The 72,089-nt window shown below is 38.1% G+C and overlaps 1 protein-coding gene, 4 long non-coding RNA genes and 1 pseudogene across 5 annotated transcripts; 1 reads left to right on the top strand and 5 right to left on the bottom strand.

Moving 5' to 3' along the window:
* Window positions 1–32,397: 32,397 nt before the first annotated feature.
* Window positions 32,398–34,283, bottom strand: LOC147486225 (uncharacterized). Its single transcript, XR_015202237.1, has 4 exons — window positions 34,144–34,283; window positions 33,914–33,987; window positions 33,022–33,172; window positions 32,398–32,538 (listed from the first exon to the last, which is right to left on the bottom strand). It is a non-coding gene; the product is annotated as an uncharacterized LOC147486225 (long non-coding RNA).
* A 2,020-nt stretch (window positions 34,284–36,303) lies between these two features.
* Window positions 36,304–37,112, bottom strand: LOC147486224 (uncharacterized). Its single transcript, XR_015203300.1, has 3 exons — window positions 36,704–37,112; window positions 36,514–36,597; window positions 36,304–36,336 (listed from the first exon to the last, which is right to left on the bottom strand). It is a non-coding gene; the product is annotated as an uncharacterized LOC147486224 (long non-coding RNA).
* A 4,499-nt stretch (window positions 37,113–41,611) lies between these two features.
* LOC147486223 (uncharacterized) lies at window positions 41,612–42,388 on the top strand. Its single transcript, XM_086573681.1, has one exon. The coding sequence runs from the start codon at window positions 41,612–41,614 to the stop codon at window positions 42,386–42,388; it is 777 nt and encodes a 258-aa protein (XP_086429807.1).
* An 18,647-nt stretch (window positions 42,389–61,035) lies between these two features.
* On the bottom strand, window positions 61,036–61,458 carry LOC147486222 (putative methyltransferase At1g29790 pseudogene; annotated as a pseudogene).
* Window positions 61,459–63,939: 2,481 nt separating this feature from the next.
* Window positions 63,940–68,491, bottom strand: LOC147486221 (uncharacterized). The gene is made up of 4 exons (XR_015202093.1): window positions 68,447–68,491; window positions 68,109–68,370; window positions 67,978–68,017; window positions 63,940–64,205 (listed from the first exon to the last, which is right to left on the bottom strand). It is a non-coding gene; the product is annotated as an uncharacterized LOC147486221 (long non-coding RNA).
* A 1,687-nt stretch (window positions 68,492–70,178) lies between these two features.
* On the bottom strand, window positions 70,179–71,204 carry LOC147486220 (uncharacterized). The gene is made up of 3 exons (XR_015203196.1): window positions 70,860–71,204; window positions 70,471–70,715; window positions 70,179–70,380 (listed from the first exon to the last, which is right to left on the bottom strand). It is a non-coding gene; the product is annotated as an uncharacterized LOC147486220 (long non-coding RNA).
* Between the last annotated feature and the right edge of the window lie 885 nt (window positions 71,205–72,089).

The following is a 72,089-nucleotide window of genomic DNA, read 5'->3' as shown; positions in this document are numbered from 1 at the left end:
ATCATCCATTATTTGGAATGCTACATACCATATACCATCCTAATTGTAATTTTATATCTAGTTCATCTAGTAAATCATTGATTTCTTAGAAGTAAAACTCCATCTATATTCTATCGATGTGGCTTGATGGGTTCCTTTTAGTTTCTCTGTATCTTAATATATCATTTAGCTTTGAAATGATATATGACATATATCACTACATTAATGAATCAATGTTAGTAATAAAGAATGGTAGGATGTATTTGTGGATTATAAGATTTTGATTTCTCTATTAAATTTCAGTTTTTCATTTCAGGATCAAATTTCCTTAAAAGTAAGTCAAGTGCTCAGAGATATCAACAAGGAAGAACAAATTCTTCTAGACCGATGCTATTAACCGAAAGAGGCTGAGACCGAGTGTGAGAGATTAAGGAAAGAATACGCTGACCTCAAGGCTGAGATTGCACAACTTAGGGCAATTTTGGGTGAAGATGAAGAGGAAGATGTTGATGGAGTTGGGGATGGAGATGGAGATGGAGATGTTGATGTTGATGTTGATGTTGATGGCGATGCCGATGGAGATGGAGAAGGAGATGGGGATAGAGATGGAGATGGAGATGATGCCACCGTTGGCACTCATCTTGATAGTAAGTTCATCAAGCTGCATTACGGAGGGCTTTAGATTGTTAATAAGATCAACAAGATAAAAATGTTTGAGTACGAAGGGGGGACCATTGTTGAAGCTCAACTCAAGTTCCAGATGATACCAGTGACTAGAGGGCAATTGTTAGGTTGGATACATTGAGCTATTGAATGTCCTCCCAATGATGATACAGACGTTTATTGGTTGGTTAGGGGCATGAAGATTCCTTTAGATACTGATGCAATAGTGAAAGAGTTCTTTACGGATTCATCTCCTTGTGAAGATGGTCACGTTCATATTTATGTGGATTTTGTCCAAGATTTGACTGCGACGGACCAACCAAGAATTCACCCCATAGATGATAACCCAGAAGGTGAGGGTGAGGGTGAGGGTGAGGGTGAACCAGACTCAGATGAAGGTAAATATGGCCGGTATTCCTTTTCATTTGTGATTTTCATATGATATTCATTTCTACAATATTCAAAGATTATGTACCTCATAAGGAGTGATCGTCATATAGATATTGTCTTATCACATATATAGATAATGTCTTAAAGGATTGTTTTGAAGCGAAAATTTTGTTTTGACTCATGAGGTTGTCATACTCTTGCTTGTTATTGTTGGTTGTGTGTGAAGACTTCAAGTTGAACCCATATTGCTCAAGTCGAAATTCCTCATTGAGTGAATGACGAACTATATTTTACTTTGAATGAAGTTAGAATGTAGTTAGTTAAATTTTTTTATAACTCTCCCTCATAAGGAATTGTGTCGTTGTGGTTTTTTTTTAGTATGTGGTTTCATGGCTTATTTTATTAGTCTTTCTCACGGAAGTCCATCTATTGTAGGATCCTCACAAGCATTAAAAAAGGGTTTCTTGATGTCTCCCGGTGAAAAGGGTTTTGTGATGTATGTTGGTCAAACAGGACCCAACGAAGTGGCAGAGGAGAAAAACAAGAAGAAAAGGATTGATACTGAGAAGAATAAGAAAGAGGTCAATGTTATTGAAATCGATGATTTGACTTGTGTTAGTCAACCCAAAATGAGGTTGAAAGAGCTCAAACGATCAAAATGCTTGAGATATATATCAATGACGATGACCGAGAAAGATTAGGGCAATCCTATAAAAACATTTTCAAGTGCATAGTATTATGGGAAGACAAAGAAGGAGAAAGTCGTATGGGAGGAGTGGAGCTTCAACGGCTGCTGCATAATGATATGCTCTCAAGCGACGTAAGTTATTGCCTAAATTCTCAATCATACACTACTGTAATTCAACATTTTACTAACTACACATAGCTTTTTCTGTTTATTTTATTTTTTTTACAGTTAGTCGACTGGTATGGAAGATATGTTGAAAATAACCCTAGAACCGAAATCAAATCGATCATGTTTAGTTCTTGGGCATACGTAAGATCATCAAACTCAATTCCACAGACTTATAGTTTATGAGGGCAATAGTTTATACCACCTGACATCTAATATTACAACTTTTTTTTTTTTTTTTTATGTTTTTTTTCCCATAGAGATACATATCACCAGAGACCAAAAATCAAAACTCAAAAGAAAAAGGTTTGAAGTGCGTGCTAACGAGAAGGTTGGAAATGATGGCCAAAGACCATAACCAGGTGCATAATTTGCTCTTCCCTATCATTGTGGATAGCCACTTCACTCTATTGGAGCTCGATTTGAGTCAAACAATGAATTGAAAATTTTACAACTCCATTAAAGCAAGAGGAAATCCAAATAATTGCCCACACTATAAAGCTGCACTGCAAATGGTAAACAACTCTCTTCTAAAATAGAATAACACGTGTAATATGTCTTCCATAACCAAATTCATTAGTTAGCTCCTTTAATCTAATATTTAGACTTGTATTTTCTCATTCAACAGAAGGCAAAGGTTCAGGAAGAACTTGCAAACGCTCGGTTGGAGCCTCAACATCCTGATCAGAATTCACTTAAAGCCATATCGATTGTTGATTGCACACAACAACCTTGGGATTTGCAAGTACTATAATCTATTTCATTTCATCCCGAGATAAAAAGTTTTGTGCTCAATACTACTAGTATTTGGTTTTTTTGTTTTTTTTGAATAAAGTAGAGGGTTCGGCAGACACTAAACTGCATTCATAACTAATCAAAGTCTTACATTTATCATGCCACTTTTATCCTCTATAATATTACATCACTTTAAATCCAGAGGTGGAATGAAAGTGCATTAATCATTTACATCAGTAGTTAGACTAGCTAAGTAGCCTGCTGCTCGGTTTGTTTCCCTGTAAACATGATCAAATGTTATGTGATAAGAGCCCAAAACTGTTTTTTTAACCCCTTTAACAATATCGCTTTTGACCAATTACGTGATTAATAAGTAAGAGTTAGTACTGCTATCGTGTTCTTATGTATTTCAGGCATTGGAGTCGAATATGTACAGAAATACGTCTCTTTTGCGAGATAAAAGAGCAACGGTTGGTTGCTAAGAAGTTCTATGATTAAAGGGCAAGATTCAAGGAGAAAAAGCCTTTTTAAAGCCCGGTCAAAGCTGAAAAGTCAAAGTCAACACGGGCAGAAATAGCGCACAAAAGTCAGCAGAACTTCCGAAGGCCGTATCTTTGAACTCAGACCTTGGAATTGGGCCTACCTTATGTCAAAACGACCGGCTTGGAACGAGATTTCTAATGGTCCAAGTCTTGACCCAATCAAAGGAGCAAAAGTAGGTGAAAAGGTTGTTGAAGTCAAATATGGCTGAAAACCCCCTTGTGGACTGAAGTAATAAGGTTTTGGGCTCGATTTTTCGGCCCAAAACATGGCTCCTCAGCCCATGCACGAAATTGTAACCTAACCCTCTAATATATAAAGTGAGTTAAGGCTAAAATAAAGGAGGCTACTCCCACTTTAGTTTAATATAGTTTAGGGTTCTCTCTCTCTTTTTGTAGTTTAGTTAGGTTAGAATAATTTAGTTTGTAGCCTCCATTAATCTTTCAATTAAAATCCTTAGTTTAATATTTAATTCTTGTCTCTTTAATTTAATGTCTTCATCTTATAGTTTTGATATTATTCATCCAATGAAACTAGGCTAAAAACTCCATTAGAGGAGGTTAAAGAAGCCATGTGAGGATGATTGTTTGTTAGATTAGTTATTATTTAGAATAGAATTTTAAGTTCATTATTATGAAGGTTTAGAGATAAACCTTATAATTATGAACTAGAGTTTATGGCCACCATCAAAGAGATTTGTGGTGGAGTTAAACTCTCATGCTAGTGGAACCTTGATTTGAGAGGACTTAGTATTCACTAGGGATCAATATTCGATTCGATGACTAACTAATAGCCAATCGAATTGCATGGTGGAATTTCCCCCCTCTATGTTCTTCCAATTCATTAAATTCACCTTTTTAATTGCTTAGTTAAATTAGTTAAATTTATAATTAGTTTTAGTTTAAATAAATCACAACACATCACACATTACTCTCACCATTGTTCTTTGTGTTTGATTAATTGAATTCGTTAAGTCTACATAGATTAAGAGTGGAACGATTTCGTACTCTATATATTGCATAAATATATATGTGAGAGTAGGAAATAAATAATTGATACCGTAAGAATGAAGTTAGAGTAATCTAGTTTAGTTTTTACGGGTTATCAAATGGTGCCGCTGCCATCTTAATCTCGTTCAAGATAAGAATTCAATTGCTTGAATCCAAGGGGCAATCCCCCATTCTCTACCCACCCACCCTTTTCATTTTTCTTTCTTTTTTCTCATATTTTCATTACTGTTCACTATTTTAAGAACAGAGCGCGCCCGCCCTCCCTTGTATCTGCGGAATCACAGCGAAGAATACTACATTAAAGGTATTCTTAAATTTTCGAAAATTCTGAAACTTTTCAGGTATAATATTTAAGGTGTTATTGATTTACTGGAATATTTTCAGAATTTTCCTAATTCTTTTACCTTGTGAACAAATACAATCTTTATATTGCTGCATTTCGGTTTTCAAACTATAAGTTCTTGTAAAACAGATTAGTAAGGTTACTTAGGCAGTTCCAAAAATTCTAAAATTTTTACAAGAGTATTTATCCTAAGTCAGGCATTTTCAGTAAAACTTTGATGAGTTTTTTATTTGTTTTGACCTCCTAACTAGTGGAGTGTTTCCAGTGTGTTTCTGCAGTTTTGAAAACACTTAATTTCTAGAACAACAGCTGATGAAGAGGTTTTGTAGAACTCCAATTGTTCTAAAATGTTTACAACAATACCCATGATCTGTCAGGACTCTACAGTAAAATTGTGGCGATTTTTGTCTCTGTTTTGATTGGTTAACCATTCAGTAGTTTGTATTGTGTCCAAAAACTGCTTCACAAACTTTGAAGGGTAGTAGAAGGACTTTCATAGCTCCAATTGATCTGAAATTTTATAGGATACTTGATAGACGTCTTACCAAACTACTGTAAAAATTTCAAATTTTTTGGAACGGGGCCTGTGCCCTAGATAGCCTATTTTTGAGTGCGACCCGCGCATAAAACACTGGACATAATCCAAGGTTGAGCGCGCCCCGCGCCCAACCAAGGCAAAGTTCGAGCGCCCCCCGCGCTCAAGCGCCTGGAACTCAAGTTTGACCTGAGTGCGACCCGTGCCCTCTTCTGGAGCAGCCCGATTTTCACAGGTCAGTCCAAATTTTCATTTCTTCAAGTTATTCTGTGTTTCTAACATCATACAAACACTGAGATCGCGTATACAAGACGCTATTCAAATGCGTAGCAAGGAGGCATTCAGGTACTCCTTCTTCTACTCTTTGCCTCTTCTGTCAGAGGAGTTTCAATTCTAGTATAATCAGGCTTGTTTTTCGTAGACATAAATACCACACGCCTATCTAAAATTTCACACACTACACCTGCATCAATGACTAAAGAACAAGAGACTCCTCTCTCTGATTTTTATAAAGCCCTAAACGATGGCCCTAAGTCATGCATCGTTCTTGCAGACCTAGTGGGGGATTTTCAAATTCCCCCTAATATAATTAACTTGTTACCGGTTTTTCATGGTTTAGACCACGAGAAGCCTTACCAGCATATGCGTAGGATAGAACAAGTTCTCACTACATTCCATCATCCTAGCGTAAGTCCGGATCAAGTTAAATTGAGGGTGTTTCCTTTCGCCCTCGCCGATAAGGCAGCGTCTTGGTTAACTGCCCAAACACCAAACTCTGTGGACTCATGGGCTAATCTTATTCAATTGTTCATGGAACAGTTTTACCCACCACTAAAGACAGATGAAATGCTTCAAAAGATTCATTTCTTCCGTCAGAATCCTCATGAATCCTTTTTAGAGGCCTGGAATCGTTTCACTAATCTTCTAATTGAATGCCCGCACCATAATCTTGCGAAAGACACGCTTGTTCGTGCCTTATTCAAGGGGCTTTTACATCGTCATAAGGAGGTTCTAGATATCATGGGGGGGGTAGTTTTCTTAGTAAAGGAGCCTTGAAGTCTTATACATTCTTAGAAGATCAATCTAAGAGGAACAACAATTGGGGAGGTAACAACTCTTCCCGCTCCACTCCTTCTTCTTTTGAGGTTAAACCTGATTCCGAGCTTAAAACTCTTATCGATGCCCTCACTAAAAAGGTAGATGCCATCTCTGTTCAACAACAACCCATTCCAGCCATGAACATTAAATCTACTCGTTGTAATGTTTGTTTTAGTCTTGAGCATTCCAACTTCTATTATCCTCTTGTCTATGTATAACCACCACCACTGTAGGAACCGTTATTTCAGAATGACTATTTCTACAAATTACGAACACCACGTGCAGCAAAATTAATGGGTGTCCACGATTTGTGATTGGAAAACATACCTTTGAATCCGATTTAGATAACTCTGAAAATCCAAACTTTATCAAATCCGGAATCAACAATCAACCTCTTGATCTTCTGTTGTATTCCTTTAGAATAGATTGGACGTTGTGTGGACAACAATCTACCAATCCCCTTCTTTCTCTCAAGATCAGAAACGAATTCAGATCTACTTTTCTTGCCTCTTTTTCAGAACCAGTGAATAGTGAATTTCAGCCAGAGAGAAAGAGTATTCTATTTATAGGCTACAACAGGGACCATGAGGAGAAATTAGGGTTAGGCCTCCTGACGGGCTTGGGCTTCCCATGTTCGCCCCGAACACACGGCCCAAGTCCGTCAACAAATGGCTTATTCCACTAAAGGTCATTGTTGCACTACCGCCCTAATCCCAAATTATGTGTCAGCATTTATGGGCTCTTTAATATATGCTCGTTGATCTCCCTGTGTTTAAGATATCGAATGTCCGTTGATTAAGTCAAGTTACTGACAACTACATTAATCAACTTCTTATGTCCTTGAGTAGTACCACTCAACCTCATTGTCATGTTGGAATAAATCCACCTGCAAGGTTTACATGACAATCTTTTTGAGCTCCTCAAGGGGACATCATCAACCCGACTTCTTGCGGGACACGGATTCCTTCTATAATCAACATCACACCTTACATACAATGTCATTACCCAATCCATTGAGTTTGTTCATTCACCAATGAATCTCACTCATTGAATATTTAAAGTAATGTACAATGCACGTAAGTGCCTATTATTATATCCGGATGAGGAGAACAAGCATCCATAATAACAGAGGCGTTTGTTCTCTTATATAGTCAGTATACGGAGAAACAACCTCACTTGGTCCTATTCAATACACACAAAGTGTACTAGTGTAATCTTATAGTCAAGATAGACTAATACCAGATTATAGTACAACCGTACCAATGGTTTGTCCAAATCCATCTAGGTTGTGAACGATTACTTATACTTTATAAGGTACTGATGATATGATCTTTTGTGTGTCCACACCATATCATTTACAACATAAAGTATTAGACACATGCATATAACTAATAACATATATAATATGCATAACATTTGCCCATATGATTCTCATTCAAAAAATAAAGAATTAGAGTTAATACAAAAGTAATATTTTTAGTATATAACCCTATCAACCACAACCATCACACTTTAACCAGTTAACTCAACATCAAGGACAAGGAAACTTAGGTGACCAGAATAGAGGTTTAGAGTCCATGACCCACAACTATCAACATCAAGACATGAACGCTCAACAAGCTTTAATTCCAGTTCAACCATCTACAAAAGTAGTAGTAGTAACCTTGTTGGAAAAACAAAATCAAATTATGCAACAAAACTCTAACTTGATGAAAGATCAGCATGATCAAAACTTTAATATGATGAAAAAACGATGCAAATGATGCAGTCTTTGTGCCAAAAGGTTATTGACATGTCTCCTAACCAAAATAATAACCAAACAGGCGTGTTTCCAGGTCAAGCAGTGCCTAATCCTATGTCAACAAACACCGCCTTCGAAATAAAAAGTATTCAGTGTATTGGTAATATAACCCCAGGGGACCTACAAGCAGTCACTACCCTTCGTTCAGGGCGAGTAGTTGATAACCAAGTGACTATGCCTAAAGATCACCCACAAGCTAAAAATAATACTATACCAAATACAATAATAGAAACTGAAGACCCTACAACTGTAAAAGTACCAGTTAAATCACAACCAAAAGGGAAAATATTACAAGACCCAATAATAGAGATTGAAGACCCTACACCTGTAGAGGTTCCAATATGGACACCTAGATGGAAAACGGCTAAAGATAAAGCAAATACTAATAATACTTTGGAACCTTATGCTAAATATAGAGGTAAACCACCGTATCCCAAGAGACTAATTGTGTCTAAAAAGGACGGAAATTTTGATGAGATTAGGGAAGTGTTTAAAAATCTGACTATAAACCTACCTTTTCTAGATGCTATAAAAAGTTTACCTGGACACGCTAAGTTTCTAAAAGAGTTGTGCACCAAGAAGAGGAAAACCAACATACCCCACGAAGCATTCTTAACTGAACAATATCCCTCTTTATCTGAACATAACGGAATTGTTAAGTACAAGGACCCTGGTCGTTTTACTGTACAATGCACCTTAGGTGATACCTTCATAACAACTACTTTATTAGACCTGGGGGCGAGTGTTAACTTGCTCTCTTTTTATTTATATAAACAACTAGGTCTAACAAAACTTCAACTAACCAAAATGACTTTGCAGTTAGTCGATCGTTCTATTAAGTATCCTAAAGGAGTAGTTGAAAACATTCTCGTTAAAGTCCAAGATTTTTACTATCCCGTTGACTTTGTTATTCTCGACACAGAAGCTACTCATGATTCTATTCCCATCATCTTAGGGCGTCCTTTCTTGGCAACCGCCAATGCCCAAATCAATTGCCGGGATGGCTCAATGACTCTTTCTTTTGGAAATCTTTCTGTGGAAGTAAACATGTTTAGACAAAAGTAGAGACAACTGCGTTTTCCTATAGAAGGTGAAGTTAAGTCTATTGAGAGTTTTGTATATCACATTAGTGCTTCCGACGATCTCGTCCCTACACTAGTAGATACCCCTCTAATGAAAGAAGACAAAGATCACAATTTTGACTCCTTGAACATAACTGAACTAGCGAAAGAATTTTCCACCCTACCTTCCGACACTACAAGAGATGGAGTACACCTCACAATAGACGAGATAGATGAATTCCTCAAAGATGGAGATGAATACCATAATTATATGGATGCGAACAACCTAGATGAGGAATTCGACGAGTTTCTAAGAGCCTGTGATGATCCACCCTCTCAAGAACTACCTAAAGAGCCACCTGATACCTTCATTTTTAGATGTGTGATAATACCAACCCATGCCACCAATAAGTTTTATGCTAAAACCACGCACTCATTTTTTCCATTCCTTCAATCTAAAACTTATCCATACCCTACATATCTTCCACAATCATCCATTTTCTCACGATCATTCACTTGGACACCTTTTCGTTCAAAGAAAAAGAAGAAACTTTATGCTCGATTAGGTTCTAGATCCATCAGAATTCACTCCCATTCTATTAAGCCATGTCATAGGAAATCTTGGTGCTTAATTTTGTTTGATGGTGTTTTCCATGTTAACTATTTATGGAAAGATCCACAATTATTTAGATTATTGATATATGGTAAATTGCATGTTAATACATATATATATATATATATATATATATATATATATATATATATATATATATATATATATATATATATCACATTAAGTCTAGGGAATCTAACTTTAAAAGACCCAAGTTTTTGTACAATACCACTTTTCTGGAGTATAGGCCAAACAAAAATTTTCAAACTTAAAAAGAGTTTTCCAATTTTGTTTGGGGGTGGTGTATTTTGGTATTTCATTTCAAAACGTTTTGCCACCAATTGTCTGTCATGTTTACTCCAATTTAGTTAGTACGTAATAGTTTAATTGTGCTTCATGTTATCATATCATTTTTACAATAATTCTGTTATAGGTACTGCCAATTTTTGTCACGTTTCTATGGTAAATTCTTTCCTTATCTCTTTACACTTTGAGGACAAAGCATTCGATTGTTTGGGGGGTGGGATAGAAATATTTGTAAAAATTAGGCACTTTTAGGATGTAAATTATGCACTTTTCTTTATATAAAAAAAATTAAAAATCATAAATATTGTTTATACTAGGCACTTAGTGAGAATAATATTGTTCCATTCTCCATGATGATATTAGTCTAGAAATCTCACGTAGTACTTGAATTAGGATTTAATTTTTGAAACATAGATTAATACATAGGTAATAGTCATTGCATCTTTTCACGAACATCTTGCATGAGCATCTTTGATTGTACTTGACAGTATTTTTCTGAGACCTAGGTTAGAGTACTTAATACATATCCTGTGAGCATCTAGCCTAAAAGCCTCATAAGAGTGAAAATATCGAGTGATGACACAAGGGAGAAGTCAATTCCGAGTAGAGAAATCACACATCCACTTGCTTGATCACCACACCATATCCTAAGCGAGAATTTAGGCCCTCTTTGGATCGATATAGCCAGAAATTCTCACCTATATGAAATTTATTATCTGCTAGTCGCCCACTGAGCCTTTTATTAGCCTTTTCACAAACCACAAATCCTTTACCCAATAAAACAAAATAAAAAATAAAATCAACCTACCTATCTGGATAAGTATGAGAAATAGGATGAGTGAAGAAAAGAAAAAAGAAAAACATGTGTAAACAAAAATTAGTTAGTTGCTTCAAAAAAGAAAAAGAAAAGAAGTTTTCATCCAAAGAAAAGAAAAATAGAAATAGAATAAAAACTCCAAAAATATAATAAAATGAGTCAAAAAGCCAAAATAAAAAGGCTAAGGATGGAAACAAAGTGTAGAAGCAAAAGAACAAGGTTTTCTCTAGTTACATAATATGAAGACCTTATTTTCTCATACTTGTCTTCTTGAATATCCATTTCCTTCCTTCTTTAACCAATACCTACACGCCGTATCACCTAATAAAGACATCTAGCTCAATTAGGAATAGGTTGGTGTGAAAGTAAGTGGTAGTTGTGTTTAATCGACCTCAGCTTCCTTGGATTGTCATTGAGATTGTGAGAAAACGTGTGCCTACTGCACACTGGAGTTAGCAAACTTGAGTGGAAAAATCAGAGTGTTATGTGTTTTGACACATTCCTTGTGAGAACCTACTTAGGCACGTTACCCAAAAGTTTCAGAAATGGACCTGCCATTATATTTCATATCATAGTTCATTGTATAGTTGTTTGTCTTAAGATGATTTGATTATTATGCATGCATTAGTTTAAGTTTTAGAATGACCATTCTTGTTTAAATACTAGTGAGATGTATAGATCATTGAGATATAAATAAGGAAACAATAGTTTTATTTCTTGGTTGTTGTAGTATAGATGAAGTTTGTGAGTACCTTCACTGGAAAACTCTCACGAGTCTATAACTCGTCCACTAGGGAATTCCTAGTGGTTTAAAGCCTTGTTGCATATGGTCAATGCAATCGCACTCGGCGAAACGAGATTAGTTAGAACTCTAGTTTTGGTCACTTATTCTAATTTCTCATATTTGCTTAAGGACAAGCAAAATGCTATTTGGAGGTGGTTTGATAAGAGCCCAAAATTGTTGTTTTAACCCCTTGAACAATATCGCTTTTGACCAATTATGTGATTAATAAATAAGAGTTAGTATTGTTATCTTGTTCTTATGTATTTCAGGCATTGGAGTCAAATATGTGCAAAAATGCGTCCCTTTAGCAAGATAAAAGAGCAAAGGTTGGTTGCTATGAATTTATATGATTAAAGGCCAAGATTCAAGGAGAAAAATCATTTTTAAAGCCCAGTCAAAGCTGAAAAGTAAAAGTCAACGCGGGCAGAAATAGCGCACAAAAGTCAGCAGAACTTTCGAAGGCTGTATCTTTGGACTCAGACCTCGGAATTGGGCCTACGTTATGTCAAAACGACCGTCTTGGAACGAGCTTTCTAATGGTCTAAGTCTTGATCCAATCAGAGGAGAAGAAGTAGGCAAAAAAGGCTGTTGCACTCAAATCTAGCTGAAAATCCCCTTGTGGACTGAAGTAATAAGGTTTTGGGCTCGATTTTTCGGCCCAAAACATGGCTCCTCAGCCCATGCACGAAATTGTAACCTAACCCTCTCCTATATAAAGAGAGTTAAAGCTAAAATAAAGGAGGCTACTCCCACTTTAGTTTAATATAGTTTAGGGTTCTCTCTCTCTCTCTCTCTCTCTCTCTCTCTCTCTCTCTCCTTTTGTAGTTTAGTTTAGGTTAGAATAATTTAGTTTGTAGCCTCCATTAAATCTTTCAATTAAAATCCTTAGTTCAATATTCAATTCTTGTATCTTTAATTTAATGTCTTCATCTTATAGTTTTGATATTGTTCATCCAATGAAACTAGGCTAAAAACTCCATTAGAAGAGGTTAAAGAAGCCATGTGAGGATGATTGCTTGTTAGATTAGTTGTTATTTAGATTAGAATTTCAAGTTCATTATTATGAGGGTTTAAGGATAAACCTCATAATTATGAACTAGAGTTTAGAGCCACCATCAAAGAGATTTGTAGTGGAGTTAAAACTCTCATGCTAGTGGAACCTTGATTTGAGAGGACTTGGTATTCACTAGGGATCAATATTCGATTCGATGACTAACTAGTAGCCAATCGAATTGCATGGTGAAATTTTCCCCCTATATGTTCTTCCAATTCATTAAATTCACCTTTTTAATTGCTTAGTTAAATTAGTTTACTTTATAATTAGTTTTAGTTTAAATAAATCACAACACATCACACATTACTCTCACCATTGTTCTTTGTGTTTGATTAATTGAATTCGTTAAGTCTAGATAGATTAAGAGTGGAACGATTCCGTACTTTATATATTGCATGAATATATATGTGAGAGTAGGAAATAAATAATTGATACCGTAAGAATGAAGTTAGAGTAATCTAGTTTAGTTATAACGGGTTATCATTATGATGTCAAATTCTAGTGCCAACTTTTGTATCGCCAAGACCAAGTTTTGACATATATACCATGGCGTATTTTCTGCACTGTTTAGAGCATTGATGACCCTAAGAGAATCAGAGACCACCACCAGTTTTGTCACTAGAAAATCCTTGCACTTATGTAACCCCTGCTCAATAGCCTTTAGTTCCTTATACATATGTAAAATCTCGCTCCTCTTGAACTTGTATAGGCAAAAAGGACTTCTCTATTTTCATCTCTAGCTACACCACCAATAACTCTGCCTTTTCTGAGATAAAGATCCATCAGCATTGAGTTTCACAAATTGGTGATCTAGTTTCAACCATTTGCATATCTTGGTCGCTCTCTCTTTGAATTGTGTAGAAATCCCTAGTTTGTCAGTAAGCTTCTTGATGCAAGTGTGTCTTCGACTCTTGTCAAAGTGACTTGTAGATAAACTCTCATATCATTAATCATTGTGTCTCTTACATGTTCCCGCTCCATAGTTTTTTGTTGGAATCTTCTCAAGTTTCTTTCCCTCCACACATAAGTGATAGACGCACAAATATACACTTTGTAAATTTCATAATCACACTTCTTCTTTCCAGCCATTTTGAATATCCTCATCCATTCTCTGTTTGTGTTATTGGTATTGAAAGTGATTCCCAAGTGGTGCTTGATGCTCTTCCAAATTTGTAGAGTGTAAGGGAACTCAACGAATAAGTGTTTTGAGCTTTCTCGGTGGTTATTGCAAAACACACAAGAAGAGTTTTGTATAACCTTTCTCTGCATTAGTTTATCTTCTGTCAGAAGGCTGTCAGAAAATGCTTGCCAGGCAATGAGAACCATTGCCTTGGTATTACTAGCTTACCTCAAACTAGATGCCTCCATTTAACCTTGGGATTCGGCACTGATAAGGCTTGATATGAACTCTTTGAGGTGAATTTGCCATCTTGTGAGGGGGTCCAGACCACCCTATCTCGATCCCAGTTGTAGTGTATCTCAGTATTGAGGATAGCAGATAAAGGTAGACCCAAATATTTTATGGGAGGAGTAACTAGTTGAATGCCTAGTAACCTTGCAAGAGCCAGACCATCATCTATTGAGAGTATAGAAGTAGAAAATTTGGTGGAACAAGAGAATGTGAAAATTGAAAATTGGAGAGTGTGAAATTGTGTGGAAAAAGAATAAAAAATGATTAGTCTTCTTTATTTTTTTGACCTCCGTTTTTCGTTTCTTTGTTTTAGCTGGCTGTCTAACTTAATTGAATGGAGAAATAAAACTTTATTTTGGAAACATAATTTAATTAGTATGACATTTATTTCAATTCCTCTTATAATGGAGACAATATGATTTTTTTTTTAATAAAAAGAATTTTTGATTACGTTAGAATTTTGGATTAATTTGATTTATTTTGGAATCAACACATTATAGGTAATTTTGGGGCCCTTAAGATTCTGGGCCCTGTCCGGTCGCACTCCATATGCTTAGCGCCGCCCCTGGATGGTGATAGTCATCTTAGCTTTATATGGATTATACTGTCATTGTTAGAGATGTTTAAGAACTAGTTCATTTCATCGCAATAAATAAAGTTCGGATACTAATAATATTTTCCATGTAACAAGGTGGAGTGTGGCGTATTTGTGTGCAGGATTATGCAAAAAATTGGCAATTGTAAAGAGCTCAATAAGAGTAGCTTCATTCCATAGAAAATGTTGAAACATCGTGCAAAGATGGCTGTGAATATTTTGAAATGTAATGAATCATTGTGGTGTTAAAATGAGTCTTTGATAGACATGAGACTAAGATTTGGTGGAAGTATGGGTTCATGTATGCTAAGAAGATTAAAGTGAATTGTATAACTTTGATGTGATGGTAGTGGTGGCTGGGAGGGTGTTCTCCTAATTGACTAGGTCTGATGTAATCCCTTGTACGTAGTTAAATGAAAATGTGTAGATGATGGCTCGAGTCCCTGAATAGATATATGCAATGAAGGCTTCTTTTCATTTCCGTACTGTCTAGTTATTGAATATTGAATTATGTCGTATTGAACTTGTCAATCTACATTGTTCTTTGTTGAGTTTCTATTCTTTCTTCCTCCCTATCATTACTGTCGACTAGTTGTTGAACTCCATTCCAGAAAAGAAAACTAACCAATCAGAACAACACGAGTAATTGGATTGCAGGATTGCAAGGTTTCGCGACCCAGTATGTATTTTTATAGGAAATAACAATTGAATGATTGTTTAACTTGACGTTGAATTTGAATTTGACATTTGATTTTAAATTTGATGTTGAATTTGAATTTGACATTGAATTTGAATTTAACATTTGAATTTGAATTTGACGTTGATTTCGAATATGACATTTGATTATGAATTTGACGTTGAATTTGAATTTGACATTTGAATTTGAATTTGAATTTAAATATGACATTTGAATTTGAATTTGAAATTGACGTTGAATTGGAATATGACATTTGATAGTTGAATTTGACATTTTACTTTGATCTTGGAATTTGAATTTGAATTAGAATTTGACGTTCGTGGCGAATTCGAATACCACTCAAAGAAATAATTAGAAGACCGCTCATATGCGTGGATACATACTATATAACATCAATTATTATAAACGACCCCAGTAGATCGTTTAGCTCTATAGCCCAACGAACTGAGTAGGTCGTTAAGGGCAGTTTCGTCTGTACTGCCAAAGTATGGATGGTACATACTATATACCATCCATTATATGGAATGCCATATACCATATACCATCCTTGTGAGCCCCATTATCACTTGGCTCTCACCATTCTTACTGGAACTTTTGGACTGCCAAAGTAAGGATGATACATACTATATACCATCCATTATTATAAACGACGCCAGAAGATCGTTTAGCTCTATAATCCAGCGATCTGAGAAGGTCGTTAAGGCCAGTTTCGTTTGAAGTGCCAAAGTATGGATGGTACATACTATATACCATCCATTATATGGAATGCAATATACTATACACCGTCGTTGTGAAATGCTACATGTTATACCATCCTTTTGAGCACCATTATCACTTGGTTCTCACCATGCTTACTGGAAGTTTTGACATTGAATTATCATTTGCCTCGGTTTGAATTTGCCATTTGAAACTGGCCTTGATGTTGAAATTGAACTTGACGTTGAATTTGGAATTTGACTATTGAATTTGAATTTGACGTTGAACTTGAATATGACATTTGAATTTGAATTTGACGTTAAATTCAAATATGACATTTGATAGTTGAATTTGACATTTGACATTGAATTTGGAATTTGAATTTGAATTTGACGTTGGTGGCTAATTCGAATACCACTCAAAGAAAATATTAGAAGACCGCTCATATGCGTGGATACATACTGTATAACATCAATTATTGTAAACGACCCCACTCAATCGTTTGGCTCTATAGCCCAGCGAACTGAGAAGGTCGTTAAGGTCAGTTTCGTTTGTACTGCCAAAGTATGGATGGTACATACTATGTACCCTCCATTATATGGAATGCTATATACTATATACCATCCTAGTGAAATGCTACATGTCATATTATCACTTGGTTCTCACCATGCTTACTGGAAGTTTTGACATTGAAGTATCATTTGCCTCGGTTTGAATTTGACATCTGAAACTGCCCTTGACATTGAAATTGAATTTGACGTTGAATTTGGAATTTGACTATTAAATTTGAATTTGACGTTGAATTTGAATATGATATTTGAATTTGAGTTTGACGTTGAATTCAAATATGACATTTGATAGTTGAATTTGACATTTGACGTTGAATTTGGAATTTGAATTTGAATTAGAATTTGACGTTGGTGGCGAATTCGAATACCACTCAAAGAAAATATTAGAAGACATTGAATTATCATTTGCTCGACATTTGATGGATACATACTATATAACATCAATTATTATAAACATTTGAATTTGAATTTGACCGTTGAATTAATATGATATTTGATATTTGAATTCGAATTGTTTTGGCTCTATAGCCCAAAGAAAATATTAGAAACCGAGAAGGTCGTTAAGGCCAGTTTCATCTGTACTACCAAAGTATGGAGGGTACATACTATATACCATCCATTATATGGAATGCTATATACTATATACCATCCTAGTGAAATGCTACATGTCATCCTTTTGAGCACCATTATTATCACTTGGTTCTCACCATGCTTACTGGAAGTTTTGACATTGAATTATCATTTGCCTCAGTTTGAATTTGACATTTGAAACTGGCCTTGACGTTGAAATTGAATTTGACGTTGAATTTGAATATGACTATTGAATTTGAATTTGACGTTGAATTTGAATATGACATTTGAATTTGAATTTGACGTTGAATTCGAATATGATATTTGATATTTGAATTTGAATTAGAATTTGACGTTGGTGGCGAATTCGAATACCACTCAAAGAAAATATTAGAAGATTGCTCATATGCGTGGATACATACTATATAACATCAATTATTATAAACGACCCCAGTAGATTGTTTGGCTCTATAGCCCAGCGAACTGAGTAGGTTGTTAAGGCTAGTTTCATCTGTACTGCCAAAGTATGGATGGTACATACTATATACCATCCATTATATGGAATGCTATATACCATATACCATCCTTGTGAGCCCCATTATCACTTGTCTCTCACCATTCATACTGGAACTTTTGGACTGTCAAAGTAAGGATGATACATACTATATACCATCCATTATTATAAACGACGCCAGAAGAACGTTTGGCTCTATAATCTAACGATCTAAGAATGTCGTTAAGGCCAGTTTCGTCTGAAGTGCCAAAATATGGATACTATATACCATCCATTATATGGAATGCTATTTACCATATACCATCCTTGTGAAATGCTACATGTTATACCATCCTTTTGAGCACCATTATCACTTGGTTCTCACCATGCTTACTGGAAGTTTTGACATTGAATTATCATTTGCCTTGGTTTGAATTTGCCATTTGAAACTGGCCTTGACGTTGAAATTGAATTTGACATTTGAATTTGAATTTGATGTTGAATTTGAATATGACATTTGAATTTGAATTTGACGTTGAATTTGAATTAGAATTTGACGTTGGTGGCGAATTAAAATATCACTCTAGATGATATTAGAAGATCGCTCATATCAGTGGATATGATCTTGGAAGACGGCTTGGTGTCACTTTTAACGGCACCTTCAGACCGCTTTAAGGTGATATAAACGATCCCATAAGATCGTTTGTCACTATAGACTAGTGATCTGATAAGGTCGTTAAGGCCCGTTTCGTTTGCAAACGATATGTGGTGGTCGTTTTCTATGTTGTTGTACGACCTGGGTGGGTCATTTGGACCAAAATCAATGCAAATATTCTATTTGAATTAGTTCATTTCATATCCAAACCAAATTCATATACGCACATCACATCAACTTCATATTCATATACATACGATCATATTTAGTATTCCACTCAAACTCAAACTCACGTTCAAAATCAAATCATATTTATATACATCAAACCATATATTAACTCAAATTCAAACGCACATTTTCATATTCTAATTCATATACATCGCTTCAAATTCGAAATTCATAACTAATAACTTCAAACATATAAATTCTAACTCAAAACCCTAATCCAACCAAACCCTAACCAATCCCTAATTCAACTTCAATCCCTAATCACCATCTACAAAACCCTACTCCAACTTTAGACACGACGGTAAAACCCACCAATAAACTTGCATCGGGTCAAGTTTTTCGCTTCGTGGAACGATCTCTTAGCTTCCTCAGGAATCTCAGGCCCACCCAATTGCAGACATTTCTCAATCATGATCCTAGTTTCGTCGAGAACGTTGCTCTGTAAAAATAAATACAAACCTAAGTTAGCATTTACAGTTTTAAAAGAGTGAATCTACAATTATAAAAGTACAAAACTCACCAGCTGAGCATTGGAACTAGGAACTGATTGCAGGGAGAAATGAATAGGAAGTTGAGGATTTATCATTCGAATGTAAGTATTCTTTTCATATTATTCCATGTAGCCAAACTCACAGTCCCATGGATAACTTGCTGGGGGTCCTCGATTTTCGGGTTGGATCACATGATTCTCCCATGTGGTCTAATATGCATCCGCAAGATTCCATTGGACCTCGTACCCGCGTCCATTGGTAGTTATCATCGTGACATTTGGTCGAATAGGATTGGCGGGTATAAGCTGCAGGTGACCCAACTGACGGACCACCCTACAAACCGAATAAAACTCCACGACACCAAAAAATCATATAAAGCCCTCAAAATAAACAATATCATCCACCAGGCGTAAAGCTATACCATTGTTGTAGGGCAACCATTCAACCTGTCATATGAGAAGTTGAATAAATTAGTAATCACATACTCTAACCATCAATTCATCAATAAAATATTAAACAAGCCCATATACTTACATCTCTCTCAGTTGTCTCATCAAGACGTTTTCGATAACACTGCAATGCATGTTTTGCATTCACATAATGCGGAGCGGCAACTGAGTGCCTACGACATCGAGGCTGCGCCAACTCATACTCCAGGTTTGAGATTGGCCTGAAGCACGTGAAGTACTCATAGATCCATGCCTAGATGAGAAAATACACATACAATTAAAATACTAATAAGATAAAAGGTTAACATATAAACTTAAATACTAAATATTTTACTTGTAAGAGAGTGAAATAGCCTGAAATGCCTTTAACTTTGCCACCTGTGGCAGCCCCAAGACCACGGTACAAGTATGCAAGTATTGTTGCACCCCACGCATAGTCTTTGATCTCGGTAAATTTCAACAACAGCCTCAAGTAACAAACAGGCACTGCAGTCCCAGACTTGTCGGGGAAGAGAGTACATCCAAAGAAGAATAACAAATAACCTCTGATAGCACGTTGTACCTCTATCTTTTTCAACGCCTTCTTCACACGCCCGTTTACATTCATCGCACTATCATGCACCTTCCCAGCCATGTGATGCATGATAAATTGTAACCTTACTTTTGATATGAAGTGGCTGTCTTCCAACTCCTTCTTAATCGCTCCCATCGATATATTAAAAGCTTGGTTAAGAATTTTCTGAGTCTGATTCAAATTCATATCAATGTTCCCTTTCACGGCTCTTCCTTTGATTGAGACTCCTAGGAGTTGGGAGACATCATCCAAAGTGATAGTCATCTCCCCAAACGGCATATGAAATATGTTGGTCTCCGGATGCCACCTCTCCACAAACGCAGAGACCAACACTGAATCCTGATGCTCGTATACTCCCATCACGAGATCATACAAACCCGTATTTCTGAGCTCGTTTTGAAATCTAGGAGAGTTTTTAAATTCTAACTCTAGATTCCATTTATTTAACTTGGTTAGGTGCTGACCACACTTCAAAACTCCGCCTTCCTAAAATAATAAAGATAACAAAGAGTCAATGAGGAGAAAATTTAATTTTGTTAAAAAAATTAATATTAAAGTTTTAATTAATATTAATATTACTTGCCCCTCCCAAACATCACAGCGAAAGCAACGGCACAGATATAGTCATACAAAAGCTGGTCCTGGGCACGTCCTTGCACTTTAGTCGGGCCACCACCATATGTGCCTAGTTGGTACTCCTTGTCTTTCTTCAATTTTCTCACAAAAGTTTGAACAAGACGTACCACTGGTGCCTCCATTGTTTCCTCCACCTCTTCCTCCTCCTCATCATCCTCTCCCTCATTGTCATCCTCCTCCAAATCATCGTCAACCTCCTCCAGATCGTCATCCTTTTCTTCCCCCTCCTCATCGTCGTCACTAGACTCTTCACCATCCTCCTCTTCCCCTTCCCCTTCCTCTTCCTTATCACCATCAGCATCCTCCTCTTCCCCTTCCCCTTCCCCTTCCTCTTCCCCTTCCTCATCACCATCATCATCCTCCTCTTCCCCTTCCCCTTCCTCTTCCTCATCACCATCATCATCCTCCTCTTCACTATCACCACCATCTAAATTCTCAAGAAGAACTACATCGACATCCTCATCTAAATCTAAATCTACATCCTCATGTACAATAAGACCCCTTATTTCTTTCTTCCTTTTTCTTTTATTTTTTTCTACTACCTCTAAATCACGTACACCTACTACATTACTCAGATCAGTGGCTTCTCGACCCCCTCTATGGGCGGATGCCGACGTGGCCCTTCCTTTTTTTTTCTCAGGTGGGTCAGCATGACTCGAACTACTACTGCCGCCACTAAGCAATTTCTTCGCACCTGTGTACATAGTTTTCACTACATTGTTGACATTCTTTGATCGAGGAGCCATTATTACTAAAAAAAAAATAATAAACAAGTATTAGTAACAAGGTAATTTAAAAAATAGTTGTCGTCTTTGGAAAATGACAACAAACAAAAATGAACATAACCACTCCAAATCGAATAACAAACAAACATAACCACTCCAAATAAATAAAAAAACCCTCCAAATCGAAAATGGTTTAATGAACCAATGTAAAAGTTATTCTACAACTTAAAACCAGATTCCTAATTCTGTCTAAAGTTAGCAAAAAAATTAACATGCCCTAGTTAATAAAACCTAACGAGGGGAGCATATGATTAACATAGACGCTATAGTAATGCACATCAATGGCTTTGTTCTAATATAATTAGCCTGGTAAAGTGTAAAACACCCATAGACCAAATCAAAATCAAATGCATTCTAATATGAATGCTCTCTTAGCAAGACAGGCATGAGTTTGTAGCTTCTAGACTCTGGGCCATCTACAGCCTAAAGTTGCAAATTCTAGTTCATAATTCATTCTAGCCTTAAATTAAGTCAATCCCACTTCAACAAATATCATTTTAGAGCATTCCATACACATTCTATAACAATAATATAATTCAAACAAAAATGAAGAAGGGGCAAAAGAGTTTTAAAAAAAAAAAAAATTTGAATAAGCGTGATTGTATTTCTTGTACTTTATGGTTGATAAACAAACCCAATATTGCAAGTTTACAAGCACCCGTATCGATTTGGTTCTGGTTCTGGTTTGAGTATTGCAAGTTTGAGAATTTTGATGTAGAGTGGGTACAATGGGAGCGAAGGGTTCGATTTATTTAGTTATTTAGTTTCTCGAGGTTGGTTTGTTTTTGAGTACTCTTGTTTTTGGGAGCGAATGGTTTGGATTTTGGTTTGTTTTAATTTGGTCCCTTATATCTCGAGATGGAGTGGGCGAGATGAGTGCACGAGATTTGGAGTGGGCTGGAGTGGGCGAGATGAGTGCACGAGATTTGGAGTGGGCTGGAGTGGGCGAAATACTCCAATATATTTCATTCGAAATTTGAAAATTTATTTTTCAACACAATTATATCTCGTGCTGGTTAGGACTGGGCTTCCAATTTGGGCTTCATCTATTTGGTGCCTTGTCTTCTTCATCAGCTAGCTGCTGCCATGAAACCTTAAGAAAAATGGGTGCTCAGGGCTTCATGACCAAATATTGAACACATATAATTTGGCTATGATTCAGGTATGCCTTCTCTTCTACCCATTATAGACTGAGCCTCAATTCAGTTTTCTACATAATGACTTAACAATTATATTCAATGTTAAATTATGTTTTGAGTATATTGTGTAGACTTAGAACTTGTTAAATTGTCAAATACTAGTTACTAGTTATTTAGTTAACCCCATCAAGTTTGATACTTGCTCATGAAATAAAAGGCTTAATTGGAAGTGGAACCAAGTATTGTGTCAAACATTGTTAGATCTAAATTTAAGCTCTATTCACATTGCACTTACTGAGAAAATTGATTAAATTGTTACTGATGTAGTCTTCTTGAGCCGGTTTCCAATTTAGGTTCTTCAGAACTAAATATAGTATTATGGCGCCGAAGCGAAAGAGGCCTTCTCAGTCCATTGGTAATATGGGCCCGACTATGAACAGTTGTGGGGTTTCTCATAAAGATTTCGTATCTCTGTCGGCTTATGCAACATACATGGAAGAGATTTGTAATAATAGACCGTTGGCCTTGGAACGTGAGGTTTTGCTCGATGAGATCAGTGATAATATTATGACCAAATGGATTGAGAGGTTGAATTGGCAAAACTTGATGAAAATAAAGAGAGTGGCATACCCCCATTTGGTCAAGTTATTTTACGCAAATATTCATGGAGTGGAAATGCATAACCTCATTTTCAAAACAAAAGTCTGGGGGAAAGATATTATAGTTACTCCGGCAAGCATCGCGTCAACCCTTCAGGTTTCTCGAGGAGACGTTCATCTTCTTTATCCATTGAAGGTCAATTTTCAACACCATTACAAAGATTTTATTACCAAGTTTGTTGGAGTGGGGTCTTATGAAAACAGTCTGCCATTGACTAGGATGAAGTAGCGGTTTCATATTCTCCATCGGATATTATTCTCAACTGTCTTGCCAAAATGTGGTCATTTTAACCACATCAACGACTTTGGGCTTTATCTGATCAATGTAATGTGGAAAGGGGATAAACTCGACTTGGGAACTATAATCTAGCATAACATTGTGGAGCATTCTGGTAGAAGCAAAAAGAATATATGTATGCCTTATGACATTCTTATCAGCAAAATCATCACAAGCACTGGTGTTCCTCCCCATTATATGTATATTGAGCAGGATTCGCCTATTAGCCGACTCACTGTTTCGAGGATGACAAGTAGGCATGTGTCGAACAAGATAGTGATGACAACTCCCCAATAGAAGTGATTGCTGCTGATAAGTGCTCAAAAAGTGCTATTTAACCCTCGATTATGCCTCTTGTTTAGCCATCTTAGTGGACTAATAGTGTTTATAAGTTGTGTTTTAAGATTCTACAGGTGAAAAAGAGAATTTTGTAGAATATTAGAGAAAATGGGGTAAAACGAAGCAATTCGGAGCATCAATGATCACATGGGAGGTCCGTGGACAATCATGGAGAAGGCCAAGGAATTGGAGCTATTAAATATGCGACTTGGACCTATTTTAAAGTCTATTTGGAAGCCCAAGGTCAAAGAATTCGTTGCTTGGACCAAAGCCCGCAAAAGAGGATAGAAGGATAGAGCAGAAGAGAGAAAATTGGCTTTATGGCGGGACGATGGATCAAGCGGCCCAGACGCATTGATTGCATCGGGACGATAGATCGAAGCGCCCAGACGCGATAGATCGGCGCCCAGATGCATTGATTAAGTCTGGGACGATGGATAATGCGCCCGGACGCATGAATCGATTAATCGTAGCCAATTCCTTCTCGGTTTTGAAGGCGAAGTTGGACGAAAAGAAGTCTATTTGTATTAGGAAACAAATGACGGTTTGGAATGCTTCTAGAACTCATTGTAACCCCTATAAATAGAGGACCTAAGTGCCTCATGTAATTTGCTAATTCACTTATATTCTTGTCTCCAGAACTTGAGGCAGAGAGAGATTAATAATAAAAGATCGGTTTTAACTAGCTGAGTCTTAATAAATTAGTCTTTCTAGTCTTATGTTCTTCAACTCTTCTTCTTCTCGTTCTTCGTGTTCTTCCTTCTTTATGGAAGGCTAATCTTCTCCTTCAAGGGAGGAGATGAAGCCGATGCTTAAGGTTTAATGATTCTTCCGGGTTTATGGTGTTCTTCAATCGGGTTAGTTCTTTATGTTTTTAGTTATTAGTTCCATTGCCCACACGGGGATGGAAGTATAGATTAAGGTTTTTATTTATTACAATTGAATATCATGCTAGTTTAGGGTTTTATTTATTGCAATTGAATATTTGCTAGTAACATGCTTTTTTATTTATTGCAATTGAATATAATGCTAGAATAGAGTTTTATTTATTGTAATTGAATATTATACTATTATTCTCTACTTTTCTTCTAGTTGTGTAGTGTTTTAGAGTAAGGAAAGTATTCCTTGTGTTTGCCTTAGATGGTGATTCATTGAATAGCTGCCCAAGCTCACATAAAAGGAAAGAAGATACTAGTAACATGAACATAGGAACAACCTTAAGTAGAGTTAATTGTTTAACGATGTTTCACCCAAAAAGGCATTGGCACTCGCTCGATTGCCCGATTGTAGTCTACTTGGAGAACAACATGAAGCAAAATGTCATTGAATCAAAAGCATTGGTGGATTTGAATCTCTTGAATATATCTCTCTCATATTCTCTCCCTATTTCCAATTCTTAGTTTTAGTATAAGTTTAGTTAGTTTAGTTTAGTTTAGCATTAGAATCTAAAATATCTAAAATTATAGTTTTTAATCCCTCAAACCCCCTTTCCAGTCCTGTCCTTCATATAAACATACACTTAAAAGTGGAACGATACCCTACTCATCCTTTACTTATTGAGGGATAATTAGGTTTTGATACGCTTCTTTTTGTTCAACGACCATCATCTATCTACATCATCCATATACCACATCTAAACACACAAAAAGGAGGCAGTGTCAGCTGCCAAAATAAAAGACATTTACCGGCTAACGCAGAGTACAAAATCCGAACTGGACATAGTGGTAGAATACTTGAGGAAGACATACCCAAACTTTCCGCCCTCCTCCTTGGAACTCAGTACAGACATTTCTTTTCACGAACAATATAGTGATAACGACTACCCAATAGTCCCTAATGCTGCCCAAACAAAATACTTGTCTCGGCTAGCGCTGGGTACAAAATCCCAACTGGCTATAATGGCAGAATACTTGAAGAAGGTATGCACAAACTGTCCGTCCTCCTTGGAACTCAGTATAGACAGTTCTTGAATTTGGCGTTCAGACTATATCCCATCCGATTATGAGGGTCCGGAGGCTCCTGAGAAAGATGAATGGCAGAAGAGGATCCAAGTAGATATGAATATGAAAGAAGATGGTAATGATAATGAGGATGGTGAGACAGAAGCAGATGGTGACAGTGAGGAAGTTGAGAGTAAAGTCGATGCTGACAGTAAGGAAGTTGATAGTGAAGCAGATGGTGACGAGGAGTAGTTTGAATGTGCTGTTAATCAGGTATTCCATCATGTTCCCGTCGCCGTTCTATCTAATTTAGCTCGACAATAGATCTTGATTTTTGCATTTAGTTCTCCTGTTGACAATTTTTTATATAATTTTACAGGTGAGCTACAACGAACCTTAGAGAGAGGATGGTTTGCGTTAAAAGGACACGTGTATCAAGTTCCGATCATTTAATGTTGGGTGTTATTATGTACTCCTGATAAAATTCATTGCTATTGTTGTCTTATGAATTATTCCAAGATGATTTACTAGGTCCTACTTGTTAACTTATTTTATTTTATTATGGTTTGGCACTTGGGTTGATTCAGTGGCCATTTTAACATTTCGCAATTTCATGGCTTACCAAACGGTTTTTTCTCATCAAGAATACATAGAACTTGTTGTTTACTATTTGGCAAGTGTATTTCTATGACAATATTATCAGGAATACAACTTAGTAGTTTAATGGCAGTTGTATAATATTTCGCACTTGGTTTATTATGAATCATTTTTATCATGAACTAAACTTTGGACTTGATTTTGGGAAACTACGCACTATATTTTTTCTCTAAATGAGAACTTCGTCACTATGCACTCATTGCACTTGGTTTACTATGCACTCATCTAACACTAGATTTTGGTTAATTTTATACTGCCTTTGTGTTGTGTTATATTGTTTTTTTTTAAAAAAAAATCAGTTTGGGGCAAGGACGAAAATATCAAATTTGAGCAATATATCATGTACCCCATAAACCGAGATATATAGGCGGATTTTTGATAATGTTGTAGATCTTCAAATGAACTGCCAAAGTATAGCATATAGTATCCTTTTGGTCTGCCAAAGTAAGGATGATACATACCATATACCATCCATTATTTGGGATGCTACATACCATATACCATGTACATATACTATATACCATGCACAGATGAAACTGGCCTTAACGACCTCCACAGATCGCTGGTCTATAGATCCAAACGATCTGAAGAGATCGTTTAGAACAACTTGCAGCGGTCTGACGAGGTCGTTTAGAGTGAATCCGAAAGTGGTCTTCCTGATCGTTTAAAGTGATTACGGCGATCTTCCATAATTGATAGAGGTAAATGAGTTTCAAGGTGAGTGGTCATAAATATTTGCTGAATGGCTAATGGCCTGATGTCCATATGTAGTTATCCGTTTCACGAGCCTGCGCACAGTAGTTTGGCATCTATAAAGTGTACATATTCGACAGTTTACTAGTTAACTAGGATCAAGAACAAGCTTTCTCACTCAAAAGTACTTCAATGGAGCTCCCACAAGTGACAAGCCATTTCGGGATGATACATTATATATATATATCATAATTGACAACTTGTTCATAATACATTACATACATTCATTACATACTTGTTCATAATTGACTGTTGTATGTATCAACAACAGTAATAATACATTAATTACAAAATCTAAAATCACTTACAAAATACTTACAAAACAAAATTCATGGTGAATTTGAAATAGTAATATCATAGATCACTTCAACTGCACAAAACTATGTTTCAAACTCCCAAAATATATTCTGACAAATCTCGTTCAAATCTCATTTTGCTTCATTATATTCGGACATCACCATTGAAACTGCCATTTGATGTCGAAAGTATGGAATGTCTAGCTGGGTGATGTTGTAGTCCAACTGTTGCCCATTCCAAAACTCCATGAACTTACAGGTGAACACCCCGCAGTCATACCTACATAGAGAAATTCCATTTTAGTCACTCTAGATGGTAAAATTCTAATAAATTTGAAATTAAACGTTTTACCCATTGGCCTATCGTGGAGCTTCCCATTGTGTAATTATCCAATCTGTGACTGGAGAATCTGTGGCATGAGCATCGCCAAGAGCACGCAACAAAGTATGCATATAGGAAACCTAAGCAAACAAAAAATAAAGCATAAGCATAAAGTGTAAAAATGGATGATATATACGATATAACCTCATGTCAGAACGATGATATGTAACATGTAACATCCTTCTGACATTAAGGTACATAACATACAAAATATTGCAAAATGAGCCACACAATAATTAGTTTGGCATTAGCATTAATCTAACCAGTTTGGTGGTAAATGGAAGACCATCGGAGATATTACTAGCCGATGTTGACAGCGAATCCATCACAACTACGGTGCGATCCTTGGGGTCAATAACGTATAATCACCAATGATGATCTTTCAATATCGGTATGTACCACTGCACAATAACAATTGAATTAGTTCCCATGGTTCAAGCCCAACCTACGTTATAGAACGTATGATTCATGACAAAATCATCTTACTCTTCGATATTGTCTTATGTCTGAATCTAACTTAATTGCTTTTGTTGCAGCATCAAGCTTCAATGGGTCAGTGCTCCATTCCTACAAAACTTAATTGTAACTCCTAAACAATGATGGATGCATAGAATGTCTCTTGTTTGAAATCCTCCTAGTTATTGATTCACTGTCTCATAATTTAACTTATGGTTTGGAACATAAGAGATTCAGCTTGATACCTTCATATGTGTGTTCATAAGCACCAAATAATAGTAGTCTTTACCCATAAACCTGCGCTTTTGTTGTGCATTCAGATAGGCGCACCAAAGAAACCCAAACTATAACAAATAACATATTAGTAACTGCATTTATTTGATAAACAGTAGTAAATTTATGAAATCAAACACTATGATGATAGTAACATATGAAAAGTGACACTTCACTGGTTCCTAACAAACATTTAAATGTAGATCGGGACTCGTGCCACGTAGAAAAGCTTGCAATGAATTCGCTGTGACAAGAAAGAATAGTATTAATTGGTGGATGAGGTAACAAAAAAACATGTAGGCAATTCAATGAGACTATTTACCCAGGTTTGGCAGTAGGAGAGAATATCCAGCGGAAGACTTTTTCTTCGTCAGTTGTTAGCAACCAATGAGGTTCTAGCCACTTTGGATCTATATCCGTATATGGCTTGTCTTCAATGTCACAGCTAACTACAAACTACAATGCAACCCAAATTATACACTAATTGCAGCTTATACGCTAATTGAAGGGTATGCTTCTATATTCTAGTTGAAGTTACCTTATTCTCTTTGGGGGTCACTGGAGAAGAGAATAGAACCTTGCCTTTATTTAAAGGTGGTGTACATAAATCTTCTTCATTGTCGAAAGGCAGAACGGAGATATCAATATCATCCTTTGGTGGAACTCTTCCCCTACTTCGGGTATTATCAATTTCATCTGCTAACATCTTCTTCAATCTATTCATAGAAATAGAAAGCGCACCAACATCTTTCACTACTTGACTTAGAGCTGGTGTGAGTGTACTTTTAATATCTTGGACCTCATCCCGTACAATTCTTAACTCCCTCTTCAGAGAGTTCATAGCGTCATATATGTTGTACGATAAACTTGGTTCAACTTTGTATTTTTCTGAATCTGGGATTTTCATATATAAAACAACAGAGAACACAAGGTCATTGTTTATAATAGACATGAAAAATAAAGAACTAGCAAAGAAACAACTTTATGAAAAACCAATAACAACAAATGGCCTCTATCATGATACATAGTTACATATAATTACAAATATGCAAGTTATAGTGTGTGTTTTTTTCAGGAGCCAATATCAAAATAAATGGGTTAATCTCTTAAAGTTAAGATTTTTCACTGCTCTCCTTTCAAAAAAAAGATTTACCATCACTTAAAGGCTATATTGCTCAAATTTCCTCAAAACTAATAACCTCCTGAAAATCCACCAAAAACTACTCTTTTCTTCTTCTCAAATCAAACCAAATATAACATATCATCCGATTAGTACCTTTTCTACTTAAAGCCAAAGACCGAATACGGTCCGTCAACACCTCTAGAAGTAGTTAACAACCAAAAACATATATTTACACTTTCCTACATATTATGTATTATGCAAAACACTAATAGATGTCGAAAACATATCAAACGTTCTAGAAGAAGAGACCGTTTGTATCAGAAGTTAGTTAGTATAACTAACTCACCTAACCTCATGTATACATACTACACTAGTCCTCTGTGTTCGAATTGTTAATGATTTAAATTAAAATTTTCACTACCAAAGTAGACTAGACGACCTCTGTCATGATAAATCAAATTTTATACAATCACCTGAACTACTGTCACCAAAACAAAGATGGCCTTTCTATGCTTGGGCGGATCTGAACAAAACCATACCATTGTGCACCATATATTAGACCAAAACACATTCATCCTTATACAAGACACTCCTTAACCCAAACTATATAATTTTCAAGTATATTGAGAGTGAAAAATACAAACTTTAGAAAAGGTAGCACCTTTGAAGATATGGTTATGTTTCCCTTTGTAAAATGAGCTGCCAAACTTAAGTATATGAGTTACCAACAACTAAAACTATATGAACAAGAACAAAGTTAAATAGCCTACTCATCCTCTTCACCATCTTTGCCAACTTAGTTAGTTTCCGAAATGAACTGCTGCACCTCACAAAAATGGATTTCTCAAAGTCTACCAGATGTCACTTGGCGCAAATCTCTATATGGTTTGCAACTCATGCTTGCATTGGTACGAACTCCTATTATACCTGCATATAGAGTATGCGCGAACAGATATTTGTGGGTTTTTTTATGAGTCGGGATCCCCTAAAACCGGCCACACAATAACTGTTTTAACTCCCGACCTATCCACTTTCACAGCCGTGCCTTTGTATTTGATTTCTACTATCCCCTAATAACCGATTTTCAACGCCCACAGTAGATTTCGATTTTTGGGTAATGTAATAGATTTTGGAATGTTTAATTCCTATTTTCCTAAGCGGTTAAAATCGGTGATATGCAATTAATCGGTGATTCAATGTTCAAGCTAAGTAGAATTGTTAATTCTAGAAAGTACGTTGAATTGTCATTCAATGTTCAAGCTAAGTAAAAACTTAATATGTTCCATCATTCCAAGCCACCCCATATATAATGGACCGAACATGTAAAGATTATATGAACCTTTATGTCCTTGATTTGGATAACATGCATGTTCCAAGATCCTACTTGAAATATGCATATTTATTTCTTTTGTGACTACTTACTTTGTAGTGAGATACTCACGACACCATAGTGCTTCTTCTATGCATGTGTTTTCAAAACAATTTTTCTAGTTTCCTTCTTCCATGCATGTGTTTTCAAAACATTTTTTCCTAGTTTCCTTCTTAAGCTATGCATGTGTTTTCTAAACAATTCTTTTGGTATCTTTTTGTTTTTTGATTCTCTGCGAGGCATATACTATGGAACTAGAAGTAAAACTTGCAAAACTTAGAGAACATAAGGAAGAGTTGCAGAAGATCGAAACAGGAGGATTGGAAGGTACACATTGTCTAAACCATCGTCCTTTCTCACTCTTAAACATAAGTTAGTATTTGACCCAGATAATAATGTCAATGTTAGGACATGTTGTTAGGACATGGTCCTTATTATAAGTTAGATATTAAAATTTAGTCTTACTTGTAAGCACATGTGACGTACTCTCAAAAGAGCAAATGGCATGACCACAGTAGTAGGTGACGGTCAAGTAACAGAAGTAGGACCAAAAACTAATATTTTAGCATTTCTGGACCAAAGTCTAATTACCATAGTAATAGTAGGACCAATGTCTAAAAAACCCTATTAATTTCAAATAGTACTCTTCAAGAAAAAGATTTTACATAAATACATACCCTATCACTACACCATAACAGCCTATTTGTAACGGATATGCATCCGTTACAAAAAATATTAGTAACGGTTATCTTGCGTTGACACAAATGCGTGACAAATATTAGTAACGGATATTTGTAACGGTTATAAAGTGTTAGAAAATTTAGTAACGGTTATCAAGTGTTACTAAAATTAATTTCAGCAACACATATCAACCGTTATTAAATTTATTAGTAACAGTTATTAATAATTTGCATGAAGAATTTGTAACAGTTACATATCCGTTAGTAATAATTTGTTATTTTAAAAAAAAAATAATATAATTTCCTGGCCTTTTTTTGACATGCCACCTATAGTAACTCTCAAATTTATAAATACTTACAACCACAAATATTGTCATTCCTGTAAAACAAGTAATACTCACTTGAAACAATTGATAGTCAAACAACACTTCATTAAATAATTACAACTTAAGTCTAGAACTTCATAGTATCATATGTTTATAGCTTACTTAAAGTAAAACTTAAGTATAAATTAAATAGGCACCACCTAAGTACAAGCTACATAATTATCCACCTAAGTACAAGCTACATAATTATCCATGTAAGCAATTTGCATTAGAATGAAAGATCTCATCTCTTTCGACATAACCATTTTAAGTACAGTTTTTACAACACCTTGTGAACTTTGATTCGATATCTCCAAAGCATGTAGTCCTTCACTCTTCTATATGACATCCTGATTATGCACTTGTGACTCGTCAACATATGGCGAATGTCACTTTTCCCTACAAAGAATAATTGAAAACAGTGTAAGTGAAGACCCTTGCAACCAAAGATACTATGATTTTAGAATTGCAATTGTTAACGACTTTGGTAATGTAACTAACAAACAAACATATGTATCTTATATATGAAGTCCAAATGAAACTCAATTTCCATAAACATTTACAACCTTCTATCTTACCAATGGTGTACACATCCCTTCTAACTCTTGATAGAACCCTTCATAACGAACATAGAGTAAGAGGTATAATGGCATTCAACTGTAACATAAAATTTGCATTGCCAACAGTTGGCACACCATATCACTTCAAGGTATCCATTACATAACTTTCATTTACTAACTATGGCAAGCTTATCACAAACATTACCTTAACTTAAATCTTTCTTAGACTAAGAGTGCATTCTCATAACCAAAACTAGTGTAATCATTTTAAAACTTTCCCAAGTAATTAAGTATATATATGTCTACAGTAAAGATCACACACCTTTTCCGCTAAAAGTCAACAAGAGCCTAAGCGTAATGTGTGAACAGGTTATCATGATTGCAAAATAACCCCATGCAATTGCAAATTAAACATAAAGCCCATTGCCCTGCAAGTGCCCAGTAAAATCAAGTACCTTCTCCTTAGCTTCCATCTACATAAGCAATAAACTAATCAACTAAAGTACATAATAAATGTGAATCACTTTACAAATATTCACATCAACCCATGCTAGCAAACAAGAACAAATAGAAGACACATTGACAAAGTTGAACCATACAACTATAAGGACAAAGAAAAAGACAAATCACTCCATCAAGTCCTTGAGAAAAACCCATGCATCACCACATCTCTAAATGCAGCTATATATCTAATTTTCCTTTACAACCCCACGATTGATTACAATAAATGAGGGTGTCGTGGACTAACTTAATTTGTATTTTTCAAATTTCGTTTAAAGTAGTTTATTCATTAAATTGTACATTGTTGTACAATTTAATAATCCACCATATTCTCCACAACATTTAGAATCTAAAAATACTTGCAACAGAAAACACTAATATAAAGTCTTCAAAAAAATGAATATCAGTGATTGAGACTTTAAACTTGCTTGCATACTAAGCAAAACAGAAGACAAAACATCAAAATACCTGCATATACTTAGCAAGCACTAAAAAAATCAGTGTTTCAACCAATTCCAAGACCTCACTTTCTCTTTCGGTTCCTTTTTAGATTGCCCAAATAATGGTATGGAATGTCATGTCTTTCAAGAAACCGAATCACATGGGTGTTTGGACCTCTATCATGATTACTGTAAGAACAGACTGGGATTGATAAGTAAACACATAAAAAGTAAGAAAAACTATACCAAGTATGCAGACTCCTAAAAAATCACCTTATTACACGAGTTATATCTACAGGGAACCTCCCACTTTGCCATCCATGTAACAAGTCCACCAGACAATGATCCTGGAATGGCATAGTAGAACTATTATATTATGTAGTATTGCAGTACGCAGTGAGTCAACCGAAGCCTCAATTTCTTTTTCTTTTTCTTTCTTTGCATAAAAAATGAAAAAAAGGAAAAAGAAAAAAGAAAGAACATGGAAAAGAGACAGGATGTACCTGTTTCGAAGCCAAAATTGCGATCTTATAATTGTGGTCAAAAGCCAGAACTCGTACAACATATTTCATAGCATTGAACAGCTTCGATAATTTAAGGAAGTCTGCATCCATCTCCAGCCATGGCCATCTATTGGGATCAAAGACAAACTCACTACAAAAGTTTACAAGACGTTAGTACCCTAACTTACTGTTATATATAACTTATGTTTCAACCAGATTAGAGCTTTGACGACAGGATACAACTGCAGGATCGCAACACCAAGAAGAGGTGTAATCTGCTGCAGCTGTTCAGGTTCTGCAAAGGAGAAATTCATGGAAAGAGCCACTTGCGAGGTCAGCGTACGTAACTACACTCGCTTTTGGCTTGATAAATGGTATGACATTCTACCTCTTTGCTATAAAATTTCCTCTAATTTACAACAGGATTTACAATAGAGGCGAAGTTTCTGAAAAAGTCCTTGATAAGGTAGAGTAAGTCTTTGCCTTGGGACCTCAATATTTGACCGAAGGCAACAAGTTTAAGGGCATTAATATTATAGCTTCTTTCACACTCATCATTGAAGATGTGAAATGGGGAAATAGAGATTAGATGAGAATGGAGCTGGAGCAGAAGTGATAAGTTCAGGGTGAAGACCTCCCATCAACATTTCAGGGAGGAACGAAACACTAGAGTGGTGACTAGTGAGCTTCAATTCTTTCTCTACAAGCTAGTGTGGAAGGTGAAAATCTCTGGTCAAAGTCAAGTTCATTCAGTGTGAACGACCTAAGCTATATAAATATGAAAACAACAATATTCATCTTTTTACAAAGTGTTCTTCTGTTTGACAAGTATGGAATATGACAACTGCCATTCATAGCAGAGTTTTTTGCTAGCACGCATGGTTCGGCAGTTAAATCACACCTACTTTTTGACTCATATGTCTACTATAATTTAACATGTATACAGATCACTCTTTTAAAACCCACAGAAAAACTCACCTACACTACCAATAAAAAGTGATTACTAATGGTGCATACATCGTCTTTAAAGTATTGGTGCCCCCAACACACTTGTTAGCATAGCACACATCCTATAAAGGTATCGCAAACCAAACCATATCTAAAACACATCCACTTAAAAAAAACTGAAACAAAGAAGAAAAAAAATGTAGGGAATGTCACATAAGAACCCAAGTCTTACATAGTTCTCACGATAAGCCTGTGACTCCGCAAAGACACGTATTGGTTTCATGAGACCTCAAGAGTCAAGAGACTACATTGTTGACAACAAAATATAATGTCTTTTTCTGGAAGGCGTTGATGGCATAGTCAATCTTTAACTGTCCCATTCGAGAGTTCAACCAAAGGCCATAGCCAAGCCCAACTCCAGAACCAGATTTACCCTACCTCAGAGCAGGATTACCTAACAAACAAGTTTTCGGGCCATTAGTGATGGAGATGGAGAATATGTAGTTTGAAAGCAATCTAAACAGTTGATAATTAGTCATATAGAAAGTGTGCTATATATCAATACAAATATTAATTTGAATTTATCTATGTTACATGGACACCATATTTTGAAGAAAAAAAGTGTCGGATACGTATCCATGTGTCCTTGTCGAACACATTGTATGTGATTTCAATTCAGTTAACCGCGTTCAAAAAGCAATTTTAGGGTCTTTAAGGCAAATATTTTCCAACAGAAAGAAAGCTTTATATCAGACTAATGGGAAAATATTTCCTATGTTTCCTAAGCAATAGTAATACTAGAGGCACAGACATAATTACATAAAACAAAATTCACGCGGGCGATGCTTAAACGTTTTGGCCATACCTAGGTGCGGAACACTCCCCACCTTTTGCAGAGGGAAACTTCCAAAATCCAGATCTGACATGTTATTGTTAGGCCATGTGGATACTTCCCCTTTCCCATTTGTTGTAGTTATTCACCAAGCAATAACAGTTCAATCCAACAAATAAATGAAAAATGGTGAACGAAAACAAAAAAAAAAAGTAGAGGTGTGGAGCTTATTGAACTCTCGGTCACATTGCAAAAATTAAGTCAATTAACTGGAATGGTGTTCAATACCTAACCACCTTGTTCAGAGAGAAACTAGTGGATTCCAAAATGAAACAAGCAACACTCTCCAAGAACTCGAGGAAGATCATGTTTTTTAGATCGACAATATATTGTAGTCGCTCAGGCAAGGAACACTTCAGAAGATCACGTCATGTCACAAAAATTAAACAGATCAAACACAAATATAATTTTGTTTTCAATTAAAAAAACTAATAACAATAAAGGATACATCTTTGACATGATAATTCGAAGTGTAACCAACCCCATAAGCTAAAACCCAATTTCAATAAGTTGGTATATAAAGTTGTTACCTTGAGCAAATTGAATTCTCAATCAGCAATGCTAATTAAGCAAAGCTAGCTTGATATTTGAGACGAATTCATCCCAAATTCTACCTTAGAAATAAAATAAAAAACAAGTGTTAATGGAAATCAAAACAAAATTGTTGAAATTTGAAGAGGAGAAGGTCAAAGAACAAAAGGAGAGAAAGAGAGGACTTACCGAAATCGAAACCCAAGAAGCGGAGGCGGCAGCGCAACACCACCCTTTTTCCCTCTTCGCTTGTTTCTATTTTTTCATTTTTTTTTTCTTTCTAGGGCATATGATATGTTAACTTTCTAGATGGGTGCGAGAAGCCGAGAACTAATAAAACTCCCACTTATGTTTTCGTTTCTCTTTTCTTTTCTCACACGGTGATTTTTAACTTGACTGTTGATTTCTTACTTTGTCACGCATGATAAAGCGTCACTAAATATCCCAGAAATGTTAGATAATAATTCAAGTATTTGCACAAATACTTACTAACGGTTACAAACAATGCTAACGGATAATAAGTGTGAGAAATTACCTAACGGATCAGTATGTGTTACTAATGAGAAATCTCAAATGTTGCAAAATCACCAAAATGGTGTAGTGTATTTTAAAAAAAAATTATTCTTTAAACTAGAAAGTAGATGTGTGCATACACACCGACACTTTTAAAAACTTGTTCAACAATTATAACTATACATATATAATTTCTTTTAACAAATCGTTATTCTTGTTTGTGTCGCTAACCCATTTTAATTTCCTGGAAGTTTTGATCTGCCAAAGTATGGATGATAAATACTATGTAGTATCCATTATTTGTCATGCTACAGACCATGTACCATCTGGATGAGCACCATTATCACTTGGTTCTCACCATTCTTACGAGACGTTTTGGTCTACCAAAGTAAGGATGATACATACTATATACCATCCCTATTTGGAATGCTACATTCTATATACCATCCTTTTGAGCACCATTATCACTTGGTTCTCACCATTCTTACTGGAAGTTTTGGTTTGCCAAAGTAAGAATGATACATACTATATACCATCTATTATTTGGGATGCTACATACCATATATCATGTACATATACTATATACCATGTACAGACGAAAGTGGGAGTAACGACCTTCTCAGATCACTGGTATATAGATCCAAACGATCTGAAGAGATCATTTATAACAACTTAAAGCGGTCTGACAAAGTTGTTTAGAGTGAAAACAAGCAGTCTTCCCAAATCGTTTAAAGTGATTCTGAGTCTTTCATCATCGATAGATGGAGATGAGTTTCAAGGTGAGTGGTTATAAATATTTGCTGAATGGCTAATGGCTAATGGCTAATGGCTTGATGTCTTACCTAAGTAGTTTTCCGTTTCACAAGCATGCGCACTGTAGATTTTAGCATCTTTTTTTTGCCGAGTGAGCTCATAATTGTATTAAGTATGGGAAAAGGGGTAGGAGATTACAAGAGTTTAAGTGTAAAATACATAATAGAAATAAAGAAAGGGGAAAAGATGGCAGCATACACTGATGAAGTGAGATCGTAACCCGTAGGCCTCCAATATATCACTGCATCAGGTACCACTTCCATTCAATCAAATATAAAATAAGTGTTAGTGTAAATCTCCCATTTATATAGCTGTTTCAACAAGATTTGCCAAAACACACCAGTTGAGGGTCGGAAGTAATATTTTTTATTGGAGATGGTGGTTGGGAAAAGATGAGACTGGATTTCGGTTTTGAAGTTGCCTACGTACCCAAATGTATTGCTTGGGATCAAGTCTCGATGCGTAGTTCTAGAAAAATGACGAAGGTTGGATTTTATAGGTAGGATTAGTGATAGTTACTTCCTCGTTCCCCAATATTCCAATCGTGGGATGAAGTTAGAGAACTGGCAGGAGAACTGTCCACTCGTGGGATGAAGTTGGAGAACTGGCGGGAGAACTGGCCACTCGTGGGATGATGTTGGAGAATTGGCGGGAGAATTGTCCACTCGTGGGATGAAGTTGGAGAACTGGCGAGAGAATTGTCCAATCGTGGGATGAAGTTGGAGAACTGGCGGGAGAATTGTCCACTCGTGGGATGAAGTTAGAGAACTGGCGGGAGAATTGTCCAATCGTGGGATGAAGTTGGTGGAAGTTGTTTGACTCACAAAACATGTGCGCAATTGATATTGATTTTACGTGTAGGTATGTAGGCTTTGAGCATGAGTTCTGAGCGTGGGCTTTATAGCAAATAAGCTCTGAGTATGGGCTCTGAGCGTGGGCTTTTTTGTAAATAAGCTCTGAGTATGGACTTTAAGAGTGGGCTTTTTTATAGATGGGCTTTGAGCATGGACTTGTATTGAATTGGGCTTTTATTGGGCCACATTTGTGGGGGCCGGAACATCGCCCTCTCTTTGTTACATGGACAAAGCCTGTGTGGCAAAGATTTATTTATTTATTTATTTTTGTAGGTTTGTTGGTTTGTAAACTGTTATATTGATTGGTAAAATAGTAAATGGATAGTGGAAATTGAGGTGGGCCAGTCTAATTGATCACATTGTACTTGTAGTCCTGTACAAAAATAATTTCAGAATTGAAGAAGGAAAACTGGACGTTGAGTCTGTGTTCAGTTAATCAAAATAAGTTGGTTCTATAGCATCAGATCCTAAATAGCTAACTTCAGCATTCTCCTTTTATTCCTCCCTTACAACAGAAGCTTGTCATCATAGTGATAGAACAACACTGCTTGGATTTAAGGCAAAGATCTTCTAAACTGTTACAAGCATGGAAGCAATCCAACGATATTTGCAAACCAAATGGGGTGTTTGACTCCACTAGCCGGGTTGTCAATGTATCTCGTCCTGGGCTTTCTTCCAGCGATGATTTCATAACTGATACATCAATGAACGATACACTATACTATCAGGTCGAGGTAAGATTCACTGCATAGACATCACTCTTGCAGAAGTTTGCATGCAGACCCAACACAACCTCAAACCATATGAAGACTGACTTCAAATTCTTCACTTTTTCTCCACATGCTCTTCATCCTTGATCACCAATTTAATAAGCGCCTCAGCCACAATGATAAATAGCATAGGAAAGGGAGGCATCCTGCCTCAACCCTTAAGATCTTTTAGAATGCATAGTCGACAAACATGTTTTAATCCAACTACACCATTTCTGACCAAACCCCATTCTACCCATCAAATAATCCATGAAGGACCAGCTAATACTGTCAAAAGCCTTCACAAAATCCATTTTACAAATCATTCCTGGACATCTTGTGCTCTTTCTCGAGTTGATAAGCTCATTTAATGTCAGTACTTCATCTAAAATCTACCTACCTTCAATTGCTGATCCTGGATAGACAGACAGTATGGAAGATATCACATGCTTCAACGTTTCAACCCCAGCGTTGGTGTCTTTGCATTTACTTATAAATTCCCCCAAGTAGACTAATAGGTCAGATATTAGAAATCAATGCAATCCCGTCAACCTTCTGGGCCGAAGTAATAAAAGTGTTGGTGAAACTCCAAAAAAAAAAACATGTTATTGTCTTGCAATTCCTATACAACATTCAAAATATCTTACTTCATAAAGGCCCATCATTTCTGAAAAACAAGCATCGGAAACCAATCTGGCCTAAAGGATTTTTCTGCCAGCAGAGATTTAAGGGCCACTTTGACCTCGTCTTCCTCAAAGTCCCTTCCCAACCAAGCTGCAGCTTCGGCTCCCACAGAGTTGATTTCAATGCCATCAAGAATAGGTTTAACGGGGAATTCTTCCTTAAATAAATTGTTGTACCAATCAACTATCTGATTTTTAATCACTTATTGATCCTGTGTTAACTAACTTCCCATCCACCTATAACCTAGATATAGTATTACTTCTAACTCTAGCATTGACAACTCTGTGAACATATCCTGTAAATCTTTTGCCCTTTGTCACCCACAAAGCTTTAGCTCTCAACCTCCACTAGGTATCTTCAAGACTAAGTAACTCATTCAGCTTTCTATTAGTTTCAGCTTTGGCATTCAAATCTTTATTAGAGAGGTTCTGTTGTTCTTCTTTATCTTGGAATAACAAAACTTCCTGTAGGGGAGTGATATCCTCATAAAGTTATCATGCACGCGTGGAGCATAAGCGAACTCAGGACATCGACCTCCAAGACCGACCTGTGAGCAGCTCTCTTGTGAACACACATGTGCGCAGCATAATCGAACTCAGGACATCGACCTCCAAGACCGATCTGTGAGCAGCTCCTTTCAGGTAGGTGGTACGAACAAAGATGTCTCGCATTAACGCATGGGCGAGATTAGCATACCGGATAAGATCACCACCTGGGGTAATCATTACCAAAATCTTACTTGTACTTCCCACCACCGGGAAATAGGGGCGACCGCGCCAACTCCTAATCAGCACATGACTTATAATATAACCAGCCCAACACTCATTCACGATATCCACCTTACACGTGTGCAAGAGACACACGTGTCCCCCGGATTGACATTTCCTCAAGCCTATAAATACCACCTATTTGAACTACGTCGGATCTGATTCCTCTCTCCCTTAAAAAGAAAAACCAAAAGAGGATCGAGGAGGTAAATTTCGCTCATGTTTAACTTCGGTCCCTCCAGAAAATGTCAACCCTCTTCCTTCTCTCATCGCAAACACTAAGGAAAACCAAAACACTCATTTACATTGGCGCCGTCTGTGGTTTCGATTACTTGAGAAATCACGTTACCCTAACTAAAAAATCTGCAATTCTCATGCCCACGAAGCATGGTCAGCCTCGAAGCTCAGGTTCAAAACCTTGTAGAACAACTGGGTGTAACAAACGAAAGCATTTCCTTGCTCAGGCAAGAAAATGCTACTTTACGAGCCCAAGTCGACGCTTATCAATAGCAACCAGTCGGTAATGTTGCTGAAAATGGCATCAATGAGGTTAATCAGTAGATTAGCGAATTGTCACATAGAATAGGCCAGAGTGTAGTCAGAAAGGATGCAACCCAAATTGTTCAAAAGATGCTCAAGACATACTGCGCGTCCCCGTTCAGTGCTGACGTTCTCAGTAAACTCTCTCCTCAAGATTTTATCTAGCCACGCTTCCCCATGTATGATGGCAGCACCTGCCCCGCTCAGTATGTGGCTCACTACATTCAAAGTTTGGCCCTCTACAGTTCTTCTGAGTTTGATCATCTTCACTGTCGACTATTTCCGGACAGTCTCAAGGATGGCGCACTTGATTGGTTATTCTCTCTCGAACCTGATTCTATTAAAACTTTTGAGCAACTTACTGACCTGTTTGCTAGCCAATACGTGCACAACAGAGGAAAGAAGGCAGATCTTGATTCGCTGTTCCAGTTATCTTTCCGAGAAGATGAGACCATTCGCCAATTCTTAGGGCGGTTCAAGGCTGAACTGTTGTGTATGGAAAGCGGACTGAAAGAATCTTTTGCCACACTGGCATTTTCTAACGCCTGTCGAGTGCGTAATACCGACCTCTCCAGATCGCTGATGAAGGAATGCCCAGAAACGCTATCCGAACTGTACGCCCGGGTTGACAAGTATATCAAGTTGCAAGAAAGTTTGCAGTCCAGTGGTTTAGCCGAGAACCAAGAGGTAGCAGCGATCTCTGATCTTACCCCGCGTGCCAAAAAGCGATCCAGGTCGCTGGCACCAAAGACAGGAACCCGACAGGATAACAACAGAGAATTCGCTATCTTGACACGCTCTCCTAGTTACATCCTCGACAAGATCCGGCGAGCCTCGTACTTCCACCCAGATGTGAAGCAGCCAGTAGATCGACCTGACAAGCCATATTGCGCATTTCACAAAGCCAAATTTCATGAAACGAATGCATGCTGGGGGCTTAAGCACTATCTTTAAGACCTTGTCGAAGCTGGTCACATTAAACAGTACACCAACATTCCTGACAGTGATTTGCGTCATAAGCTCATGGCTCGCCGAGTGCGCAGTCGATCTCCACCTCGCCGTCGTCATCAAGACTTTCAAGCTCGCTTCCACCGGAGAGGACGTCCCCAAGAGCGTTCTCGTCATGAGCAAAGACAACACTCCTCAGATCGGGACAATGCTCGAACAATTCACATGATTACTTTCCCCGATGATTCAGTTACCTCATCCAGAGAGAAAAGACGTCGTGTTGGCGCTCTTCAAGAAGTGTATCACTTTACTTCCCAAGCAGAACATGCTCCGAGTCGCTCAGGCCGCCATTCAGGAGATATCATTTTCACAGAGGCCGACCTCAACAAGGTCTGCCTTCCTCACAATGATTCACTAGTCGTCCACGTTAAGATCAGCGACTGGACAGTGAAACATGTCTTGATCGACCTGGGGAGTTCCTGCGACATTTTATTTTACCACACTCTCCAAGAAATGAGTTTACCTAAGTCAGTTCTGATAGATCCGATTACCCCCCTTTATGGTTTCAATGGTTCTAGAGCCGACCCAGTCGGTGATATCATCCTTCCAGTATCAGTAGGATCTAAAGAGGACAAAGTCAGCTGCAATACGCGCTTCAGCGTCCTGGACATCCAGTCGTCCTATAATGCCATATTAGGACGACGCTGGATCCGCCAAATGCAAGCTGTACCTTCGACATTGCATCAAGTTCTCCATTTCCCGGGCCCCAGAGGACTGATGGAGCTGCGAAGCAATCAACTGGACACATATCATTGTAACCAAATCTTGTCAGCAGGAAAGATTGACAGTAGACCACTCCACACAAGTAGCGAACCCACCAGTTATACCATGGCCAAAGACCTGATTGCAGAGGTCCGAGCCAACGCATCAAAGCAGCACTCTGGGGGCTCCAATAAAAAGAGGAAGTCGTCCACTTACACTCCAGAAGTCAATTCAGCGGTTGCCGGCCCATCAGAACAGATTCCCAAGGATGCGTCAGTTGGTGTTCATACCGCAGTCACGCCCCCGGAAGACCTCTCTACTATTGTTATCCCATCAGTTGGCATCCCAATGGATTCACCGCCACGTGTCGCACAGCAAGTTTCCATGCCGACAATCACGGCATTCCTTGCTCCTGTCCTCGTCACCACAAATACCGATCCAGTTCGGGTGTATCCATGCAATCTCCCTCAAGTCGCTGCAATGCAACCACACGAAGAAGCGTCGCCACCCAGGCCAGCACCCCAACAGGTCGACAGAGAGCGGCTCAACTTAGGAACTGATAATGACTCTAAGTTTGTATATGTAGGGGCTAACCTTGACCCTACACTCAAGGCCTAACTTGTAAACTTTCTGGCTATGAATAAAGATGTTTTCGCCTGGTCGTATATCGATGTGCCCGATATAGACCCTAGTGTAGCATGTCATCGATTAAATGTAAATCCTAATGCTAAACCAGTTCGCCATCGGCCTCGCCGGTTATCTCTGCGTTTTCAGAAAGCCATTAATGACGAAGTCGACAAACTCAAGCAAGTCGGTTTCATCAGAAAGGTGGAATACCCCGATTGGGTCGCTAACATTGTGGCGGTCCCCAAAAAGAATGGAACAGTTCGCCTATGCGTCGATTTCACGAATGTCAATCAAGAAACACCGAAAGATAGTTTTCCCCTACCACGCATTGACCGACTTGTCGACCAGACTTGCGGACATGAACTTCTTTCCTTTATGGATGCGTACAACGGATACAATCAAATCCCACTTGCTGAGGAAGATCAAGAGAAGACCTCGTTCATTACCGAACAAGGTATTTATTGTTATAACGTCCTCCCGTTCGGCCTTAAGAATGCCGGAGCAACATATCAGCGGCTGGTAACTGACATGTTCCAGGACATGTTAGGAGAGACCATGGAGGTTTACATCGACGACATGGTCGCGTCAAAAAAAGATCGACCATATTGCTCACCTTGAGCAAGCGTTTCTCCGTTAAGGCAGCTTTCGAATGAAGTTGAACCGGAGAAATGCCTCTTTGGAGGCGTCATCCGTAAATTTCTCGGATATCGTGTCGGTAGCGGGATCGAAGCAAATCGGACCAAATCGGCGTTTTAGACATGCCCGATCCGCGACAAAGAAGCAGATACAGAAGTTGTCAGGCATGGTTGCGGCACTTAATCGATTCATATCCAGGGCGTCAGACAAATGTCGTCCGTTCCTACAACTCCTCAAGAAAGGCGAGCTGTTCTCATGGACTGATCAATGCCACCAAGCATTCGCCACTCTCAAAGAATACCTCACCACGCCTCCCGTCTTAGCCACACCAGTCGATGGAGAGACACCGGGCTATACCGGCAAGATCGATTTCGCGACTCATTTTCTTCAAAGAGGAGAACAATTCCGAAAAGCCGATCTACTTCACAAGTAAGACGCTTACGCCAGCTGAGAAGAATTATTCTTTTCTTGAACGAGCCGTACTTGCTTTGGTGTATTCGGCCAGAAAATTCAGGCCGTACTTTTAAGCACATCCGATCAGCGTACTGACCAACCTCCCATTGAAGAAACTTCTCCACAAAGAAAACAAGACTACTCGCATGGCCGTATGGGCCGAGGAGCTCGGTGAACACCACATGGAGTTTGTACCTCACACCTCTCAGAAAGGTCAAGTCGTCGCCGATTTCCCTGTTCAGGACCCACACTGGGAACCAGAGATGGAGATTGTTCTTGACAAAGAGCGCGTCAAATCACTCTGGTGTCTCTTTGTAGATGGATCTAGCAACCCCGGAGGGAGTGGCATCGAAGTCGTCTTAGTGTCTCCCGAAGGACTTATGGTTGAAAAATCAGTTCGACTCGACTTTGCATCTTCCAATAACGAGGTGGAATACGAAGCGCTGATCATGGGCCTTCGTATGGCGCTACAGCTCGGTGTGCAAGAGCTTCAAGTCTTTAGTGACTCGCAACTGGTCATTCGCCAGATTGCTAAGGAGTACACTACTCAAGAAGGTAACCTTTCGAAGTATCTTCAGGTCGTTCATCATTTGTTGCCTTCTTTTAAGAAATCTACCATACACCATTTTTTGCGTGATGAGAATCGTCACGCAGACAGCCTAGCTTACCTAGCCACTCAAACACCGAGTTGCGTTCCACGACAACTCCTTATTGAGGTGGTCGACCGACCTACATATCAGGTCGAACATGCCCTAGTTATAGCCGATCTGATCCCTCTCTCCGAAGATCAGTTGAGCCAGACCTAGATGCAGCCCATCATGGACTACATCCATCAAGGCATGCTCCCTGTAGAGCGTGCCAAAGCCAGACAAATCCAATATCAAGCATGTCATTATTGCATGTTGCACAATAAGTTGTTTAGAAAATCTGCTGGTGGATCGCACTTGCGATGTATTACTCCAGAGCAGGGACAATTGATATTTGCCGAAATCCATGAGGGAGAATGTGGAAATCATGCCGGAGGTCGCTCTTTAGCCCACAAGGCAATTTCCCAAGGCTACTTCTGGCCCCGTATGCAGACGGTGATGCCAAAGCGTCACGTTCTCAAGTGCTTAAAATGTCAAACATTCGCCATTAACATCATTCAGCCCAAGACGCCGAAGTGATCAATATAACAAGCCCATGGCCATTTCACATGTGGGGCATGGACATTATGGGACCATTCGTTCCCGTAAAAAACCGGGTTTTCGGTTCGTCTTAGCGACAACCGACTATTTCACTAAGTGGGTGAAGCCATTCCTTTAGCACATGTCAAAGAATCGCATGTCCGCAATTTCATCTGGACTCATATCATCACCAGATTTGGGTTGCCACATACATTTGTAATGGACAATGGCCCCCAATTCAAAGGCAGAACCGTTAAAGAATTTCTAGCAAAGTGGAAGATAGTTCATGCATTTTCTCCTCCCGCGATGCATTTCGAGTAATGGTCAAGCAGAAGCCAGCAACAAGGCCATCTTAGAAAATTTGAAGAAAAAGATTGACAAGAACAAGAGCCAATGGCCAAACCAGTTGGAGAACATCTTGTGCGCTCATCGCACCACAGCTCGGTCCAGTACTGGTGAATCTCCATTCTCCTTGTGTTATGGCATAGAAGCTGTCATTCCCACCGAGCTGACAGTCACTACGACTCGGTCTGAGCTCGTTGAAACCGGACACAATGATTCTGTCTTAGCACGAGAGGTCGATCTGCTCAAGAACGGCGTGACTTAGCCACCATCAGAGTCGGATCTTATCAACAAACCCTGAAGAACTCCTACAATAAACAAGTGCATCCTCAATCATTCCAGCCTAGCGATCTAGTGCTCAAAAAGACGCAAGACGATTCCAAACTAGCCCCTAATTGGGAAGGTCCGTACATCGTAGAACGTGTTGTGGGCAACGGAGCGTACTGGATAAAAACTTAAGAAGGGAAATTGTTACCTTGCCCATGGAATACTTATCTGCTTAAAAGATTTAACGCGCCATACGCTCTCATAAACAAGAACGCTCTCCGCGAGCAGACAGCTCTCTGGAGCTTACAGGCTACATAGCCTCTCCAATTCTTGTCACGTTGAGGACCTATATTTCTAGGATCGACTAAACGAGAACGGCTCTCATGCGAAATGAGACCTCTCTCTCTGGAGCTTACAGGCTACATAGCCTCTCTAATTCTTGTCACGTCGAGGACCTATATTTCTAGGATCGACTAAATGAGAACGCTCTCCTCGAGCAGACAGCTCTCTGGAGCTTACAGGCTACATAGCCTCTCCAATTCTTGTCACGACGAGGACCTATCTTTCTAGGGTCGACTAAATGAGAACGCTCTCCGCGAGCAGACAGCTCTCTGGAGCTTACAGGCTACATAGCCTCTCCAATTCTTGTCATGTCGAGGCCCTATATTTCTAGGATCGACTACACAGCAAGACGTATATTTCTAGAATCACAAGAAGGACGCTAGTTACACACAAGTAAACGGCAACATGCATGTGGAGCATAACCAATAACACTATATGACTACTCGTCACAACAACTACATCCACCGATCTGCTGGGATTACCCAGAAAATCCAGATCGGTGGTCATTACAAAATTACCAAAGTATCGAACTGCCACTTTCGTGGAAACCAATTATTTGAATAAAAGCGCGAATCGCTTCGAGCAAGCCCGAAGACGAATCCCCTCTTTGTTAACTCTCATATAAGAGAGGAAAATGTAACCAGCACTTACAATTTATGGCTGACAGAGCCAAAGGTAGATCACATCATCAAATCTCAGTTATGACATGGTTATCTTCTGGTGCCGCGCTGGTCGAAGCAGTGTGCCGGGCAGATCTCAGCATCACACGCATCCCCTGCCCTTGTTCATCGCTTACAGTTGCTTTCTTCAAAGCATCATACTTCTCGTCCAGAGTGGCGTAGGCGATACAGGCTTCGGTATATGCCTTCTTCGCTTTGCGCACCACCTTCTGACATTTCTTCGCATAAGCAGTCACCACAGTTAGTTCCCTTTCTAACTCCGTCACGTCAGTCACTAACACAGCATTCTCAGCCGTAGCGTTCTGGTACTTGGTAGTCATCACTTCCAGCCTTCTCTTGTCAGCCCCCCACGCAGCTTGCATACACCCTAGCTCGACGTGAGGGTTATCATCAGTCTCGGTGTTTTGAACAACATCTTTTAACTTATCATATCCTGCAAGAAACTGCACGAACGAAGTTAACGAATCAGATTACCTTGGAAACTGGCATAACCACCTAGTGTGTTATGAACTTACCAAACAAGCGGCCATGTCCATCGTCCCCAGCAGCGTATCCATGTCCTCATCTTTCACCTCTGCCCTGTCACCATCCAGCACGATCCCCTTCAGGACGCTGGTCGCTATGGGCATCGAGTGAAAGCTACAGTCTGAGCGTTTCACCATACGCTTCTTCCCCGTCTTCCCCATGTAGTAGAATTCGCTCCCCACATCCCCACATCGCGGGGACGAATTCTGACCAGCGACTGGGCGGCCTTGCCTCAAGTCACTACACTCCGTAGCGTGACACTCAGTGTCGCCTACTCGCTGCGGCGACCTAAACACAATGCCGCCAGCTGGACGTCCAGCCCTCCTAGGTCGTTTATGACCCTTCGCCTCTACAGCAGCAGCTTTCTCTTACCGCGATCACCATGCACGTGAGGTTCAAACTCCATCCTCTCCATTATCAGAGGGGATGCTTCCCTCATGCTTTCTTCTCCCCTCTTGTATGGACGACATCTTGCCATGATAAAACCTAGAAACCAAAGGTACTGTCACATGAGCTACAGTTTTATCTCAAGCTCTTCTCAGCGAAAGAACACTCACAGAGGAGAATGAATGTACCTGAATGAGCAGCAACGACGGTGATGCACAGCAAAAGAGCAGAGCGAGAAGACAGACTTAAGCTTGGGCAAGAAGATGAGCAAATACCTTTTTGGTATTCGATGAGCAGTTTTATTCAATAGGAAACGTCTTTTCCTAAGTGCCTCATAATTACCTTGAGACGCCAAACGCCATCTGCTCGTCATCATTATGTTCCTTGAACCGCTCGTCTCCCTACATGTGTCACACACACAAGGGAACATTGCCGTTAGCGGCACTGAACACAACACGATTCAACCTCCTTCACGAACCAGAATCCAGCGACCTGGTGGCCTCGTTACGAGCACCACCTCACAGCTGCAAGCAATTTAACAACAAGACGCTCATGCAAGCTTACCAATCATGTGCAAGGAAGTTGTCACTGCAATGCACCCGCCATGCTTTGTTCTACACAATATAATCACACGCAACTATGGTCAAGCAAGCGATTCACACATAATAAGGGAATAAACAACAAGCGTGGCATACACACAAACAACGACCTGTCCTAATAAGCTGGAAACATAGTAAGTTAGCCGGGTTGCTGAGACTACTCAGGAAATCCAACCCGACTAAACAATATTCGTCCTCACATGAGTACCCCAAAACAGAACGGGGTACCAGATCACTCACAGTGTTGGCACATACAAATAAAAAGACGAACTGCCCGGGTTACCCCAGGAAACCAGCTCTATTGTATCATAGCTTATAAGCTGACAACATAACATAACAAACTTACAACTCACCATCTCTGGGCTCAACAATTAATTCTCTGGGCACGAGTGATTCATCAATCTCAGCATCCTTCCCAGTCACCATAACAGATACTCCATCCAAGTCTAAACTCATAAGCACATCAGACGTAGCAGCATTAGTTCGCGATATCGCAATCTCCGGCATGACCTCTAAAGCAGCAGGAGCGCCACTAATTCCTCCTGGCACCTGTTCTACCCCGATGTGAGATGTACAGCGTGCATGATCTGTCTTCAAAGCGTTGTAGTCCGCCTCCAGTTCAACGAAGTCTGCATCCAGAACGTCATAGGCTTTGGTAGCATCTTGAGCAACCTTCTTGCAGTGTAAGACATACTCGTTCAGCCTACCAATTTCCACGGTCGCTGCTAGGACGTTCTCTTCAGCTCCCTGTAGTTTTTGCCTCAGCTCTTCCGGCGATTGTCTTTCAAAGCATCTTGGCGGACTTCGGCTTTAATGAGCTTTCTTCAGATCTTCCAGTTCCTCGTGTTCCATCTTCGACACCTCCTGGACATTTTTCAGCTCATCAGACAACTTCCCCACCGCTTCTCTATCTGCCTCCGCGAACTGGGCAATCTCCTTCAATTTCTGAAACCCACTTACCAGCTGCAAAAACACACGCATGGTTAATAGCCATAAAATGACAGCGTGTATACGTAAACAGTTACATCAAACAAAGATAAACACGCGTACCAAGCATTGCGCAATTTCCATTCGTCTCAGGTTATCAGCCAGCCCTTTCTCATCCAGCTCCTTGCGGTTGCCATCTAGAGCTATCTGTTCTAATAGGCAACCCGATATCTTACTCGATCTGAAGCTACAATCACTTCACTTCACAGTTCGTTGTGCCCCATGCTCATCCAGATACACAAACTGTCCCTCTAGGTCGTCAGCAACCACAACAACCTTTCCACTCGCCTTACGCGGAGCTTTCGCTTTCGCCAGTGGACTGGGTTCACGCCCTCGTCGAGGCGCACTAGACCCCGCCCCAAAAGTGGCCAAGTCCATGACCTGCTCAGGGCGCGCCCGACTCCGGTGCGAAACCACAGCCCCAGCCGGGCCACCATCAAAACCGCCCCTTGCGCTGGAGCTTTCCCCAAGAGCGTGCTGCGCTACTTTCGTAACTCGGACATCGTCTTGCTCAGAGGCATCGCGCGGCCTCTTCTCCGACCTGCTCCTTGCACGAGGGTTGAAAATCACCGTTTCCAACTCCACAGGAGCATCGATCGAACCCCCTTCAGGGCGGAAGCTCGATCCTCCAGCTCCTGCGGCACCACCTCGCCGCGAATTAAGCCTGCATCGCCATCGCCCGTTGCCTCTCTTCTCGCATTACTAAGTCACTCGTTCGCGTCTCCATCACCTCTTCCCTTGTTTGACCTCGAGCTCGATCTTTTTGCGCCTTCTTTTTTTCCCGGATCGCAGGCCCACCCTTTTCCACAAAGAAATGTGCAACTTCAGGCAACTTCGCTTGTTTTTCTTCACGAGTCAGCCGCGCGAACCTCTCTATCTCCCCACGATCAGTTCGCTTCTTTACAGAAAACTCTACAGCCAAACTAAAACAAAGGCCTGTTAGAACAACTATCAGTCGTTAAGTAAAGCAACAACAGAAAAATATTCCTACCCACTGGATATGTTACAAATCCTAGTTTGCAATCTACACCCGTTCACACAGTAGTTGCCAACTAGCAACAACGGCCTCTTTCCCCAGGCCTCATTGCTTACACTATCGATCACAGCAGAACGCGTCGTCATGGTTTGCAAGCTAAAGTTCAAATTCCCAGATCGCCTTACCACATAGTGCTCCACTATGTCGGATACCCCTATGTCGTATTCCCACTTTCGATTCAACAGGTCAAACACCTTAAACAATCGCCAGGTGTTACCAACGAACTGACAAGGAGACTTCCAATAATGGGCCAAGAAGTCACATACCAGTTTCGAGAACGGTATTTGCATATGCGCTCTCAGCTGGCCCTCACAGATTATTATTCCACCAATTGGCGGGTTGTACTCCTCACTACGAACATTTTCACTCAACTGTGGTTCGTATATCTCTAGGTCGGGGACATTAATCCCATATGCTGCCCTCAGTTCGGGGAATGAGTCTGCAGCACGACGGTTTACACTTCTATGGGGCACATCACTTGATGACGACATCTCCCCTCGACCTGACGTACTGGCCACGCCACCTTCTGACCTAGATCGGGTATTACCCTCATCTACCCTAGCTTCCTCATCCAACTCAGCCTCAACGCCAGCACTTACTGTTTCTTCGTCCTCATAATCTCCGCAGCTTAATGATATCTCCCGAACTTCCTCTGATCGAGTATCATCAGAATCAGACATTCTAACAAGTCTTTTTTATCAATTAGTCAAGCTTAAACCCTACAACCTTATAATGACCTACGTATTTAACAAATCACATTTCAAAGAGAGGAATGCAAAGTGAAAATGGAAAGATAACAGCAGCAGAAGCACTCACCTGAGGAACCCTAGCTTGCGTTTTTGTGGAAGAAGCAAACACAAAATACCTTTTTTGATTCTCCCAAATTTGATTTTGTATAAACCGCCTGTTCAGTTACCAAGAAGTTATGATTACAGCCTATGCTCTAGCACGCATTTGCGTGTTCCAAGATATCTTTTCGGTGATTCAGGTCCAGATAACGCGGCCGCCACGTTTCTTCCTCAACTGCTACGACTCTGTCACGTGCAAATCACGCCACAACTTCCCTTTCCCGCCAAATTGTCAGGCCACATGATTCAAAAGTTGCGCCATCCCAGTCGGATCGTCCACCACAGGTCGCTCATGTTCCACACGTTCTTCCATTTTTTCTCCAGTAACGTTTCCGTGACATAAACACTCTACCGAGAGGGGCTGTGGGGGGTGATATCCTCATAAAGTTATCATGCACACGTGGAGCATGTTTAACTTCGGGACATCGACCTCCAAGACCAACCTGTGAGCAGCTCCCTTGTGAACACACATGTGCGCAGCATAATCGAACTCAGGACATCGACCTCAAAGACCGATCTGTGAGCAGCTCCTTTCAGGTAGGTGGTACGAACAAAGATGTCTCCGATTAACGCAGCATGGCCGCAGAGACAGGCATACTTCGGATAAGATCACCACCTAGGGTAATCATTACCAAAATCTTACTTGTACTTCCCACCACCGGGAAATAGGGGCGACCGCGCCAACTCCCAATCAGCACATGACTTATAATATAACCAGCCCAACACTCATTCACGATCTCCACCTTACACGTGTGCAAGAGACACACGTGTCCCCCGGATTGACATTTCCTCAAGCCTATAAATACCACCTATTTGAACTACGTTGGACCTGATTCCTCTCTCCCCTAAAAAGAAAAACCAAAAAGAGGATACGTAGGTAGCTCGCTCATAAGCGAACTCGGTCCCTCCAAAAAATCTCAACCCTCTTCCCTCTCTCATCGCAAACACTAAGGAAAACCAAAACACTCCTTTACACTTCCGTTGTCGCAATGATTCAAAGGGATTACGAGCGACATTTATGGGCTTGCGAGCGGCATTTATGCACACTAGAATGGATGCTATTCCATCAACTTTATCGGTTCCTGAGGGTGGTGAAAAAGGGCCAATACACTATCCATCAGTTGATTCCAGTCCAATTGATTTCCCTGCGCAGTTCTATGGACAGCAGCCAATACTTCATATGTTAGAAAACACAGCGCCAATTCGATCCCAGCGGCAATTCAAATGGATCAGCACACCAGCGGCAGTTCAATTACACATCCAGCGGCAATTCAAAAAAATAGCAGCGGCATTCAGTGGCAAAGGATTAAATTGGAAGAGTCCTAGCAGCAGCATTTAGCGGCATTCAATATTACACATCCAGCGGCAAAATAGTAGCGGCATTCAATATTACACATCTACCGGCAAAATAGCAGCGGCATTCAGCAGCAAAGGATTAAATTGGAAGAGTCCTAGCAGCGGCATTCAATTTTACACATCCAGCGGCAAAATAGCAGCGGCATTCAGGGACATTCAATATTACACACCCAGCGGCAAAATAGCAGTGGCATTTAGCAGCAAAGGATTAAATTGGAAGAGTCCTAGCAGCGACATTCAATATTACACATTCAGCGGCAAAGGATTAAATTGAAAAAATAACACTTTGGGGAGTCCTAGTGGTTTACGATTCCATGAATTAGAAATTATATATAAAGGAGAACTTGTGGTCAGACTTAAAAGATAGAGTTAGCTAGGTTTGAGAAGAGAAGAATAAAAGTTCCAATCTTCTTCTTCATGTTCTTTGTTTTACTTTTGCAATAAAGTATGTTTCTATTAACCGTTCACATTTTTTTTTTATTTGTTTAATTCATTCTTATCACAAAAAGTCGATTGCCATGTTATGAATAGTAAGGGTTTTTTTGTTTTGAGGAATGTATATTAGGATTTGGGTCCTAGTAAGAGACAGTAAACCATGTTTAGTTCTTATAATTCTGCAAAGAAATTCGTCTTTGGTTTTGAGATAAGGGTTAATATGATACTATTCTATTTTTTTTTTGACAGTATTGAAAATATTTGTTTAATGGAGAGGAATTATAACTTGAGGAGAAGATGGGGTGATAAGGGGGATTTTAATATGAATAGGGTGGTGAAAGGTATTGATGCAGATAGCTTGAGAGCACAGTATGATATTGGAGATGATGTTTCTATTGAGTATGTTGGTAGCGATATCGACCAAAAGTGTGAAAAGGATGAGATAATTTTATTGCTTTCACACTTTTGGCTTGGTTGTAGTGTTCCATTCCGAAAATCAGTTTTCGAGTTATTAGCTCGATGGAGATTACATTCTTTACAATTATCCCCTGGCTATTGTGCTATCTTTGCCCGTGTAGCGAGGATTTGTAAGGTTTATCAAAGGAGTATGTTGTCAGACCTTTTGTTTGAACTATTGAAGCCTCTGCGACAAAACAAGGCTTCTTCTAAAAGTTATGCGTTGGGATATCATAACCATCACAACCAGAATTATCGATTTTATGGGATGCCTTCGAACTACAAGAATGCGAAATTGTATGGTTTTAAGAACAAAGGCAATTGGAGGTTCGAAAATATTGATTGTCCTAACAATATATCAGGTAAGATATACTCAATATTCTTATAATTATTTTAAATAGTTAGCATCACATTATGATTTTCTTGTTCATTTTTTATAGGGGATATTCTGAAGTTTCCAAATATATCATTGTTTAGCAGTGAGATGATAAAAAAGAAGTTTGTTAGTTTGTTTAGTCATAATGCAGATGTCTATGATCTGTCGTTTCCATATGATATTGTAGATTATTATCATGATATAGAAACTAGATTGCTTAATGAGCCTAGGGAATTAGCACCTTACTGTGGCTCAAAGAAGAAAAAGAATGCTATTGTAGATGATATCAGTGACGGTGAGGAAGAATTAGAAGGAGATGACTCTGAAGATAGTGGACAAGAAAATATTAGAAAGAAGAAAAGAAGCATTCGTCCAAAAAAGAAGAAAAATAAAATTGGGGATAACTCAAGTAAAATTGACGAAGGGATTGAGAGTCGAGAAATGGTATGTATATAATATTTCTTTTAAAATGTCATATATGTAATACCTATAATATGTTTTGGAATGATATTTCATTATGATAGGTTTTTTGTCTTCCGGCACAAAAAACTACTGATGTGCATGATATTGATGATGATGATGATATCGGTGGGGAAGCGATGACTAACAGTATATCTGGACTTGATGTTAGTGTTGATCTTGTTTTTGTGATTTAGAATAATATTAGTTATTGATTGTTTAATGGTTCTTTTGGTAATGTAGATTGAAAAAGTTTTTGATGGTGGAGATACAATGGGTTCAACTTCTGTTGTCAAGATCAATTTTGGAGTGCCAACTCCTTTTGGTGGAAGTAGTTTTGGAGTTCCAACACCTATTGTTGGCACCAATGCTGGTGTAGCAACCTCTGCCGATGGCACCATTGCTGGTGCGTCAAGTTTAGTATCAACTATTGTTGGCACTAGTGCTGGATTGCCGACTTCTATTGACACCGATGCAGGCGTGTCAATAGAAGTGTCTACTGTGGTTAGTACCAACATCATTGTTGGCTCAACTGTACCTTTTTCAATGCAGCCAGGGATGAGCGGCAGTTCTACAACGTCTGTGCTCATCACTCCAGACGTGCAAGCCTTGGCAATTGAAAGTTAGATGTTGAATAGTCATTTTTATAGTATATACTTATTATTATATATTATTATTTTAAATCATTTTGTCTAATATTTCAGATCCAGAGTTATTGTGTTTGGATTATCAACGAAGTGTAGATTTTCTAATTAAAAACCGTTAATATGTTGAATTCAAAGCTTGCAGAGGTAATGTGTGTGTGTGTGTGTGTGTGTGTGTGTGTGTGTGTTTTTTTTTTTTTTTTTTTTTTTTGAGTAACACATTATTTTTGTTCTCTTACGCATCAAAGCTTGGGGATTGTGCTAAAGAAATCTTAGAAGCTAAAGAAAATTATAAGATTAAAACCAGTGAATATGCGAGATTGCATATTTTGTTTGCGCGAAGCCTTTCGTAAGCAACTCACACGGTTTCTCTTAGTGCGGGAGTTTGTACTTGGAGTCTTTGATAGAGATGCTTCAGTGTTCAAATGATCCCAAACACTTTTTGCCGTGGACCCTGAATCATCTTCGAGAAGTTGACGCAGCTGTTTCTTCAGATTGTTATTTTTGCTCTCCAATTGTCTGAGACGACGGTCGACTTGAGTTGATGGATCAGATACATGGATACCCACTCTCTCAATTGCAGATGGCCGAGGACCATCGGACTTGGAAAGTGAATTCGCAGCAAAAGGGGAGTGCTGAACTTGTGCGGTAAAAGGGATACTTTCACCGTTGTTTGTTTTTTGAGAAGCCATTGCCGTAACTTTTGTTTTGTGGTTGAGGGTAGGAGCACAGACGGCGCCAAATATGTTTCAGTAAGATTTGCCAAAACACACCAGTTAAGGGTCGGAACTAATGTTTTTTATTGGAGATGGTGAAGGAGATGGTGGTTGGGAAAAGATGAGACTGGAGTTCGGTTTTGAAGTTGCCTACGTACCCAAATGTATTGCTTGGGATCAAGTCTCGATGCGTAGTTCTGGAAAAATGATGAAGGTTGGATTTTATACGTAGGATTGGTGATAGTTACTTTCTTGTTCTCCAATATTCCAATCGTGGGATGAAGTTGGAGAACTAGCGGGAGAACTGTCCACTTGTGGGATGAAGTTGGAGAACTGGCGGGAGAACTGTCCACTCGTGGGATGAAGTTGGAGAACTGGTAAGAGAACTGTGCACTCGTGGGATGAAGTTGGAGAACTGGTGGGAGAATTGTCCAATCGTGGGATGAAGTTGAAGAACTGGCAGGAGAACTGTCCACTCATGGGATAAAGTTGGAGAACTAGCGGGAGAATTGTCCAATCGTGGGATGAAGTTGGTGGAAGTTGTTTGACTCGCAAAACATGTGCGCAATTGATATTGATTTTACGTGTAGGTATGTAGGCTTTAAGCATGGGCTCTGAGTGTGGGCTTTATAGCAGATAAGCTCTGAGCATGGGCTCTGAGCGTGGGCTTTTTGTAGATAAGCTCTGAGCATAGGCTTTGAGTGTGGGCTTTTTTATAGATGGGCTTTGAGCATGGGCTTGTATTGAATTGGGCTTTTATTGGGCCACATTTGTGGGGGTCGGAAAAATAGCCATGGAGGCTTACCATGATACATAAAGGGGGACTCAGAAGACATAGTTGTTGCTTTCTTTGCCACCGACTGAAAAAGCTCGCAACACGTAATTATTTATATGTCGTTGTTTGTGTTGCGTATCTTTTGCAAATCTTACTTAGCCTATTAAATATTGATTAGTATAGTGGCTAGCAAGGTATCAATCCTACTCTAAATAATTAAGTGATGATAATATAAATTTCTAATCTAAAGTACTCTAATGGATGCAAGTAAAAGATGTGGCTAAGTAATAATTAATATGTGGTTGATTTGATTTGAGATTTAAACTATACATAAACTAAACTAAATTAAATATATGAATATGAATCAAGAGAGAGAATATCTTGGGAGAGATGAATCCACCAAAATCATAGAATTAGTCTAATAGATCTACCTATCATGCTTAATATAAATTACCAATAGAAACTCACCATACCTACAAACCTTATGCTCATAACCATGATGATAATATGTGGCTTTCAACATGCTTTCTATCTTTCCATTAAATACTTCTTCAATCTCCAATGATATCTTTTATCTAACCAAATTGTGCTTTAAGTGGCATTCAATATACAACTCTAGGTGCCATGGAAAATCCACATGTGGCATTAACCATACAACTAATTGAGGTGCTATAAAGAATCCAATCATCACACTAGAACACTAAAAACTAGAAGAAAAGAATCTAGGGTTTGTGGTATTTGGCTCTACACAATCTTGAATTACCTTAAGATCTCCTAATCTCCACAGGAGCGTTAGATCAATGGATAAATAAGAAGAAACTCAATGAGGTATTTAAACTAAAACATGATAGAAGAAGAACTAAACTAAAACATACGAAAAAAGCTTCATCTCCCCTCCCAAGAGAAGGGAGATTAGACCCTCATACTATGCTATGAACACAATATGAAAATGAATAATCTTTATAACTATTAATGGTGAAAAGATCTTAACTTTCTTCTCTCTTAATTCTAGATCTAAGATGCAAAACACTAAATTTCCTAGATGATGTAAACTCAGGTTTTTGTGCCTTATATATTGGCTTACATGCTCGTCTGGATAGAGATCCGAATCCTATGTTTATTTGGTGTCAAACTCTCTAATCTTTCTAGAAGCAATCCGAGAAAAGTTAAATTCGGTTGGACGAAAGTTGGACGTGTCCCACTTTGCCCTGCAGGCTATTTCCCAAGCTGCGGCTTCTGATAGCTTTCAGTTTCCTAATTCTTGTGAAACTCTGACTTCTTTTCCATGTTGATCTCATCTTCCTATGAAGTCGAAATTAAGGCTTTGAGATCAGATTGAAGACTCTTCTAACTCAATTATTATCCTCTTTTAGAGTCCCATTAGGCTTGGCACTTATGGAGACAAATATGACGTTTTTGCCCTAGGCCTTTTAGTTGTAATTCGGTGACTCCATTTTGACTTGTTTGACTTCTTTTCCCTCCATATTTCATATTTAGGTTCTTTGACCTACAAAAACTCAAATTGCATCATATTAGAATATTTAAATATAAAATAGAGACTAACATACACATAATTGGGGTTATAAATCATTACTTTTGAGCACTTATCACCTACACATCCAAAATTGGCAAAGGGGTAGTGCGACAAAGCAATCAACAACCTGGGGAGGTGAGACAACTTTTCCAGCTCTGATTTTAAACCCTTTTTCAAACCACAATAAGTAACAAATTCAAAACAAGGTGGAGATGCCAAAGCCTTGAGAATCTGGTCTCTAGTAATCAAATAATGCACTCTAGCAAGGAAGGAGGTTCATCAAATTGAATCTCTGATAAAAGACCACGTATTCCAACAAACATTTGCCATAGAGTGTCTTCTAGCCGATTGTTCTGTGGGCAGTGGATGCTTCAGCAACTATTCCTACTCGTGTTATTACCATCTACTACTGTTGAACTCATTGTTGACATGTATATAAAACATTGACAGGCCACTATGAACATAGCAGGGCGGAATAACAACAAATATTGATTCCAAAGTGAGAGTCAGCACTCGGTAAAATAAGGAGACCATGAGGAGCTTATATCTTGATTAATTAAGTCTTGACTTCAAAGAAATACGCCAGTCAAAACTTTTTACATCAACAGTACAAATGATCCAATATCTATAGAAAGTATACATAGAGACAAGTAACAATATAATAATTTGTAGATACCGTAGATTAGGGTTATAAAGTAAACATTAAACACAGACAATAGATCTCCCTTACAAGTCACAAGTACCTAAAACTACATTGATCTCCTACATCCTCGACGATAATGCCACTGACTACAATTAAGATCTCCTGAAGACAATATAATTCTTTGTACTGCAATCTCGACACTTTCCAGGATGGCTAAGCACTCTGCCATATAGTTTGTATTAACACCGACCCCTGCCAAAGTATAGCTAGCATATAGCATCATTTAATTTAAGATTTATTAGAGGTCTTTATAATTTCTACTTATTTCATAACTTTCCTGAGTATTGAGATCCCATATGGTTGAAGTAAATGAAATTGGTCTGCCACGCGAAATTGCCTAAAGTATTACATTTAAAGAGAGAGTAACTGCACGAAATATGGTTGACCTACAAGAGTTGGTCGATAAGAAGTAAGAACCACCACCGTCGCATGACTTGTGATATTATAGTCAGTGGACATAATGCCACTGGTTATAATTTCACTACTCATGCCACAGGGGTGGTTCTTACTTCTTATAGACCAACTCTTGTAAGTGAACCTTATTTCATTCAGTTACTTTCTATTCAAATGTAATAAAGGCTATTTCGCGTGGCAAACCAATTTCATTCACTTCACTCTCAATACTTAGGAAAGTTCTGAAACAAGTAGAAATTATAAAGACCTCTAATAAATCTTAAATTAAACATTTTACCCATTGGCGTGTCGTGGAACTTCCTATTGTGTAATTTCCGCTTGCAAAGAGCACACAACAAAGTATACATAACTTGTATCATCCGTCTGACTTTAAGCTACATAACATACAAAATATTACAAAATGAGTCGCACAATAATTAGTTTGGCATTAGCATTAATCTAACCAATTTGGTAGTAAACTCAAAATCACCAGAGATATGCTTATACGCTAATTGCAGCTTATACGCTAATTGTTTTGACAACAAACATCCTCTATCATGATACATACTAATAAAGATGCAAGCTATAATGTGTTTTTATTTTCAAGAGCCAATATCGAAATAAATGGGTTAATCTAAAGAAGTTAATATTTTTCCCTGCTTGACAGTCATAAAAAACAAAAAATTAAGTATTGTCATGATTCTGGAATAAATAAAAACACAAAATTTATGCAATAACCTTAATGACTGTTACTAAAACTCCGTCGGCTTATGCAACATACATGGAAAAAATAACTATTAGTACCTTAATATACTTGCTTAATGATCTAAACCCTATTTTCCCAATATGAAGCACAACATCTACGAGGCAGATGTCTTGTTGCAAGTGTGTTTTCATTGAAAGAGCTTAATGGTACAAGATAATCCTGCTACTGTAATTAACCACTACTGTCATTAACAACAATAAATTACAGGATCTCCCTCCACTATCAATTCGCAGTATGGCAAGGAAACAACATGCACTTCACTTATTCAACATACAAAAGAAATTTCATGCAGATGTTAAGGCAAATAATATAATTCACACATCTTGTGTGAGTAGAGATATAAAATACAATAGCATCCATACCTAAAACCAGTCAGAGCAAGCTTAGTGCGGTTGTACTCTTACAGGCTTCTGAAGAACAGCAGACAAGTAAACCTGAGACTTTCCAGAAGAAATAATTTTTTCTCCTACCACCCATTTCAACTTCTTGTATCCAAATCGCTCAATTACCCGTGTTAGAGTCATCTTCTTCTCCTCATCTACACAATGAAAGTTATCCAACCAAAATAAGCCTCCAGCTCTTAAAACCCAATCAATATCAAAAATCAAAAACTCTATTTTCTCTTGACGGCCCCCTTCGCTTAAACTATTGACAACATGACCTAGATCAAACACATTGTTGTAAAAGGGGAACCTCTGATCTAAACTAAACAACATAGGAAATAGCCCCCATGCAGCAATGAACTCATTAAAAGGGGCATCAACATTCAATGTCGATGTTATAACAGTCACATTTTTCTCTGCCATGCATCATCGCCGCAAAGGTCCTAGACCCACCACCAATATCTAGTCCTATTCTAATTCCCCCACTCCCCAAATCCATAACATCATGGACAAGAAAATCATTCTTACTTTTAGCCTGAACAAATCTATACTTTTCAGTTCCATTAACCAAATCAAAACAACCAACACAATCTGTCTTCATACCCAAGAACTTCCTTTTCCATCTGGGCTAGTTTCTTTTGAGATAAATCAATTTCTCTAAGGATTAAAGAAACTTGTACAAGAACGATTACTATTGCAGTCTAAACTAGTTTCTTAGCACAAATCTCGAGATAGTTTGCAACCCATGCTTGCTCTGTACGAACAATTGCGCGAATTGATTTGTACCCGTGATCTTGGATTTTATAAGAGTCGGGATCCCCTAAACCAGGCCACTTGATAACTGTTTTAACTCCCTATCCACTTTCACAGCCGTGTATTTGCATTGAACTCCCTAATTATAGATTTTCAACGCCCACAGTTAGGAGTGTAATAAAAAACTGTTGACCCATCACCCGGTAGGGGACTCGGTCTTCAGCCGCAGCCCAAACCCACACCGACCCGCCACCGTTTCTACGCGGTCAGGCTATGGGTGTAGGTTATATGCTCAAACCCGACCCGTCAGGCCGCCCGACCCACACCGTATCAAAAGTCATTGACCCAACCCCGTTGATCAGCACAATTTCAAGACTCTGACTCTAATATTTTTGAATATGAATTATATTTTCTTTTAACTTTTGTACGATTTTGGGAGATAAAAAACTGATGAGTTCATCATCAATTTAAATATTCAATCAAGTTTGAACATTAGGCAAATATGAAAAGTTCAAATTCAACTTTCGAGTTTTGGAGAAGATGAATCATTCATCCTTGTATTAATTTCAAATTCTTTTAGTCGATGTTTTATTGTTTTATACCATAGATCCTCGTTCTCATCTTCATTTTATCATGTTGTGGAAAATAATCAATTTACAAATGTTAAATCATGAAAATTCAAATTCAAATTTTAAGATATGGTTTTGGGTTCAAGTTGTAGTTTTTTATTTTTGTTTATTTTTCATTGATTGATTCCATTTTGTTTCTCTGTGTAATGTTGTGAATTGGAAAGATATTACCTCAAGAATTAAAATTATAACGTTTTTATTTTTGTAGGAAATAAGGATCTTGGTCAGAGATTATCGAAAAAATAAACGGATCTTGATCAGAGCCCAATATGAGCCTGAGCCCATGAGCTGAAGATGGCCCATTTAAAGATGGACTTATTGGGTGTTGACATTGTTTGCCCATTAGCGTTTCATGTTAGTTTTAGGAGAAGTTTTGAGATCCATGTGACAAGGATGGGGTCCGGATAAAGATGAGTCCTCAAGAAACGGATTGATGTTCCTGGAGCATAATTGTTCTTGAGCAAATGTCAGAAAACCCAAGTCATTGTGCTCAAGTTCGTCAAGTAACTATACCAAAACAGTCTATTTGTAACGGATATACATCCGTTACAAAAAATACTACTAAGAGCATCTTTAGGAGAGCTACCAAAAAAACACTAAAATTTTGAACCAAACCAAACACCAAACCAAAAAAACACCAAGCAACTTTAGGAGTAACATCAAAATTTCACCAAACAACTACAGCGGGTTTTAAAAAACGCCCCTTATATAACCCACGCGGTTTTGCCAAAACAGCGCCTAACTAAAGCCCAACCGACAAAGCCCAAGCCTACGCGGTTTTCAGAAAACCGCGCCATGTATCGCACATAAACTTTTTTCTTTTTTTTCTTTCCCAATCTCTGGCGCGGTTTTCACAAAACTGTGCCATATAAGCCTAATTAGAAGCCCAAGCCCACGCGGTGTTGGGAAAACTGCGCGGTTTTGGGAAAACCGCGTGAGTGATTTGATACAACATCAAACCTGGAACCAAATATTGGCTAATTTGGTGGTTTTTTGGTGTTTTCATCAACATATAGCTCTCCTGAAGTTGAAAAAACACCAAATTGTTAGAAATTTGGTGTTTGGTGCTAGGTTGATATCACTCCTAAAGATGCTCTAATGGTTATCTTGCATTGACACAAAAGCGTGACTAATATTAGTAATGGAATCTGTAACACTTATTATCCGTTACAAAATTTACTAACGATTATAAAGTGTCACTAAAATTAATTTCCGTAACGGATACATAACAGTTAGAATTTATTAGTAACGGTTACCAAATTTGTTATCCTCTATTAGTAACAGATATAAACATCACTTTGATTTTATGTTGCTAAAGGTTACATGTCCGTTACTAATGAATTTTCATTGTATAAAAAAAAATGGTTTCGTTTGCCCTTTTATATGTGGGCCACCTGTACTGCTGCACGTACCCGTACCTGCACCTTTTTTTACTCCACAATGTATCACTGATGACTTGGAACAACTGATAGTCAAACAACACTTCATTAAATAATTACAACTCAAGTCTAAAACTTCAGAGTATCATATAAACAACTTAAGAAAGTAAAATTTCAGTATAAATAAATCTCCACCTAAGTACAAGCTAAATAATTATTCGAGTAAGCAATCCTTACGCATCAGAATGAAGATCTCATCTTCTCCGACATAACTATTTTAAGTACAATTTTTACAACACCTTGCAAGCTATGATTCGATATCTCTAAAGCATGTAGTCTTTCACTCTTCTATATGACATCTTGATTATGCACTTGTGACTCGTCAACATACGGTGAATGTCACATTTCCCTACAAACAATAATTGAAAACAATGTAAGGGTAGACCCATCCAACCAAAGATAACACACTAGCACATGATAACACACTAACACATATTAGTCTCTTATACTAGTCTCTTAGTTCCTTACGCACAATATCCTATAAGGGATGAAACAAAACTTGCCCCACTGACGTAACTGATAGGGTTATATACTAAAAGCATTACTTTTGTATTAACTCTAATTCTTTATATTTTGAATGAGAATCATATGGGCAAATATTATGCATATTATATATGTTATTAGTTATATGCATGAGTCTAATACTTTATGTTGTAGATGATATGGTGTGAACACACAGAAGATCATATCATCAGTACCTTATAAAGTATAAGAAATCGTTCACAACCTAGATGGTTTTGGACAAACCATTAGTACGGTTGTAGTATAATCTGATATTAGTCTATCTTGATTATAGGATTACACTAGTACACTTTGTATGAATTGAAAACAGGACCAAGTGAGGTTGTTTCTCCTTATACTGACTATATAAGAGAACAAACGCCTCTGTTATTATGGATGCTTGTCCTCCTAATCCGGATATAATAACGGGCACTTACATGCATTGTACATTGCTTTAAATCATCAATGAGTGAGATTCATATGTGAATCAACAAACTCGATGGATTGGGTAATAACATTGTATGTAAGGTGTGCTGTTGATTATAGAAGGAATCCGTGTCCCGCAAGAAGTCGGGTTGATGATGTCCCCTTGAGGAGCTTAAAAAGATTGTCATGTAAACCCTGCAGGTGGATTTATTCTGACATGACAATGAGGTTGAGTGGTACTACTCAAGGACATAAGAAGTTGATTAATGTAGTTGTCAATAACTTGACTTAATCAACGGACATTCGATATCTTAAACATGGGGAGATCAACGAGCATATAATATGGAGCCCATAAACGCTGACACGTAATTTGGGATTAGGGCGGTAGTATAACAATGGCCTTTAGTGGAATAAGCCATTTGTTGACGGACTTGGGCCGTGTGTTTGGGGCGAACATGGGAAGCCCAAGCTCGTCAGGAGGCCCAACCCTAATTTCTCCTCATGGTCCCTGTTGTAGCCTATAAATAGAATACTCTTTCTCTCTGGCCGAAATTGACTATTCACTGGTTCTGAAAAAGAGGCAAGAAAAGTAAATCTGAATTCGTTTCTGATCTTGAGAGAAAGAACGGGTTGATTGTTGATTTCGGATTTGATAAAGCTTGGATTCTCAGAGTTATCTAAATCGGATTCAAAGGTATGTTTTCCAATCACAAATCGTGGACACCCATTAATTCCGCTGCGCGTGGTGTTCGTGGTTTGTAGAAAATAGTCATTCTGAAATAACGGTTCCTACAGTAACTTAGAAAGAAACCAACTTGATAAAGATTATATTACTAAAAAGAGGATGAATAAGCTGACAAAAACTAACTTAATAAGGTCGTTAAACCAGAAACTGAGGTAGGTAATGAAAACTAGTCTAGTGAAACTATTTACAGTTAACCTTCTAGCTAAGAGTTCTCCTACAAATAATACACTTGAGTTAAATCTAGTAAGTAGACAAAGTTTTAAGCTAAAGTCCTATAGTGCATTGGCAACAGTTCTGGAATTTTCTTGGCCATAAACCTAGATTTAGAGATCCTAGCAAGGCGACAAGGTGAGGAGGCTGCCTGGACAGCAGCTAAGCTACCTCAAATCGAGAACTCACTAGCACAATACAAGTGGCGAGCTACAATTCAAAGTTAGTAGGTCAGATCTTACATAAGATAAGCCACCATATGTTTTCAACAGCTCAATCATGTTGTATTTTTTTGCCCCTTCTCAGACGACAAGGGGGCTGCGTTAAAAAGAAAATCAGTTTAGAGTGCGAGGCAAATAAACTAAATATTTATAATCAAATACATTAGTACACAAAAAGCTAAACAATATGTCTCGAAGTCTCATATAGTACTCCAAAGCATGTAGTCACTACAATATGTCTCGAAGCTAAACAATTATATTCAATACATCATCAAACCTCTTTCAAAGTCTCGAAGCTAAACAATTATATTCAAAGTTACACGGACAAATACATATTCTTTTCAACTTTCAAGACCCAATATTTTCTCAAATCTTGCTTTTTATAAGTTGAAGTGTAAGAACCTACGGAATATACCCTGCTCAAAGTCTTGGTGACAATTGACAGCCAACAACATTTGACCAATAGAATGAAGACGAATAACAGGTCAAGTACAATTGAAGGATATTTAAGTTCTCTCCCTCTAAGAACTGGACGAAGCCATCCCACCATGCCTTGTGAGATTAAGCATAACACTACACAATTTACAATTGGACAACATGAAAATCAAGTCGACGCTACGCAAAAAAAAACAACTGACGGGCTATCACAAAATCCTACTTGGTACAATTTAAAGACACAGACAAAGGTGCACAACTGTACTATGTGGCCAGAGCATTACAAGATTCACTATTTCAATACCCTGCCTTGTGTGCTGACAGTTCAATGATACTCCCAAATGCATCCCATGAGAACTCTAGTCAAGTTCTAATAGTAAAACAAACTACACCAGCAGGTTCCTATACTAGGGACTTGAAGAGAAAGATAGTGACATCGAATTTTTACTCATGCAACTAAGCAAAAGCTGGATTATTAACTAAATAACCATAATTAGTCAAATTCTTAACTCAAACATCAGCACATGCATTATTAAAGGAGCCCAATTTAGCAACAGTTAAATAGCAATGACCAGATCAGGCAGGTGATGAAGAGGCATTTTAAAACTTTATATAACCTTCAGTATGAATTACTACAATAAACCAGAATGTACTCAGGACTTTCTGCCACAAGGCATGCACAATTACTATAGAAGCACACCAAGAATGTGATTATTGATCATAGAAGCACCATAGCTACTGAAAGCCCTTCTGTAGGCTTAAAGTTTTCACAGGCTATTAAGTCCCTTTTGTGATCAAAGCACCCTTCAAAGAAATGATATGAACATCACATCCAACCATGGAAAATAGCAATCCATCAAAATAATCAGAATTGCCCACCCCTTCTTTTGTTTCCTGCTTTTCTATTCAGCTGGTTTATGATCCACAGAATACCCAACAGATCTGAATACAAAATAGAATTATGTCCAGGTTCCTACCAGCTCTGAATAAAAGAGCAGAATATGCCCAAGTTCATTTCGAAGGATCCCAATCTGCTGTCTTTAATTGTAAGCTATTTGACTATTGACTTGTAGTCGACATTTACATTCTAATGAGTGGGTAGAAATATACAATTTAAGCTACTTCTTTTGTGCTCAATCTGGCTCTTGCCCCTAAGATCAAGGAATGGAGGTGGGTATTATCTCGCTACAGGCATTTTATGGGAAGTTTTCTCATAGATCATCCCATGTAAAGATTTTACAAATTCTTTAGGAAACTTTTGACCAATCAAAGCCGGCCTATACATCCGTTGGATTATAAGTAACTCAGTCAAGCAACCCTCATACGCAAAAAATGCACAGAGGTTATAACCTCTTTGTTAGTAGAAGAGGCTTAGGTCTAACACTACACTCACTCAAGAAGAAGTAAAAAAAAAAATTGACAACTTATTAATAAAAAAAATCACATGTCAAAAAAGGATATAAAACTAGACCAAGTCAATTACCTTGGTGACTGAAATGAGCCTAGATCTTCAAATTCTCAAAAAGGGCCGGAATTTTTAAGGTTTAAGCAGTTTGAGAAGAAAAAAGTGATTAAATACCAACCTGAAAATAACTTGCGTAGCAGGATGTGAATCCTAGATTCCTGGACAAAGATGATTACAAAGGAATGCTCAGCACGAAAAATTAGCTCTAAATTATTGACTAAATCTTGATATCATTAGTAGCTAAATTACCTTCTTTTATTACATGGTTAATAGGCCATGCAATGGAATAGCCTAGAGCATCTTCAAATGTCTTCATACCATTGCTTGGTCTCCATAACTTCGCCTTAGGATCGATGACAAATTTTACCTCAATCTTAGAAGCACCAGACCCAAGTTATTTTCCCTGCACTACGATGTCGGGATTATCTGATAACCAAACCCCTTCAGCCACAACGTCTCCTCTATCCATGCGGAACAACTTGCACTTGACACCCATGTGTGGGTTGTTTGGCTTTAAAATCATAATCATACTACTTATCATTAAAAACTGTTAAAAACAAATTCAAAAGTAATAAAAATGGCTTTACCATTCGTGCATTTGTAGTTGTACTGAACATTGGGTCGTATCCCTGTTTAAGACAATGCAAGAAAATATAGGCTCTGTTTGGCTGCAAGAGATATTGTATTACTTAACTATGATTAGGTGATACAAATCATGAGAAGAACTACTTGTGCATCTGCTTCTTATCCTGTCACATGTTTTACTTTGCTACTGTTTGGTTGACATTCACACCTATATACTCTTTTTTGATACCATACCAAAAAAAAAAAAAAAAAAAAAAAAATTTGCAAATAAAAACTAAAAAACAAATAAAAGGAAAAAAAAAATTGTAATTAAATATTGAATGCATAAACACCTAATTGATTTATACAAAAAACATCCCCAAAAAAAGAAAAATCCCAATTTGATGAATAATAATGTGAAGATTTCAACACCATTTTTAAGAGAAAAAAAAATAAAAGAAAAAAAAAGTTTTAATGAAAAGAAATAAATAAGACGAAGAAAGAAGAAATACATAAGATTTATGGTTCCATTACTAAAATTCCCATAAATAGATAGTGAGAGAGAGATAGAGAGAAGAAGGGGGAGAAAGAGAGAGAATAAGAGACGTGTTTTTCTTATTATTATTTTTTCCTCTCTCATGGATAGAAAACATGTTTTAGCGAATCTGGGCTTTTCTTTTGGATTTGCTTATCCACACTTTTGTGTTTCCGCAATTTAAGGGGCTTAGTAGAGTATCCATGATTTAGACTGACCAAACACCTATACAAAATAAACATGACTGCCACATCACCAATTTCTTTATAAGGACTCTCTATTCACACTGCCAAACAGAGCCATAAGGAAATGCTCAAACAGATGCACATATGTAATGCTTTGCAAGCCCTTAACCACTAACCTGAGTTATCATCAACTGATTCACTAAATTCTGCATAAGGATAATTTGCTCTTGCATCTTTTCTTTTCAAGGATATGTTGTTGCATTTGTTCTCTTACTACTCCATGCATCTCTTCCCTTATCGCTTCTTGTATTTCTTGCCTAATATCGTCTTGCATCTCTTCCGTTATAGGCTCAATGCTTGAAACCTTTCTTGATAGTTTTTCTACTTGTCGCTCTAGTTGTACAACTTTCTCCTTGCTTTCTGATAAGATACCCATTTGTGATGGAGTAACACCAAATCCAACTCCTCTAACATGACCCGGATGCTCAGTCCCAAAGACTTGTGAAATTGCATCATCTTGGAGGGAGGAGGAAGAAGATTCTGCTGCCGTGTCCTTGATTTCTTGTATTGTTTTCTAAAAATTTGGGTAAGACCAATCAACAGTAAAAGAGCAAAAATAGGGAGTCACCCCTCTTAAGGAATGTATTCAGAAAATCTTTATCTTACCATTTTCTCAGCTACTTCTGCATTCACAGGTTTTACATTCTCTTTCATATGTCCCTTTACCCAGACATTTGATCTCGTTATGGAGGAGGGATCCGAACTCTCCTTTTTCTAACATAAGAGAAACTTAAACAATTTAAACATTTGGTTTTATGTACTGTATAAGCATGGAATTCAAGTATTCAACATCGACATGAATTACCATTTTAGCCTCCACACGTGCATATCCTAGTCGATTGCTTGTAAGGGGAAGTGTGTGTTTCAACCGGATTTGTTTGAATATCTTCCTCTTTTCCTGTAACATACATCAATAATATTATTCGATATTTCATCTTCCACGTATAATCTACCAAAAACAATGAACGTGACACACTTGGTATTCATGTGATGAATGTTTCCTAACAAATATCTTCCACATTGGACGGTTCATATCTTTAGGGCATGCAGCAATCCTATCATGCTTATTATCATGAGCATCAATTAGGGCATTTAGTCTTGACTTTGATGTTCGCCATAAGCACCGAGACTTCTTTAAAACGTAATTCCTTGCTTCTTCTTTAATAACAAACTTTTGCTACAATTTCAAATAAAAAGCAACATTTATTATTATTAGTACTAAAATAATAAACATTTTGAATATGAGAATTTTCTCGCAATAGAGTACCTTGGTCATTGTTCACAAATTGTTTTTTAGTTCTTTAGAAACCTTCCTCCAATCATCAATATTTATGTCAACTATCTCTCTTACAGTCGCTCCCAAGAAAGAGTCCAGTTTATTGGACTCATCTTCAATTGGTTGACCCCTCTCGTTGAAAGGAACCTTCATCCTTTTGGATTTTTCTGTAGCAACAGTATCACATGTAGCACGACCTCTTTTTTTAGATGGTTCAGCAAAGGTACTTGTGTTTGCTGGTTCAACAATTGTAGGAGTGTTAGATCCTCTATCCATTGAGTCAATGCTTTGCTCTGTAACACGAAACATCATGTATTCAAACAGTAAACAATGATGAGATTAATACGTATATATATCTGTAGTAAGAAACACACTTGTACCTGAAAGAAGTTGATTAGAATGTGAATCTGAAATACGTATACCACAGTTGGCATTTATGTGCAAAGCAGCATGTATAGCCGCGTTCTCCTGCTTACGTCTCTTTTTTCCCTTTCTTTCACCTTGTTTCATACTCTGTATGATTTATGGTATCACCCAAGTTCCATTTACAATAAGATCGATCTATAACTTTGGCTCGACATCCTTTCAATTCCATATCATAAATGTTTAAGGCTTGCTTAAGAGAAGCATTGCTTAACCACCCATCTCGCCAGATATCCAATTATAAAGAGAGCTCTTTATAAATTCCATTTGTTTAAGAACTTTCCTGAGTATTGAGATTATATAAGGTTAGAGTGAATGAAATTGGTCCGCCCCTCGAAATTGCCCAAAGGATCACATTTGAAGAGATAGTAACTGAACGAAATAAGGTTCACCTACAAGAGTTAGTGGACAAGAATTAAGAACGTCCGAGACCTGAAAGCACCATGGCATGACTTGTGATATTATAGTCAGTGGACATGCCACTGGCTATAATTTCACTAATCATGCCACGGTGCTTTTAGGTCATATTTCTTGTCCACCAACTCTTGTAGGTGAAACTTATTTCGTTCAGTTACTTTCTCTTCAAATGTAATCCTTTGGGCAATTTCGAGTGGCGGACCAATTTCATTCACTTTTAACCTTATATGATCTCAATACTCGGGAAAGTTCAAAAACAAATGGAATTTATAAAGAGCTCTAATAAATCTTAAATTAAACGTTTTACCCATGGGGCTATCGTGGAACTTTCCATTGTGTAATTAACATCGCCAAGAGCACGCAACAAAGTATGCATAAATTGTATCATCCGTCTGACATTAAGCTGCATAACATACAAAATATTACAAAATGAGCCACACAATAATTAGTTTGACATTAACATTAATCTAACTAGTTTGGTGGTAAACTCAATACCACCGGAATCATGCTTATACACTAATTGCAGCTTATACACTAATTGTTATGACAACAAACGGCCTCTATCATGATACATACTAATAAAGATGCAAGCTATAGTGTGTTTTTTTTTTTACGTGAGCCAATATCAAAATAAATGGGTTAATCTCAAAAAGTTGAGATTTTTCCCTGCTTGCCTTTCATAAAAAACAAAGAATTAAGTATTGTCATGATTTTGGAATAAATAAAAACACAAACTTTATGCAATAACCTTAACCTTAACTACTATCACC

Source organism: Coptis chinensis, chromosome 7 (genome assembly GCF_015680905.1).
Source record: "Coptis chinensis isolate HL-2020 chromosome 7, ASM1568090v1, whole genome shotgun sequence".
In the NCBI taxonomy this organism is placed as follows: Eukaryota; Viridiplantae; Streptophyta; class Magnoliopsida; order Ranunculales; family Ranunculaceae; genus Coptis; species Coptis chinensis.
The sequence above is the reverse complement of the archived record's forward strand: the minus strand, read 5'-3'. Positions and strand labels throughout refer to the sequence as shown.

Coding starts and splice junctions, on each gene's coding strand:
- LOC147486223 (XM_086573681.1), top strand. CDS start 41,612: ATGTATGATGGCAGCACCTGCCCCGCTCAGTATGTGGCTCACTACATT.